Below are 60,948 nucleotides of genomic sequence, written 5' to 3'. Positions count from 1 at the left end.
ATGTCACTTGTCACCACCTATTGAGTATAGAGCAGTTGGACTTTACAGAAGCTTGGCAAAAAGTTCCAAGGCAAAGATGTGGAATGAAATACCAAAGGGTCGTCTTCTTCTTCTTCTTCTTCTTCTTCTTCTTCTTCTTCTTCTTCTTCCTCCTCCTCCTGCTGCTGCTGCTGCTGCTGCTGCTGTTTTGAATCTCCTTGGGCCAATCAGATTGTACCAGCTGCAGTTGAATAAAACCATTTTTTTAATTAATAAAATATATAGAACATGATATTATAATCAATTTAAATGAACAATTTAAAAAGGCAGTTCTAACTTCTGAACTTGCCCTAACTACCTGCATAAGTTACAGGTTACTGGAATTGTCCATCTCTCTTCCTACCCTCCTGGCAGGTGGACAGCAATGGAGCTTTATTAACAGGACTTTGCTAAGCATTTATAGTTCTTTGCCTGCTGGTCTTTCTTTTTGTGGTGGTTTTGTCTTCCCGACTGATTTGGGAGAGATTTTGTAAATGAGCTGTGCGTCATACTAAGTACTTATCTAAGAGATCACAATATACAGTGAGGGTGGGAAGCCTAAAGTCTGTGTGGACACCTGAGCCCACCTGTTCTCTGCAGGTGATCTAGCAAGGTGCAGCTGCACTCTCTGTGCAGCACCTCATGGTGGGGGGATAGTAATCCTTTGTTAATTGTGCAGCTTCCCAGACTGAGGATAAAGAGGTGCATATTTGAATGTTATAATGTCCAAAGAGATTAAAAACTAATACAGTGGTTCCTTGGGTTAAGAACTTAATTTGTTCTGGAGGTCCGTTCTTAACCTGAAACTGTTCTTAACCTGAGGTACCACTTTAGCTAATGGGTCCTCCCGCTGCCACCACGTCGCCGCCACGCAATTTCTGTTCTCATCCTGAAGCAAAGTTCTTAACCAGAGGTACTATTTCTGGGTTAGCAGAGTCTGTAACCTGAAGCGTCTGTAACCTGAAGCATCTGTAACCCGAGGTACCACTGTACTGGTTGGATTTCCAAAAGCAGGCAAATAGTTGTGGGTGGTGGGTTTTGCTTGTTGCTTTTAATATTGGGGAACATTATATTTTAAAAATATGTCCCCCAGCAGTGGACATTCCAGAGTGGACGATACAGTCCCCCCACCCAATCTGAATTGGCAGTGAACATCACTGCAGGGCACCTGTCTACAAAGTGCCTGGGGATCATCTGTCTGCTCCCGGTATTTATCAAAGATCCAGCATCAACTGACCCACTTTAATTCATCAGAGGTCAGCATCCTTACTTTAGTTAGAACTGCCAGGAACCTTGGCCCTTAGATCGCTCAGTTGGTAGAGCAAGAGCCTCTTAATCATGGGGCCGTGGGCCTCACGTTGGGCAAAAGATTCCTGCATCGCATGGTATTGAACTATAGAACCCTCAGGGTCCCCTGCAACTCTATGAAATCGCGCCCTCTGGCTTGGAAGCCTGATCTTAGTGACCAGGTCTGTAGGAGGCGACTGCGGTGACTCCACTTTGCACGCGCTCAAAAGAGCCCTTATCAGAACGTCCCTTCCTCTGGGGACGAGCCTTGGAGAGCAAACGAGAGCTGTATCTGAGTGAAGAAGAGTTGCTGCAGGGGCACTTGCTCATGGCTTAAAAGGGAAAGGGAAAGAGGTCGCGAATCTGACGTGGGGCAGAGTGCGTGACAATGGGTGGGCAGGGCTTTCCTTTCTCCCCGGCCTGGCGGTGCTGAAGGGGGAGAGCGGTTTGTTCTCGACGGCCCTCCTCCTCCTCCTCCTGTCCCCATAAAGGAGCTTGACTGGAGAGAGCCTTCACGTCTCATGCCCCTTCGGCTCCGCCTGTGCCAACCTGACCAGCACCTGCTCCGTTCCAGATCGTGCACCTGTCCTTCCCCACCTCTCCGCCTTGGGGCCGCAGTGGGGTTGGGTGGCCGCCTCCCCGCGTGCTCTCCAGCCCCTCTGCTCCCCCGACCATCCATGGACGGGGCGGGCGCCGCGCCCTGAGGATGGAGAAACTGGCGAAGTTCCCATCCCGGGGCGCCTTTGCGCCGGGCCAGTCGCAGCCTCCGCAGCAGACGGACGACGACGACGAAGAGGACGAAGAGGAGGACGAGGACTGCTACGCCGAGCTGCTGGCCCAAGGCTTGCTGGACGAGGCGCCCCAGGCCGGCTCGCTGCCCGGAGGACGGCGCCGTGGGGCCCCCGAGCCGGGGCTCCGCGCTGGGATCAAGGCAGGTGAGGGGGCAGCTGCACGCCGGCCAGCGGGAAGGGGCAGCCCAGAGGGGATCACAATCCCTCAGGGCCGGTGGGGGCAGCCTCGGATCGGGGAGCCCTTCCTCGTGTCTTCCTGCTGGGCTGGGACCAATGCCGTTGCGCACTCTGCACCAGCCCCGGGGATTTGTCACCACCCCCTGCTCCCGTTTGTGCTGCCTTTGGCACTGGGAGCAGAGACCAGGATGGAGGATGCTCGGGTTTAAACTCCTTGTCTTCCCCTCCCACCCACGGATGCGAAGGGAACGTCTTTCCAAATAATTGCAGTGGAAAGAGATGCCACGGAGCCAATGGCGAGTTTATCTTGTTTCCATTGCATTCCAAGTACGCAGTGAAAAGGACGCACAGGTCATCCCCCCCACCCCCACGTCACCCCCTCAGTTTGGTGAGAAAAGTACAAAGGCTTTCATTCCCACCGAATTCCCTCCCTTTCGCTGCCGTTCTCTCTCTGAAACCCAGATCCTAAACATATTTACAGAAAGCGAAAGGCTGCAAGAGGTCCCCTTGAACTCAGCGGGACTTCCTTCTAAATAAATACATAGGCTTGGAATGCGAGTCTCCCTGATTTTAGCTGGGCTTCTTAGAATTACAGTCACAGAGCTTGGCTTCAGATGTGCAAGATGGTGTCTTTTAGTGGTGTAGTGTTTGCTGGTGCTAAAGTCTGCAAGTCTGAGGTGGGCATTCCCTCAGCTGGGTATCTACAGATTCCAAATTGGCAAGGGAACATTTACTGGAGTAATTTCTATTGGTGCATGGGGTTTTGTTACCGAGGTACCCAAAATTCAACAGTCTGCATGTGAAATATGAATATAATAGCTAAAACAGCAGCATTGATTGGACCAAATATTCACCTCTTCCCGTATGCCTACCGAACATTCTTCTTTTCACACCTTTTCACACTTTGTATAGCTCTATGATAAGAAGACAAAACTAGAAGTCATCCGCTGCAGCCATGGGGGTGTTGCTCTTGTTGCATTGGGACTATGGGATGTGTTTGTGTGTATGCGCAATGTGGCTCTTTGCCTTTGCAACACACCTGATCTGGATTAGGCTTCTCCCCATGTGGCTCTGATCTGCATCAAGAGGGGAAAGCTCCCATCCAAGAAATCCAAGTTCAAAATTGTGTGGCGTTCGCAGGTACAGGCATAGCAAAATAAAATGAACCAACAGCCCACGGTTCATTTTGATTCATTGTGTTTTCTTCTTAAACTCCCTTGTGCTCAGAAATTCATTTTAACCGTGAACCCCTTTCCTTGGAAGAGGAAGATGGAAAGAGCCAGGAAAGTAAGATAAAATCTCTGAACAAACACTCGCCTCCAAAGAAAACGATCACTCAGATGATGAAGGATAAGAAGAAGCAGACGCAGCTCACCTTGCAATGGTAAGACCACTGGCCACTCCAGAGTGCTTGTTAACTCTGCACACTTACTGAGGAGTGAGTCCCATTAAACTCAATGACACTTGCTTTGGAGTAGACACGCAATGCCCCTTTCCTTCTACTCCAGGGGTATACAACATGGTGCCCTCCAGACATTATGGACTATAATTCCAAGAATATTTGCCCATCAGCCATGCTGGACGGGGGTTATGGGAGCTGCAGTCCAAGCACCTTGAGTGCTCCATGCTGTGTACACAGTGTTACTTTCCCCCATTTAATGTATTCATTTTTAATTGTTTTAGGCTAGCGTGATTTCCATGTCATTGTAAGCCTAAATATGGATTACCAGGATAATAATAATAATAATAATAATAATAATAATAATAATAATAATATTTGCACCCTGCCCATCTGGCTGGGTTGCCCCAGTCATTCTGGGTGGCTCTTTGGGTGGCTTTTAGTTAATTGTGACAGCTGATCCAAGCTTTGGCTTCACATGCCATTCACACGCAGGATTGTGGTTGAGGAAGAGTGATCTTAACCACGATCCTGCATGCAGGTGGCACACACTAAACCAAAGCTTGGGCAAACTGCTGTGCCCTGCTGAGCTAAAAGGCCAGCCAGGCAGTTGTTATATGCTCCCTGGAAGCCAATACACCTCTGCGTTCATGCTAGGCTATGGTTTGGCTTAGGGTTAGGTCAGAGGCAGGACTATTAACATTTAGGAAAAATGATTGGAAGAAAGTGGTGGAGGTATTCACACAGTACAAAAGGACCAGGACTTTTTTTTCCAATTTCTGGGCTGGTCAGTAATAATAATAAGAAAGGTAGATAAACTAGGATTAAGGATAGGACAGAGTATTTCATGTTATTGGCTTGTTTTCCACCTTTAGGTTGGAAGAGAATTATATTGTATGTGAAGGGGTTTGTTTGCCGAGGTGCATCCTCTATGCACATTACCTGGACTTCTGCAGGAAGGAGAAACTTGAACCTGCCTGTGCTGCCACATTTGGGAAGGTAAATAAGGCATTTGATTCACCTGTTTTCATTTCATTGCTTTTTTGAAATAAACAAAACCAGTTCCTTCATTTTCTTCAAGAGGCGTTTGATTTGAGCCTCTGATTTCTCCCATGATAACAGGACTGAGCAAAGCCCTCTGTGCTTTCAGTGAAATGTTATTTTAAATCTTACTCCTGGTAGGATATGCTCAATGTCCTTTTTTGTTTTGCAACATGGGACTGAGAAGGGGCAGTAGTAGAAGCCGGGGATTTGCAGGAGGATAGAATCAGTCCTTCACCTGAAGAGGTGCAGGGTAGAGGGAAAGGATTGCTGAAGTCGGCAAAGTTGAAAGGCATGTAACTTTTGTAATAATTACTGTGAGAACAGGGCACAGTTAATAAAAGAGATTGAAAAGGATAGGGTTGCAGGTGACAGATCTTTCCTCTTCCCTCCTACCCCCAATTGACAAAAATCCACCCACGCTTTAATGTTGAACTTATTTAATCAAAGTGAGAGGTGGGCTTTCCAAATTAAATCCAAACTACTAGGAACTAGTGAAACTAAACACCAAGAAAGCTCCAGAGTTCAAAAAACACCCATGATATCTCCCAATTGCTTTGTGGAGCTGAAACACATTAGTTTAATGAAATGGGGGAGGGGGTCCATGTCTTCCAATGATATTAAATGACTTCAGTACCAACAAGAGTGAATTAACCTTAATTCCTAGCCCCAACTGCATTACTTCCTTTTCCGAATTTTGGCAACAGTGGGATTATCTCTTTCTATTAGATGTGGGGCTTTCTGGCTCCAGGGTATTTGCTCTGTTGTTGGCTGCTGAGCTGTGGTGTCTGTGACTTTTGGCAGCTTGGCTCACCCTCAGTTGTGCCATTGCAGAAGTCAGTTCCAAGGAGAGCCTTTTCAAAACAAGATTAGCTATGCTGCTGAACTGAAAAACAACAACCCAGTATCGGCACATCTCAAGTTCAGAGTTCCTTATCTCAAACCACATTGAATAAATTGGTTCTCCAAGCTAAAAAAAACCCCTTGTTTTAAAACCCACCTGGCTTTTTGGTAACTGTCCAGCTACTCATATTGCCCAGTTGTCTTGTTGATGCTTCCAGGGCAATTCACATGGGATGCTAAAAGTGACACTGGGCTTTTCTTGTGCCACTTGTCCAAAATTGTTTGATTCTTGTTCTTGTGGCACAGAATGTGGAAGAACATCTGCCTTGTGTGCAGCGTGTCCCAGGTTCAATCCCCAGAAACTTCAGGTAGGGATGGGAGATTTATCTGCCTGGAACCCTGGAATCTCTTACCTGTTGTTATAGACACATCTGAGCAAAATGGACCATTGGCTTGACTTGGCATAAGGCAGCTTCCTGTGTTCCTAGATGTAAATCTTAAGCTATGGAGGTTTTACATTCAGGTTTCACAATGTGGGAAATGAGAGTGGCAGGGGAGATGAACACAATGCCACAGCCTTTGCCCTCCCGTTTTAGATATTTAATTCCTGATCTTTCACTCTAGACTATTCGTCAGAAATTTCCTCTTCTCACCACAAGGCGGCTGGGCACCAGAGGCCACTCAAAGTAAGAGATATTTCACCTCTAGCGCTTCGGAGCTGTGATTTCCCAATCTATAAATGTGTGTGTTAAGCCATAAAATCATTCATCAGACAACGGGAATTCTCATATGAGATGAATTAATAAATAGTCTCTAAAACAGGGTGCAGAATCTATTTCAGATATGGGGCCATGTATATGGGGCTGATCTTCCAGGGGCTGCATGGATGGGGCCAGATAAAAAGCAGGCAGGGGCAAAGGTCCTAGCCACACTCGCCAAAATAATCACAAACACACACACCCCTGCAGTCACACACAGCAGTTAGGTTTGAAAAAGGCCTCCTATTGGAGATGATAGGAGGCTTTTCTCCAAACCTAATTGTGGAACTGGGCATTATTAATGGGGAAGATTAATGATAGAATGATAGCTCTGGGTCCAACCCCCAAGAAGAAAGCTATTAATTAAAAGGCCCCTCAAAGCCTCAGTAGCACTTGACCTGGCCACACTTAGAGCAATGACTGCTCCCTGCTTAAAACGGGGGGCGCCCTTTGCGTGGACGCGTGCAGCCCCTAGATCTGGAGCGGCTCCAACAGCATAGGCTTGGCCTTGCCTTCCCTCAGGTGGGATACCTGGAGGTCTCCGCCTACCTCAGTCAGTTGTCCAATCCCACCTGGGGGAAGTGTTGCCAAGGAGACCAGGCCAGGTAGGGGAGGGATTACCTGCCCACACAATAGAGGGAGGATCTTACCTGGGAATCATGTTTTACAATTCTTAAAATATGCACAGATGAGATCTGAAGAAAACAAAAACCCCAACCAGGATATCAACATGGAAAATTCTGGGGTGCAACAGATTAGCAAATCAAAATGTCTTTAGGATGATTCACAAGCATATCATTGGCAGACCCTGTTCCACTAAAAAAGGCCACAAATACTTAAAAACCTTCAGATTAAATGACAAAAGTCTGGGTAAAATGGAAAGTTTTTGCTTAGTGCCTAAAACTTGACAAAAATGGTGTCAGATTATCTTCCCTGGGGAGAGCATTCCACAAATGGGGAGCCGCCACAGAAAAGACCCGTTCTCATATTGCCACTCTCTGGACCTCTCATGGAAGGGGCACCAGAATAAGGGCCTCCAATGATAATAGCAAGGTTTGGGTTGGTTCATATAGGGAGAATCAGTCCTTGAGGTATTGCAGTCCTGAGCCCACAGGCAGAGGAAGAGGGGGCAGGGAGAGCGCACCGCCCCCAGCAGCACCCCCCTGCGGTGGGCGCCACGCCCCCAGGACATGCACCACGCCCCTGCAGGTGGCGCACCACGCCCCGGGACACATGCCACGCCCCCGAGACACGTGCCAGCCACGTCCCCGCCTGTTCTCTGCCACTGTCTGAGCCATTTAAGGCTTTATAGCTCAAAACCATCAGTTTGAATTAGGCCCAGAAACTAATTGGCAGCCAGATCCATGTACTCTAGGTCTGATCTTTTATAAATACCCTTGTGTGAGCCCAGGTGAGATTCATTTCCTACTGATTTCCTACAACCAAGCCTTATTTACTTTGATGCTTGATGAAAAGGCTGAAAATTTTATTTTTTTATTTATCTCCCAACATTTATATGCCTCTTGACTGTAATAAAACCACAAAGTGGTTTACAAAAGGCAGAATGAATGGGCTGGGTGAACAAGAGGGGGAGGGAGTGAAAGATGGAAGAGGTTAGAGAAAGCGTAGTGAAATGGCAAAAGTGATGGAAAGCCCCAGAGGAAGAGACCCTTCCACACAACTGCTGTCCATGAAATCCCGCAGGCAGTTAACTTAGTAGGAACCATTAAACAAATGGCCCAGTGCAGAGAAAGCTGTTGGACATAAGCCCTATTGAAATCAACGTGACAGATAAATTAGCTGTGCTTAAATTAAGCCACACAAGTAACTTCCTCTGGACCAAGGCCAAGGTCTGTTGTGCAGCTGTGGTTCCTGTTGAGGGATGACCTGTGTAGGTGTCATGGAGGACAGATGCTGTGGGCTGTTTGAGCTCGAGTTACATTTTAATTTCTTTGTAGACTTTGATCAATGCTAAATCTTAGCTTCCCTGCGCCATTTCTGAAAGGCATTATCTTATTTATTAAAAGTGATTTAGTGGGTTAATAAAACTGATATGGCAGCTGGCCTTGCGATAATGAGTTATTGCAAGTGCCTGAGCAGCTTAATCCTATCATTGCCCTTATCAGCCATCATTTGTGTCAGCATATGCTCAGGCCAGGGCTACTTGCCGCACAGGAACATATGTCCATGCACATGAAAATGGGAGAGTGAAGAAATAGAGGGAGAGACGGAGAGAGATTGTTGTGCTTCTTACAGTAATTTTTGATGAAAAATACATATATGAAGATTGTCATCACAGCTTTTATTTATTTTCAGTACAATAAAAACAATTAGACACTAAATAAACCTATCCCATCTCTCTTATCGATCCTATACATCAGTTCCCCTCTTCTTGATCCTCCCTCTTCTATCATACTATATTTTATATAAAAATATTACTTTTTATGTTACAGATAGTAAACTATTCAATAGCTAAAGTTCACTATGGCGAGTGAGCTCGCTTCTGCACACCTCAGACTGCTGGAAATAAGCGGTTTCTAAAAATCCAAATAAGTTGGGTTCCTGGCTTAAATGTCAATACCTAATGACAAAATGGATGCCATCATATAAACTACTGTCTTGTTTTTCTCTTATTTGCTTATGAGTCTTAAGGAAAGGCATGCACCTGTTTTCAGGGACACTGGTGAAACTTCTTATTGTGATAACACTTTGGGGTCTTTCATCACCTTGACTAGTCATGCTCCTAAGTTCAAATCTTAGCTTTTAATAATGTCCTGTCTTGGGGGACAAGATTACTGAATGAAGGTTACCTAATGAACATAAAAAATAAAACTTGAAAGTCTGAGTTCTGCTTTGTCCTCAACTTTTTGTGCCCCTTTTAACAGCATATCTATCTATCATCTATCTATCTATCTATCTATATCTATCATCTATCATCTATCATCTATCTATCTATCTATCATCTATCTATGTATCTATCATCTATCATCTATCATCTATCTATCTATCTATCTATCTATCTATCTATCTATATCTATCTATCATCTATCTATCTATCTATCTATCTATCTATCTATCTATCTATCTATCTATATCTATCTATCATCTATCATCTATCATCTATCATCTATCATCTATCATCTATCTATCTATCATCTATCTATCTATCATCTATCTATCTATCATCTATCATCTATCTAATCTATCATCTATCATCTATCTATTTATCTCTATATCTGTTTGTTGGCTTCTTCCCTGCTACAGATATCACTATTATGGAATTGGCATTAAAGAAAGCAGTGCATACTATCACTCAGTGTATTCTGGAAAAGGTTTGACAAGGTATGGTAAAATAACATTTGAAGTATAACTGTTAATAGTGTTGAATGATGTTCAGAAATCACCTTGGACTAGTTCACACATGTACATTTTATTTTTACCACTTGATTATTATATTACATAATCAGGCGTTTGCTTTAACATTCAAATGCTCAAAGTGTGGACAGGGGAGTGGTGTGCATTCAGGCCCTATTTGTGTTATATGTTATAAGTAACATATAACTAATGACTATCCTCTCCTGCCACACTAGTGTGGCGTGTCACACCCTTTGAGAACAACTGATTTATGGGCTCATTGCCTTGTGGGCAGTCTGTGTGTGGGAGGAACATCCTGACAGTGGGTGGGGTTGAAGCCAACAGAGACAATTGCATAACTCTACAACACACCCCTTATTGGGGACACTTTGGGAAACATGCTCTTAAATGCCCCAGAAAGCAGAATTGTGTTGTCTAGCACCTAAATGAGAGAAATGAGGTCTCTAGTAGGTGCTCTTGGGGAGGGCATTCCAAAGGCAAGGAGCCACCACAGAAAAGGCACAGTCATCAAAAAAGTGGCAAACTTTTAGCTATTCTGGGACTGAGTTAGGCTGCTTGCAGACAGGGATTTATTGTGGAACCACTGCTACTCATGCACAGAAGCTTTTTGCAACATCCACATCAAAATGTCAGGCCATAATTTTTGTTGTATTTAATCCAAATTTCTTCTGACTGCAGAAAATCTTTTAAGGAAAAACAGACCTCTATATGTCTGCAGTCACCACTGGTATGAAAGGCAGCTAGTGCATTGGTTTGAGTGGACAATTTGTCATATAATGTTTCAGTCTCCATCACCACCGGAATTTCAGTATAGCTGAATATATATCTGCATTATTATTATTATTATTATCATCATCATCATCATCATCATTATCATTATCATTATCCATGTGAAAATAGATGTTGCTTCACTCTCCTCAAAAAAGCACCACCCTCCCTTTTGTGAAACATGATAACTAGTGAGTGGTAGTATTTTTCCTCAACATTTCCTAAATTTTACATCCTAATGCAAATGTGAAATATCTTGGTTTTCAAAGGTTTTCTGGAAGCAAGTTGAAGAATGAGGTGAGTAATATTTCATATGCTTTTGTAATGTGGTGGGAACATCAGATACACAGAGCCCTACTGATCCCATATTGGAAGTTCCACAGTCTTTTGATGTCTGCTTCAAAACCTAATGTAGTTGTGGCCTGTTGTTTATACTTGGTAAGAAGACTAGAAAATGCAGACTCTTGAACCAGAGGGGGAAGTGAACTCAAATTAGAGATTTAAGAACAGAACAGCTACAGGAAATTTTTGACTCCACTCAGATACAACCAAGTTTAAGGTGACCTAACAACTGGACTGTACAATAGCACAATCCATATATGTGGGGCATCAACGAAGCTCTTCCCAGTGTCAGCTTCCCCCAGTTTGGGGAGGACCAAAATTTTAGCTTGTTTAGCAACATGTCCCCCAGGTAACATAAGGTATGAATATTTTACAGAACTACAGTCAATAATGTTCATTAGATTATGCTAATTGATTATAGCCAGAACTTTCCCAAGCCTCCCACGTCTACAACCTTTTTTGCTTCACTGAGACACACAGATTTGCAAATGGTTGGCTCCCCCCACCCACTGTGAAGGCAGCAGTATCAGCAAACTCCTTTATCTAAAGCATTTATTGTGCCATTCAAGACTCTGTGATTAATTGAGCCACAAATAATTGCTGTCATGGACTCTCACGTTAAGCGGGCTTACCACGAGTTCCTTCGAAGGGAAAGACACCCATGGCAAATGTGCGGCTGAGACCCAAGTCTCCAGATTCATTATTGAATTCATCATGCCAATGTTTTCTCTGCATTTGACACAAACCCACACACCACACCTCCTCCCTCAGCTCCCCTTGCCCCTCATTTTTGAATGTTTGATGGGTACTTGCATCATGATGTTTCCCAAATTACTCTTGGTTTTTTTAAAAAAACACAAAAAACAGTCTCCAAATGCTGAGAGGTAATTGTTCAACTGCAGCCATGTTGACTCATGACAGTCTTTTAAACCACCTAATGTTTGTGTCAATACAGAATGTGAACACACATCACTTCTTTCATTTAGCTCTTTATCTGTGTTTGTGTAGCCTGATTCTTAGGTGAGGTGCAGCCTGACTATCTATATTTCTATCCTTGCTCACTTTATTTTACTTTAAATTGTTGAAAATCTAAAACAATGGTTCCCCAATCTTTACCTCTATGGACCACTTGAAAATTGCTGAGGGTCTTGGTAGAGAACTTCCTGATTTTTCCACCTCTCATAGAAATCGCAATGTGCCAGATTCTTTAATGGTATTTTAGAGCTATGTTTATTTCTTTTATATTGCATTTTATGGCATTACAATTTGAATTCCATGCAACACAATAAAACACAATATAAGAAGTAAATGAAGCAATAATAAACCATTAAAAATAAAATAAAAATATTTAATGTGATGGATGTGCCGTATCCTGTCTTAAACCACAAATCCACAGACAAGCCATGAACCACCTGAATGAATCTTGTGGACCACTGATGGTTCTCAGACTACAGTTTGGGAATTTCTGATTTAAAACATCCATTGAATATCATCCTTGAATCATGAGATTGGCCATGGACAGACTGCTTAGTTAGATGGCCTGATTTGTGTCACCCAGTATGCTAATTCTGAGAGTGCCAATATATAACAAATTCAAAAGCTGTGGTCACTGGAATAAATATAAAGGGATGCAATGTTCAAGCCAGACTAATGTTGCACTTCTTCAGTGTTTTGCCGTTATTCACATTCTGTGCACCTGGATCCATGTTGTAAACTGTAGGATCGAAGATATGGGATCCAAATAAATTTAGCTTTCAGTAGTTACCAACACAAGTAAAACGTCTGCAAAAGCTACAAAATGAATACCGTAATTTACACATAATATACAGATTGTGATCATTTATCCCGAGAATATGAGTTTCCTTGCTGTGGAAAGTACTTTTTTCAGTTTCAAAATCTTTTATTATTATTTTTTTTAAAAAAAAACACACACACAGAGAAAGTAAAACAAATTAAAATATAATACAAAAACTTTAAAGGGCAGGTATGAAAAAGAAGGCAACAAGGAGAAAACACAGTTTTTGGAATCATTTCAGGAAGAAGCATCCAGGTTTTTTTAGAAAATCTTTTCCCCTTTTCCCTCTCCTGTCCTTTAATGCTTAGGGTTAGTGTAGAAACATAGGCAGGTGGGGAACTTGGAGCTATCTGGTTGATCCAGAAAATGCCTGGGCAGATTTATTATTGTAAGTCAATTTCTCTCTCTCTCTCTCTCTCTCTCTCTCTCTCTCTCTCCCCCCTCTGTTGCTGTGTGCTAAAGCACCACCATATATATATTTCTGATTTAGTTTTCATATGCATAGATTTATTATTAATTTAATTGATTTATTCACAACTTAATTTAAGCAATCTTGAAGTGGCTTGCAAAGTAGAAACTTGAGGGGAAACCCAAATCTGAAGTACAAATAAATAAGAGAGAGAGAAACATACTTTAAATTTAAAAAAATGGAATCTAAATATAAAAACAAAATACTGGTCAAAACAAAAGCAAAAAGTTTCCTAATGCCAGCTTCATAATTCTGATCAGTAAATTTATGCCAATTAGTATGGCCAACTTTTATCCTGCTAAAATTGCGGCTGGTTGTTGGCGTGAAGATGTAATATTGTTTTCCATCTTATAGGGTGGATTCACTCGGAAATATTCACTGAGCTCCAAAACTGGGACTCTCCTTCCAGAATTCCCCAGCGCCCAACACCTTGTACTGGATGGGTGCATCTCCAAAGACAAGGTAAAAATGTAAAGTGATAATATATTGAACTAAATCAGCTCCTTTTTATTCTGTCTCTTCCCTTGAAGGCTTCACAGTAGTAGTGACATGAAACAAGTAGAAATATCTATAATCAAACAAACTTGACTGATTTATAGTGGGAGCAAACCTCTATTATCTCCTTTTAACTGGCTCTCCGGTGGAAAGTGGTTAAATTATTTACATATTAACTTGCCTAATATTTTACAAACAGGTGGTATTTGCCTTAAGAAGGGCAAAACAAAGAAATAGTTAGGAGTACTATCCATTCCAAATACCAATGGATTAATTTAGCACTGATAAGATAGGAGCAAACGATTGGGGCAAATTATTAAGTGGATTTTTCCTCCTGCCTAGTTTTATCAATGAACAGACGATAGCACACTTGTACTTACTGATTATTTTTAAATTATGTACATGTGGAGTTTACATGACAGAAAATAGCAGTGGGCATTTCAGCTAGCACATTGGGTTCATTTCTTTGTAGACCTTTGTGAATAATCACATAAAATGTAGACCTTTATGAACAATCTCACTGAAAATATTTCACAATTTTGGCTTATTGTCCATTTGATCATTGGGATCTCCCAGACTTTCCCAGTCTTCATTAAAAGCCTCAGATATGCTTTAGATCCCACAGGAGTCCATGAAAATGTAGACACTGGTTTCTATGGAGACACTTTAGCTTGGAAAGGTACTCTACCTGAAGCATACAACATGTCCTTGTTGTAGAAGATACAGTCTGCATATACCAGGCAAATTATCATTTAAAATAATTTTATAGTTTTGACAAGAATCTCCATTATTCTATTTGATTGGGTGGTCCAGATCAACCATTACAGCAAGATGATGTATAACATTCAATTACCAAAATGCTCATTTTGGAGATCAAAGTCAAAAATCAGCATTTGAATTTTAACAGAAGAACCCAACGTGGAATGTTCAGTTTCAAAGGCTAGTCACTTTCTGCTCCTTTGATTGGACAGTTTATCTTGGCATGTTAAACACTATTGCTGTATATTTTTAACTCTCTTCTGTGTTACATCAAGAAGCAGAAGGACAGAGCATGGAAAAGCTTTAGTTCCAGCCTGAGTGTTGCAGTGGAGAGTGCTGGATTGAAATCATGGCTTAGCCATGATAAATCACTCTTTGGCCTTCTTAAGTCATTTATCTCCATGAAAAGGATTTGTGTTTGAAGCCCTTGAGAGATGCTGGCACTCAATGCTAGCAATAGATGGACCAATGGTCTGATAAAGTAGAAGGCAATGTCCTATGTGCTTATGATAGTTGTATAGGTTTGCTGTGAGGGCAAATGAGGCTTCCAAGGCACTTTGAAAATCTTACATAAATGGTAAATTGCATAAACTAACAACTAAGTGATCAGCTCGCTTGAGTGCAATGCTCAATTCCATACATTAATATTTTGTATTAGATCAGCTTTCACAGTTAATGCAAAAATGCACTATGATACTTACTAAATTCCTGTAGAAGAGGTGAAAGTTTGTGTGAAGGGCCATAGCTCAGTGGTAGAAAACATGCTCTGCATGCAGAAGGTTCCAGGTTCAGTCCCTGGCATTTCCGGGGAAGAATGGGAAGCATTCCTGCCTGAAACCCAGGAGAATTTCTGGCACTCGGTGTCAACAATACTGAGACTGAAGGACCAATGGTCTGATAGTATAAGGTGGCTTCTTATGTCTCTGAATTTCATTTGATTTTAAATTTTAATTCCTGAAATAGGTAGATACCCTCATCATGATGTACAAAACCCATTGTCAGTGTGTCCTGGACAATGCCATTAATGGAAACTTTGAAGAGGTAAGGCTCACTTGAGTACGCACCTAGCACTTACCTGTACAAGGTCATGGCCATCATATCATTCATATCTGTGCTCTGCTTGCTCTTCCATAGATCCAACATTTTCTATTACATTTTTGGCAAGGAATGCCCGACCACCTCCTCCCCCTGCTTGAAAACCCTGTGATCATTGACATCTTCTGTGTTTGCGACTCAATACTATACAAGGTGTGTTCCATGTTAACTAAAATGGAGAATGGAAATCTTGTCCCAAGCTAAGTCCTCACTGAAGTGAGAAGCTTCAGTCTCCATACAGGGTTCATGTGACTGAATACTCCTCCATACAAAAATCATTAAAATCACTGCAGATAGAAAACAGGAGTGTCAGGGTTCCTTTCTAGTTTTTTATCAGGAGTACCACCTATAGTGGAATGGTTGATGGGGTGGGAAGTGAAGTGTTAAAGTTTCTACAAACTTTTGAGTGAAGTGTTAACATTTCTACAAATTCTTCAGTCTGTTAACTTTTAATGATTGTGAATGGTTGTTGAAATAATCTCTTATGTGAAGACAAAGCAATTTTAAGGAAGCTTTAGTAAGCACCTGTTTATTCCTCCTACATTGGAATGTGTTGGTGTTTGAAAACTTTTCATTTTCCTGCCACTTTATTCAAGGTCCTTACAGATGTACTCATCCCTGCAACTATGCAAGAAATGCCAGAAAGGTGAGCAATTACTTGCATAAGATGATGTTGATTGAATAATAAAGGTAAACATTCTGATAACTGATAAGGAAGGTGGGGGAGGAATTACCATTTTTAAAAAGCGTTGATCTTTTGACACCTAATGACATGAATTATTGTAGTTGAACAGGGAGCAGCTTGATGGACAGCAGTGTTTCACTTGCTAATTTCAGTTGCATTTATTTCTATTCATCCAGCAAGGGCAATCAAATTCTCTATGTATGAAAGGGCAGTATGTGAGTGGTTCCTTATGCTGAATCTCCTCCATCAGCAGACAGGGCTGTACACAAGTTCCCCCTTGCTAGTTTTGGACTGTACATATACCACAAAACAAAGAATTAGTTAGCACTTTCAGCTTTGCCAATGCTGATTGCTAGCTAAGGAAAAATTCATTCAGCCTTCCCTTCCTAGACAGCTGTCTCAGTGTTCATTAACTATACAGTGATATGCAGTATTAATATTTTTTTTTAATGGTGTCTGTTGGATATATTTGTTTAGGCTGAATTGTATTGTATTGTTTCATTCCCTGTTTAATGCAGTATCAAGTATGGTTGAAGGCTTAATATATTTTGATTGGATAGGATTGCAGTGGCAAATGTTGATTTAGCTAAAGCCAGAACCCACTGCACATTGCTTCTTTGCCATGTCAAGCAATAGCAGTTGGGCTGCTGGGACAGTAGATTTGGCCCATCTTGTTATGCTGGTGCAGAATAACACCATGTGACACTTGTCATTGCTTCCCAAGGTGTTGCTAGTCTTGTGCATTTATTTGCAAATGCAATGGGTCTTGAGTTTTGGCCACGTGGCTTTTGAGACTTCAAGGAACTAGTCTGGCTTGTGTTGGTTTATCAAGTACAGTATGCAGCTTAGATTGTCCAACATTTTTGTTCAGCTGTTCCTGATTATGACAAAAATCAATACAGAAGTTGATTCCAATCTACTATTTTCCTTTTCATTAGTTTGTTGGCTGATATAAGAAATTTTGCTAAAAACTGGGAACACTGGATTGTTTCATCACTAGAAAATCTACCAGAAGACCTTGCAACAAAGAAATTACCCATAGCACGAAGATTTGTATCTTCGCTGAAGCGTCAAACCTCCTTTCTGCACTTAGCTCAGGTAAATCTAGAATAAAGGTCATAGCACTGCACGCATGATGAAGAGAGTGACCTGAAAGTTTTGACAAGAGACATTGGTTTTTGCCACTGGTGCTCTAGTTGTCTCAGCAATTGCTTAATTGCCCTCAGCCCTGGGGAAAACCATGGGGCCACCTGGGCTCCATCTAGGCTCCATCTGAGAGGGAACCTTGGAGCCAGACAGTCAATGCCCCTGGTTAACTCCACATTCCAGTGGGCTACCAGGGAGTCAGCAGAGGCCATCCATGTGGGATAATATATCCCCTACCACTCTCTGCAAACCATTTGGATCCATTGAGTGGTGGTGATGGACCATTGCGAGAAGTGAAGTTACAGGGAACCAGGCAGAGGGCCTTCTCGGTAATCGTGCCCACCCTGTGAAACACCATCCCATCAGATGTCAAAAAGATAAATAATTATACGACCTTCCATAGAAATCTGAAAGCATCCCTGTATTCAGACGTTTTTTATGTGTAGTGTTCTGTTTAATGTGTGATGAGGCATGCAGGCATCAGAGGTTGGCCAACCTGCAACCCATTATATATTTGTGCTTGGATTCTATACAAAGCTTGAGGTGGCTATCTGTAGGTTAAGAGAGAACTGCTCCTCTCCATGCATTTGGTGAATGTGCAATAATGGCAACTGACCATTTTCACTAACACATTGTTATTTACCAACCCACCAACTCTCTCAGGGCTGTAGATTCACAAGCAAGAGCTGGTGAGAACAGTTGCTGCCACTGATCAAGTGCTTTCAGGCAGCCCAGACCTGCTCTGTGTTTTCTGATGGTGCAGCTTTACCCCCAGCTAATTTTGTTGCATCTGAAACTGAGCAGACACCAGTTATAAGAACTGTGCTTGCTATTTCAGTGTTCATTCCATTTTTTTTTCTATGTCAGAAAACATTAAGGGGGCCAAAAATAATAATACTGATTCTGTATGGTCTTCTGAACATAAACATAAAGAGAAACAGTAGTGCCATGTCCCCACCCATCTCCATTAGCATTTTCAGCATAGTTTTTTTCCCCTGTTGCCTATTCACAGATTGCTCGACCAGCTCTTTTTGATCAACATATAGTGAACGCCATGGTTGCTGATATTGAGAAAGTAGATCTGCACAGCATTGGATCTCAGGCATTGCTCACAGTCTCAGGAAGCATGGTTTCTGAGGGAGAGGGCTACGTTGAATGTAAGTTGCTGGTCAAGGGAGGAATCATTGCTGTTCCCCACTCCCAGGGAATTTCTTTTAAAATATGTTACATTAAAAATCACATTTTCTGTCCTGTAACAATCGTTTCACCACTTAAGAGATTTTTGAAATCTTAAGTGGTATAGAAATGTTTTAAAGAAAGAAAGAAATACTAATAATGATGTTAATAATGTCCAAGAGAAGTCAGAAGAAAAATCAAATGATTCCCAGGCAATATAGGTTTAATTTTGCTTTATCCAACAGCTTAAGTCTAAGGTGATTTGTGTCTCATGTGTGAAAATAGGCCTTAACCTGTAGGTGTTTACTACAGGTGCCTGAAGCTGCATGGAAGCAAGAGCTTCTCAGTTCACTTAAATGTTGGGAGAAGCTCTTTCTCATTCCATGCACATGGTGGCCACTGATATTGAAGAACCTGGTTTGAGAATGTGATAGAGGCAGCTGATTGTATACAACTGAAAATATTATTTGGAAAAAATCAGCTTCACTCTACTCCTGAACCATCACTTTTGATATTTCAGACTTTTGCTGAAATCGTTACAGGATCATTGGCATCCTGATTTTATCCCTGGTGATTGCTTGTTATGATGACCTGGCTAATTTTTCCTTTTGTCTGACTACACTCTGTGATCTTTGTGTGGTCGTTAAAAGTATTTCACTAAGGAATAATAAGTTTCAGAGTTAATTAACTGATTTTTGTTTCCTTTTTTAAAGTATAAGACACGTTTACATTTCAGTGCCATTTCTTTTCCTCTTCTTTTTTTACTCCATTCTTCTGTTCTGCTTGCATAGCTTTATCATTGCTGTGAGACAGGAAAAGACTGGTTAATCCACAGGAGAAAAATTCCGCAGGGTGCTCTAAATCAAGAGGAGTGGCCTAACCATTTTTGGCCTGAAGGTCACATTGACATGTTACAAACCCTCTGGAGACCACATGCCAAAGTGGCAAGGCATTAAAGGCTACTTAGTCAGGGTAGCTAGTACAGTGGTGCCTCGCAAGACGAAATTAATTAGTTCCACGAGTTTTGTCGTCTTGCGATTTTTTTCGTCTTGCGAAGCACGGTGTCGGAAAAGTTTTGGAAAAGCTTCAAAAATCACCAAAGTCTTCAAAAACCTCAAAAAAAGGCTACCGCGTGCTATGAGTTGCTCCTCGAAGTCAAGTCGCAACTGTATTAACGGTGTTAAGAAAAAGGAAACAAACTTGCAAGACGTTTGTCCATAGGGAAAATCGTCTTGCGAAGCAGCTCAAAAAACAAAAAACCCTTTCGTCTAGCGAGTTTTCCATCTTGCGAGGCATTCGTCTTGCGAGGTACCACTGTATAGGACTGGGTACAACTAAACCATCAAGAGTTTATGGTATTTTATTCCTGTGTTCCTCAAAATTGCTATAAGGGTGTATTCCAAGCAACAGCTAAAACTACTGGGTTGCATCCAGCTAAGACATACTCAAAATAGGCCCATTGAATTCAGTGGACTTTATTTTGATGAACTCAAGATGCTGTCTTCTCATTTCACCTCTGCAGCTCTAATTCTTCCTTTTCCTTTCCTTTACATGCTCCAAAACTATCAATGACTGGTGAGTGGCTTTCTCTCCTGTTCAGAGTAGAATGCAACTACATGTTTTCCTTTTTACATGGTAGATGACTCTATTACAGTGTTCCAAGAACTGAAGGACCTTTTAAAGAAGAATGCCACTGTGGAGTCTTTTATTGAATGGCTGGATACTGTGGTGGAGCAAAGGGTTATCAAGGTAAGCCCCAACTGAAATCAAATTGTTCCTGATAAAGTCTATTCCTCTTGTGAACAGCATTCTTCCCTCTCATGGTGCCCAACTGGCACCTTCCCTTCCTGGGGGTGGGGATACAATGGGAAACTGTGGTTTAACCAGTGCTTTTTTCTGGGGGGGATGCAGGGGTACATACCCCTAAACATTTTGTGTTGCCCTGACCAACCGACCAACTGACGGACCAACATGCCAGCTGTCTCCTCAGTAGCAGCGCAGACTGGAGCTCCGTCATCCTCCCCACCAGTGCCCAGGGAGGGGAGTCTGGGGCGGCTGCAATGGAGGCAATGGCGCTCCTCCTCCTCTTGCCGGGCTAGAGCCAGTCAGCGAGCACTTGCCCCTCCTCGCTCAAGCCGACCCTGCCGTTGCCGGGGGCCTTCCTGTCCTCTCAGCACTGCTGCTGCCACCTTGAGTCCCTCATCCGGGGGTTGGGGGGAGGAAGGGGAGAGGAGATGGGGAGCAGCCAAAATGAGAGTACCCCTAAACATTTTGGGGGGGGAGCCCTGGGTTTAACAAACCAGAAAGCAATGCATTAAGACACACTGGATGAGGGCGCACAAGGTAACAGTTTGTTGGACTGGGACTATTACATCTGAACTGAATCCAATGTATTGTTAGGCTTCAACTTGATAGAAATAAGTCAGGCATACGTCAGAGAGATTGCAGGTTTGGTTCCAGGCCGAATATTTCAATAAAGCAAGTCACCCAATTCTTTGTGTATGTCCCAGTACATATAAATTTTATGTTTGCACTATACTGTAGTCTATTAAGCCAGGCCTCCCTGCCTGCAGGGGCAGGAGGGGGAAAACCCAGCTTCAGCCCTAGCCACCTCAGGCCCTATGGTCAGAGGGGGGCAACAGCAGCAGGGGGGTGGGCTGACTGCAGTTGCACCAGCATCCTCATAAGAGTCAATGAGGTACGCCTGTACTTTGTGAGAAGACCTTAAGGTCTCAGATTCCATACACTATCACTATACGATTCAAATGATCATTAAGCCCTCTGATTCAAGAATGAATTGAAATATTGCAGAGTAGAATGGCATTCTCAGCTCTGTTTAGCTAATCTTTAGATAATCACTGTTAAACAGAGGAAGCAAGGGAGGGGTGGAATTGTCCACCATTCAGCATCTGTTGCAGAACATTGTTCTAGGGCAAACAGGTATAGTTTCCAGTGTTTTCCTCCCACGTCTGGAAAAAAATGCTGAACAATTTACTGTATGAATCAAGATTAGCTGAGTAAGAGGTAATGATTTACAGAACACGTAATCCTTCCATTGCCCTCTACCTTCTGTTCAGTTAAAAGTGCAGGGCCTCTCTCCGTCACACCAAATGGCTTCCTTTTGTTTGCTGATTGAAAAAGGGGCAGCTCGTCATGTTACCACAAGCTGCTGCTGGGTCCTGGCAAGGGAGGCAGTGTCAGAGCGTCTTTCAACGCCTGGACACAGAAAGGACTGACAGATTGATAGCACAATTTCTTGCGGGGATATTGTGGGGTGTTGCTGGGCAGGGGTTGTTGCTGTGAGTTTTTTGTATCTTTATTTTAGATTTTGTTGTGATTTATTTGGGTTGGTTTTGTATTTTTAAATGTTTTGTTTATTGTTTATGGCTGCTCTTGCTATGTTGTAGTTGCATATTTTTTTCATGTTGTAAGCCACCTTGAGCTTGGTTTGAACTGTGGAAAGGTAGCATACAAATAAAAGTATGTATGTATATATGCATGCATGCATGCATGACAAGAGACAGAAGCAGGCCCTGATATCCATTAAGTGTCTCTGCAGGCACATTGGTGATGCTGCAACCATTATTTAGAATGGAGTGTAAAACTGCTTAGGCTGTTGCAGCCTTAATAATGCAGTGGGGTTTACGCAGAAGCAAATCCCTCTGTGCTCAGGGGTGTAAGATCATAGCCTTGAAGGTCCTTAGTTTGGGGCCTGGATTGTGCTCTCCACTTCTTAGAAAACATTGTTTTCTCCCAACATCAAGTGAATACACTCTTGATTGATGTTCACCTTGCAGCAGTAGGTTACAAAATTATGGTCTATATGAGGCACAGCCACCATGGTACCCTCCAGATGTTTTGAATGATATCTCCCATAATCCTTGACCATAGGCTCCTTAATGGTTGGGACTGATGGGAGTTGGAGTCCAACAACATCCAGAGGGCAACCATGTTGTCACCCCCTGGTCTATACTAACGATAACTGGCTTTTGATAAAGCCAGTTGTCAACACACAGTCTTTAAGCATGTTCACTACAAGCAAGATGCATGGGCATTGGTCTCCAGAAATACTGTACTGCACAGCAGGATGGGTATGTTATAGTTTCTACTATATGTGGATTTGGTTTTCATTTCTTTTCTCTCCCCACCACCACCTCCCTGCCATTTTGTTTAGGCAAGTAAGCAGAATGGTCGATCCCTAAAGAAGAGGGCACAAGACTTTCTTCTCAAATGGAGCTTTTTTGGAGCTCGAGTAATGCACACTCTCACTTTGAACAACGCATCAAGTTTTGGTATTTGATTTTATTCAAATTCTTTGTTTTCCTATTTAAGTTATGGCAAGGTGTAACCAGGGGCCCCACCAAATTAAATGAGGTGGGACGTCCATTTAGGTGGTGTCAAAGTCACACAGATGAGCCTATTTTCCCAGAAGCTAAGCAGAAGTCCTCTCGAATCCAGACATATAGAGATTAGTTGTGATTACTCAGTGGTGAGAAGTATTTTCTACATATGGTCAGTGGTTCTTACATTACTTTTCTAGGACTGAGCCATGGCATTAAAAATAAATTGTAATGTTAGGCTCTGGTAGGCCCTGGCTCCAACCAAACTTTTGTCTTTATCTGTGTGGTTTATATAACTGGTTTTAGAGAAAAAAGTGATTTTGTTGTTGAGACGCTGAGTGATTTTCTTTTACCTCCATGTAACTAGAAGCAAGTTTTTCTTGATGTTTTTGTTGGTGTACTTATGTTATTGCTTTTTGGCAATGGGTTTGTATTTATACCATTAAAAGGCATAGATGCCACAATTCATGCCATGTTTAATTTCTACATGAAAGGTGATGGGACTAAGCTTTGTCTGGAACTTGTGCTCACAACCTCTCATAAGGAAGTCCCTCCCTATCTACATATGTGTACATAGGATTTGTCTTAGACCGAGTCAGGCTATTGGTTCATATAGCTGAGTATTGTCTACAATGACAGCCAGTGGCTTTCCAGGGGTTTAGGCAAGAGGATTTTCCAACCCTGCCTGGAGAAACCTGTCACCTTTTGTATGCAAACCATATACTGTGTTTTTAATATGTCCAGTCAATCAATCAATCATTTTATTTGTATTTTTTTTTTTTAATAATTTTTATTAGATTTTCACATTTTTTACCAACAAAAATCAAAAATCACATTTCTTTAACCTTGTTCCCTGGACTCCCCCCCACCCCCCTTCATACATCCCTACCTCAATGATTGGCTCAGCAAGTTCAAATTCCTCCTCCTTAAATTAACATATAAATTTTTTACTGTATCTCCTCCTAGTTTGTCCCATTTCTCTTAATCCCATTTCTTATAAACATATAGATTCTTTCCTAAGGTCGGCCCAATTTCCCCTCCACAGATTCCCCATTTTCATATTTAGTAAAGACCTCCTTAACCAACCCCAAGTTCATGAACCTTCCTACCATTCTGCTTCCCCCTCCCCCTGCCCCAGTTCTGGTCCCTTTCCAAATAAAAGTCATCATTAATATTTAGCCTGGGTTTCTGATGTCCGAGGCCTTTAAGTCCCTTTCCGTTCCTCTTCGTCGATTTTGTTGGAAATCTCTCTTCTTGTTCATCAGATCTCGAATCCATCCAGTCTCCATCACTCCAGTTTCTCTTCCCACCAGGATACTTGGTAACCACTGCTGCCACAAACCAACCAGTCTTTCATATTCAAAGGAGGTGCCCCAACCATATTTCTTGTTTCTTATTAGTTCCTGTACTCCAAGTGTTTCAGGGGCCCCCTCCTTCCTCTTTAACATCTTCTGCAGAATTGTAATCCATGTATCCCAGCAATCTTCTTCTTTGTGTTCCGGCATTGTAGACTTTTGCTTGATATTTCCCGTCTGTGATTTGTCCTCTATTTTCTCAATTTCCTCCAACTCTTGAAGTGTCCCTTCTGTTACAGCTGCAGATTCCTTTCCTGTTAGGTCATTCATGCATTCAGCAGAGTTGCTTATTCCGGAAGTCAAGGTCATAAGTTGTTTGCTCATATTCGAACTCTGCTTCTGCAATATTCCCACGAGAAAAGACATCCTCTCTATCTCTGCCAGCAATTTTCCCTCTGCAGCCATTGTAATTACTCAAGAATCCCCCTAGAGGGCTTCTGGTTACTTTGTATACTTTTCCACCAGTCCAAATCTTATTTTGTTTCTTTCTTTCGGATTTCCAATACTTTATTACAGTTTCTGATACTTTAATTTCAGAAAGATGTCATGCACTTTTACTTAGATCTGTCCTTTTGACAGCTCTTTTGACAGCTGTCAAACTCCTTTTTCTTCTCCAACAGGCTCAAATTCGGGACTCCCCCTGGCCAGGGGGGGGGGGGATTTCACGGAAAAATTCCCATCTTTCAAACTCCTCTCCAGCACAACACTTCTTTTAGTAAATCGCGGAAGTTTGATTCTTTTATAAAGATAAAAATACCTCTCCGCCTTAGTTCTCCCGTCCTTGCTTAAAATTTTCTGTAGTTAGAGGGGGTGCGGACTCCCTTTTAGCACACCCCCCGGTCGTCTCAAATTCAAGGAAATCTTTTCTTTAAACCGAATTCCCTTTTACTCACGGGTTCCTCTTTTTCAGTCCAAATTTCAGGGTAGAAAGTCAGCGCTCTCTGGTCATGGCTCGCGGCTTCGCTCCACCGAGGTGTCGATCGACTCTCAGCACCACGCCACCCTCCGTACCCTTTTTGGGGGTCGGGGGGAGGCGCTTAAGATGCCCACCGAGTCCTCCTGTCCGCAGGCTTCAGCGCCTGCGGTTTCTGAGGGTCCCCGCGTCGCCGGCGCGGCGAGACCCGTCCTCAGTGGAGCCGATTCCCCCCGGAGCTCGGAGGGAATCCGCCATTTCCAGATCGCACCAACCCGGAAGTCCCCAATCATTTTATTTGTATGCCACCTTTCCAAAGTTAAAACCATGCTCAAGGTGGCTTACAACATATCCAAAAAATAACTACATAGCAAAAGTAGTCATAAATAATAAACAAAACATTAAATGTTACACAACCCAATTGAATAATTTCCACATAAATAATTTGATACAAAATAAAGATACAAAGAATTATTAACAGCAACAAGCCCCTGTGAAGCAACACCCTGCAGCCTCAGCTTTTGTAGCTGGAGTCAGTCAGAGCCCCACCCTCCCAGTCCAGGTGGGGAAAGGCCTGCAAGGCAGGGAGCAGGTCTTCCAGGACTCACAACCAAGATGCGCCTCAGTCATTCCCTATATACCTAAGTGTATAGAGAAGAGGTGATTTCACCTCAGAGAGCATTTTATTCTCTACATGTTCACAGGCACTTTTTCCTTTATAATTCTTATACAAACCCTGGAGTTAGGGATGGAGAAACTCGATTCATTTACCCTTCAAAATTCAAACTTACCTGAATGTTGTGATGCAGTTCTGCAACAAACCAGCGTTTGCAAAAAAAAAAAAATGCATATATTTGGGTGCATAAATGCATGTAATGTATGCACAAAAAGGAATATATTAGTGAAAAGAATACAAAAAATACAAAAATAAATCATGTTAGGGAAAATTGCTTGTATGTTAGTAAAAACTGTGACTAAACGTGTTTATAAGAAGAAATTGCTGATGAATTTTTCATACTTTTAAACTGAAAAATGCTCCAAAATTGGAGAACTGAATTTAAGATTGGAGAAATGAGAAACGGAGAGAACCAATCTTGATAGATCCTTCAATCCCTACCAGGAATAAATGATTGTTTTTGTTTTTTTTAATGACAGCTCTATCATCTCAAAGAGCCCCTAGCCACTGCTGGGAATTTTCTTTAAAGTGTTGTTAAGTCAAGATTTCATGACAATGTGCTCATTTTCTTACTCTTATTCTACAGAGGTCTGCTAGCAAGACTCTGTCAACTACTTTCTTGTTGTTTAGTATAAGGGAAACTGAAATATAGCAAACCCGGACTCTTGTCTACAGAGTTCAGCTTTATCTTACTCTAATGTATGCCCTCTTCAAATATAAAGCATATCTCACTTTCATCAGTGTTGTACTTTGATGTCATTAGTGGCCAAATAACCTACAGGACAGTCAACATATTGAGCTTGGGGGGCCAGTGCAGAGCAAGATTAGAGTGAGAAGTTAAGCACTGCTTCTTGTTGGTCTTAGCAGGTCATTGAAAGTCCAACAATTATTTGTTTGTTTCATTTGCTTCTTGTAGAGTGTTGAGAGATGGTCACCAAGATAACTTTATGACATACACTCTCTCTCTCTCTCCTCTTTTCTCCCCCTGCAAAGGTTCATTTCATTTGGTCCGCATGCTTTTAGACGAATACATCTTGCTTGCCATGGAGACCCAGTTTAACAACGACAAAGAACAAGAACTCCAGAATCTGTTGGACAAGTATATGAAGAATCTGGGTAACTAGGATTGGTCGTTTATAACCCTGAGAGTTCTGAAGCTTTGATGATGTTCACACTTGTTTGTGGTTAGGCAATGGTAGCCAAGCTGATTGGTTGTTTTGACATATTTAAACAATTATTCTTCCATACCTAATATTGGCAGGGTGATTTGTTTATTTAAGTTTCTCTTGGGATGGATGATAGATTAAGGCTGCAGTCTTAAACACACTTATTGGGGCATAAGTCTCACTGAACTCAGTGTCCACACACGTTTCTGAGCAGGCATGCATAGGACTGTGCTGTTATAAAACTAAACTAAAATTAAAACAGATTGCTCCCCGCTTGTTCCTATTAATTCACCTTCAGTCACAAAATGCCAGCCCTAAAAAGGTCTTACAAAATGTCATGTTGGTGCTTGAGCTAAGGCTTTGGGAGGAATTCCAAGTTGCAGAGGCTGATTCTGAAAACAACGTTTGGAAATGGCAGAGGGATGATGAATCAAGAAAGGTAACCTTCAAGAAAATCCTAGCTGGTCATAGAGAAGAAGGCTATCTCTTGGATATATTGAGCCTTTAAATAATACCCTGAGGAGAATAGGTACCCATTGTAAACCCTGAAAAAGTACTATATGATATGTAAAAGAGTACTTAAAAAAATATTCAGGTACCAAGCAATATGGTTCTTTTTAAACATACCTAACCAGTTTATATTGTCCAACAACTCTGTTCCTATTACGTTTGATTACTGTGCACAATCCTCTCTGGTTCACCGCTAGCTGTATAGCTCAGTCGGTAGAGCATGTGACTCATCATCTCAGGGTTGTGGGTTCAAGTCCCACACTGGGCAAAATATTCCTGCATTGCAGGGGGTTGGACTAGATGATCCTAGTGGTCCCTTCCAGCTCTACAATTCTATGATTCTCTGGTGATATGCCTGAGTCCCAAAGACACAGGGTTGCTCATGCGTCTCCTCCTCAAGGGAAAACCTCGCTTAACACTGCCCACCGTACACTTCAAGTGTGTGGTCTTTCACAGCAGATATTTAAGAAGTGTTCCTGAATGATCGACCCATTCTTACATTTTCATAATTCATCTAAATATATAGCAGTATACACACACAGCAGTGCATACTCTTACTTCACACTTTATGAATCCCGTCTTATTTTTCCAGATGCCAGTAAAGCTGCTTTTACTGCATCCCCAAGCTCTTGCTTCCTAGCGAACCGCAGCAAGGCTGGTACACTTTCCAGTGATGCTTCAGTGAAAAATGAATGCCTAGTGGAGCAAGCCTATTTTCCTCTGCCAACCAATCAGCACAACAGCATGTCCTCTGGTCTGAATCCTTTCTCCATGGGGAACCCTGAAAATATGCAGCTAACAGGTAGGAAACAAATCCCCACCACCCACCCTTTATCCTTTCCTCATATTTTCCCTGTGTAGTAGTGGGCAGTGCTATGGAAAGGAGCTGTATACCATGCAAACCATTCCTCTACTCTACTGTTTGTTTTTCCAGGTCAAACAGAGCTCTCTCAAAGCACAGGTCATCTCATGACTCCGCCCATATCTCCAGCCATGGTTGGCCGAGGAAGTGTCATCAACCAGGGACCGATGGCAGGCAGGCCTCCTAGTGTAGGTCCACCGCTGTCATCTCACTCCCACTGTGCATCTTATCCGGAGCCGCTGTACCAGACTGTGCCACAAACCAACCAAAACTTTTATGGAGTCAGTGCTGGTTACCCAGTCATGTTCAGGACCCAGACTCACCCATCTTCTGCACCCTATCAGCACAGGGCAGAGGCCAGCCATTTTGCAGCCAGCAATGAGCAGCAGCGCTTCTCCAGAGACTACTTCAGCAGCAGCTGCGCTGTATCTCCATACAGCACGAGGTCACCCCCTAACTATGGGTCCTCTTCGACAGTACAGGAGGCACACAGCATGCAATTTCTGAACAGCGGGAGCTACAACTTCATGAACAGTCCAGCAGCTAGCTCTGGTCAAGGATCGTCATATTCCTCAAATGCTTCCAATGGTACTAAAATGTTCAGATTTTTAAAATTATTGATTTCCATTGATCTGTACTTCTTCCCTAGTGCTCCAAAATTTATGTATATTCTCTCTAATACAACTTCTGGAAGCTATAGGCATTTGGGGACACATTCTTAACCTGACCTCCCTGCTGGTGGGTCTTAGTGGAGTGGTGGGGCCACCATGGCATCTGCAACCCTGCTGCTTATGGAAGCAAGACGATTGGACCTAACACAGTTGTGCATCAGCAGTGAGCTCAGGGTGCAGTGGATCCTGGGCCAGCTGAGCACCATCTTTTCTCTGCCCCTGGGACCCATTTTTGGGTTGTCCTCTGGGTCCTGGTGGCAATGAGTCTTCCAGTAGACCTTCCACTTGCCCATTTGCTGGGTGGAAGAGGGAGAGCAGTGCTGACAAGAGGCCATCTTAGCCCACAGAGCTCAGTGGAGGGACACTTCTGCTCAGTCCAAGCCAGCCTGGCATAAAGGGTGGTTTGGATTGCTTTGTTAGTCTCTGGCAGCATAAACAGCAGTGAGTCTTGTGGCATCTTCCAGGCTTGTATTGTAAAGTATGTTTTTGAGGACAAGAATTCTCTTTCATGGTTCTCTGCTCAAAACAAAACAGAAATGAATAAAAGGTCCCTGATTTCTATTTAGCAGGAGCTCATAGGATAGGTTTCTAGATAATACCACTGTCTGCTGCTGAGTAAGAATTTAAGAAGAGCCCAACTGGATCAGGGCAAAAGTCCATATATAGTTGAACATCCTGTTTCTCAAAGCCAACCAAAAGCCTCCTCCAGGAAGCCAACATGCAGGACATAAAATCAATCACCTTCTTCCATTGTTGTTCCCAAGCAGTTGGGACTGTGAGGCATGCTGCCTCTGCCTTTGAGCCCCCAGCATGGTGTAGGGGGACCAGGTGGTAATACTGGACAGCATCGTGAGATGATGGAGAAAGCAAACATTCAGCTGCTTGGAGGCTAGCATAACTGAGTACAGCTCTCTGATCTTATGCCCATTTGTCATCTTATGGTAGCTTCTCAACAGCCACACACCTTCAAGATGTCAATTTGAAATAATTAACTATGCCCAATTTTTTTGACCAAACTGTGGGAGGACAGAAGTGCCTGGCGTGCTCTGGTCCTTGGGGTCACGAAGAGTCGGACACGACTAAACAACTAAACAACAACAAAATGCCCAATTTATTCTCTGCCACCATTGGTCACCCTCTGGTAAGGGTAACAGGTCTCCCACCCACCCCACTCCCATTCAGACGCTGGTATCCTCCAGCAAATCATCTCACTAGCCATTGCTGCTCCAGTATTTAGAAGTTACTGGCACACAGGTTTCCCTGTTTAAAACTGCTGCAAATCACAGAGATGCTACTTCACACAAGCAGCTACCAGATGGAGGGGTGATGATGTTTAGTTTCTGCAGCTTGTCCATCTTTTTGTCTTTCTTGTATCCATAACTATATCTCCATATTCATATCTGTGCACATTCACTGTAGACATGGAACTTTAATTTTATTTGGGTGCTATAAGGCAGAATTCTAGATGATCTAATGCTCATATAACAGTTGTCTATTAAACCTAATGTACACTTATTGTCTGTCAACAGGGTTCTATGGGAATAATATAAATTACCCGGAATCCCATCGGCTCGGGTCAATGGTGGATCAGCATGTTTCAGTCATCAGCAGCATCAGCAGCATTCGACCATTGCCTCCATACAGTGACATTCACGATCCACTTAGCATCTTAGAGGATGCTGGAAGGAAACAGGGAGCATCATATTTTGCAGATGCCTCGATAGCCTGTCAGAACCCGCTAAGTAAGTAGGTCTGATGGCAGAACAAGAACTCTAAATCTTCTCATGTTTTGGACTGGGCCAACAACTGGATGGGAAGAAGAATAGTGCTGACTGGCCATGCACATTAACCAAAAGTGAGAACAGGTTCTGTGCATGCACAGCTGTATGCGCATAGGACTTGTAGTACTTGGAATGGTGGAGCCCACTTGCACTGGCAAAGCCTGCGCACATACAACAGTATATGAGTTGGGTCTGTTCTCACTTTTGGCCAAATGCCAAAGTTGAGGTGTAATGCCAGCAGACAAGTAGAGGTCAAGAATGGAGTCAGTCAGCACAAACTTACTTTGTCTCCATGCATTTGCTTCATGCATGGGCTTGTATCCAGTGCAACTCTAAGTAAGCATATCATCAGTGCAAGAGTTCTCACTTGGGCAATGGGACTTCCCATCTCCCCCACATACACTTCCTACTCCCTCCCCAAATCTGCACCTAAATGTCGGGAAAACTCCAAAACTCTAGAAGCGATTGGGGAGAGTCCCATTGTAGAAGAACCTTCGCACTGACTGGATGCCTTCTTAGTGCTGCACTGGATACAAGCCTTAGATCCAAGCATGAAAAATGGGTTTACGTTTTAACTTACATGGGAATCTCAGCTGCAAAACCTGCAGCCAGTGCCAGACCCCAGCTTTAGAATGGAGGCATTGTACATTTCCTCCACCACCTCCATGTATCTCAGACATAAGACTTTCAGCTCAGTGGGTGTAATGTCTAGGAAGGCTGAATTGCTGTCATTCATCTCTTTAGAAATTAATCACAACTAAGGGACGCGGGTGGCGCTGTGGGTAAAACCTCAGCGCCTAGGACTTGCTGATCGTCAGGTCGGCGGTTCGAATCCCCGTGGCGGGGTGCGCTCCCGCTGCTCGGTCCCAGCACCTGCTAACCTAGCAATTCGAAAGCACCCCGGGTGCAAGTAGATAAATAGGGACCGCTTACTAGCGGGAAGGTAAACGGCGTTCCGTGTGCTGCGCTGGCTCGCCAGATGCAGCTTGTCACGCTGACCACGTGACCCAGAAGTGTCTGCGGACAGCACTGGCTCCCGGCCTATAGCGTGAGATGAGCGCACAACCCTAGAGTCTGTCAAGACTGGCCCGTACGGGCAGGGGTACCTTTACCTAATGAATGATTGATTCCCCCTTCTCCCAAGCTCTAAGTATGGCCCATTACATATGTGATTTGGAAAGCTATGGTAGGAGGGTGGTTCCTCTGCATCACACCCACTCCCACTTTTCTGTTCAAAGATGTCCTCTGGGGCTCCCCTTTGGAAATGCTGGACATTTTCTCACGAACATTCTTCAGAAATGTTGTTATGGTTGGAAATGTCTTTTTAATAAAAGCTGGGGTTCAGAGGAACCCAACAGGGCCTCATGACCATCACACACACCCAAGAGTGTTAACTCCCTGTTCCTTACTTAATCTATGTTTGCAGGCAGGAAGAATGAAGAAGGCTTAATTTATGCCATAACTGTTCATAGTGCCAGGGCTGCACCTTGAAAGTAAAAGATGAAAGTGCTCCCGAACTTACGCACATTGTATTTCTTGCTCTACTAAGTAGAGCAAGTCCTCCTATAGCAGGGTGGAACTTGCAGATCAGAGGGTGCTATTTACAAGCAAACTAAAGCCATGGCCTATGTCTCCTTTCCCCCCCTAGAAATTAAGCACTGGAAGTAGTAACTGTTGCCATTTTCTTTGTAGCTTCAGATCTGCAGCCTGCTATATCTGCATCCTCCTCCCAATGTATGTATGGACATTCTAGACAATGCCCTTCGCAGGAAGCAATGGATTCTTCTGGGCAAGGTAATAGTGAGATGGTCTCCACCTTGCCACCAATCAATACTGTTTTCATGGGAACTGCTGCTGGAGGCACCTGACTTCCAGAAGTGGCTGCACCCAGTCTTCAGTCCCAGGACTTGATGGCGAATAGGAATGAAAAAGTATTACACATAATGTTTTAAGACTACCAAGAAGATTTTACAATGCACTGAAAAAGCAGCTACAGCTGGTTGCAGAGTCCACCCTGTCTCAAGTGTCTCTGGTCTTAAACACAGGAAAAGAGATTGTCCATTGCATTTCCTCTCCTTGTCACAATTATAACCAATATTCTTGCTTTTTTCCGTGTAATCAGGATGCTGTTCTTTCTTGGTGATCACTTTGCTGCCCCTTGATGCATGGTGTACCATATGCACCACCTCGTGGTTACAACAGTGTGCAGGTTCACACCTGACAATGGGTTGGCTAGTCTGGATTTAACAGCTTTGCTGCACCATTATCATGTTCTAGATCATCTAACAGCAACACCCCTAAATCACAGAGTTCTGGTGTTGCTCTGAGGCAGCAGTTGCTGCTCTCCAACCTATAAAGAAGGCATAATCAGAGTGAACTCTCTTGTTCAACTTAAATGTCCTAGTTACCATCCTTTCTCTAATTAATTTTGTACAGGCACTGGATATGTGCCAATATGCACTTGGTTCACTACTGTATTACACCAAGTGCTTTGTACTCCATATTTGCTGCATGCATAGTGAAGTGTAGCTTTATTTTACACCTGCTAGCTTTTGTGCACCGGCCCTAGATATCTTTAGTATGTACATACTGCTCACAGTTGGCATCCAGCAACTGAACTGGAAAGAGGTCAGGTGAGCAGCACAACCCCACCACTCTGCTCGCTACTGGCTCCAGGTAGGCCTGGATACAACTCCTGCCTTGAAGAACAATTGCCAGTCAGCACAGAGTAGAAGATTCTGAGCTAGACGGATCAATGGTCTGATGCAGCAGAAGGCAGCTTCCTATGTTCCCACACCACAAAGTCCATGAAGCAGTGTGACTGTGACAGTGGTGCACTTACGTGAAACATCTGGTGCCTGAGTAATGTGACAGCAGCCATGAACTATAGTGCTTGCCTATGTAACATCCCATGTGTACATGAACACACCTACCATATGAGTAAGCCTTTCAATATATAAAATCAGAATGCCAGTCCATGATCCATGTGAGCTGATGAAATTTTCACAGTATTTCTCCACAAAGCACTGAAATATTTGCTTGTTTTTTGTTGCTAAAGTCCCAGAATGTTTGTCTTTCTGCTCTGCTTTGTTGTGCCATGTCTTCAAAGCAAGAAAAACCAGCGATAATTTCCAATGAATTGTGGGGGGAAACAATCCTCTGCCTCATTATTCCTCTAATTTATATTTAAAAAGCAGTTGTCCTGTATCTTCATACATACATTTTGTTTATTTTGTAAAAGCAAAGAAACATTATTTAACACATGTTATTTACCTTTATTTATTGGAGTTGCAGAGTTCTTTGCAAGTTGCAATTCTGTTTGGCAGATTGTCAAATGTATGTGTTCTACCTCCTATGGAAATGTTTACAGGGTCATTTTTTATGATGGGGTGGAGAACCTGTAGTCATCCAGATGTTGTGGGACTCCACTTCCCATCAGCCACAGACAACACAGAGCAGTGGCTGGGGATTATGGGAGTTGTAGTCCAATAACATCTGCAGAGCCACAAGTTCATCATTTCATTTTATTGCTTCAAACCTATCTGGACCAAAATTGCGTTTTTCTAATCTTGTGGATTAAAGGGTTTATTTCAAATGCTATCAAGTGGCAGCCTCATTTGTTATTTTGTTGTTCTCTGATTGGTTCAGACCTAACTCTTTTCCAACGTGATACCCACTAGGTGTTTTGGATCATAAGTTGTACTTCAGAACTTGTGGAGGGCACCAGAACAGGGCAGGCTGTTTAAGCATATATTTCACATGGAAAAATTATCTTTAGCCATCATTTTTCATGCTCAGCATTTCTTCTGAATCCCTCATGATACAACTGGATCCACCATGTGTTAAATTGTCTCTCAGTTCCAGTGACTGATAAATCTCAGAGCTCCTTCATAACTGAAAACATTCCTCACTTCTGAATCTTTCAGCCGCACTACCACATTCAGCATGAAAGGAAGGGTATCTAGGGTTTGTCCAAACCAAGCATTCTACATGTGTTCCTTTGGGCCCCTTTGACCTTAGTCACCTTAGACACCCTATCATTGTGGGAGTCCAGCAACAGCTGGGGACCCAAGTTTGAGAAACACTGTTAGAGTCTAAAATCCTGACTGCGTTTTTTGGAACACATTGAACCATGCCTAAGTCACCTTGCCAATATTTTTGTAGCCTTACATAGTATCACCATAGTTTATGGTTGTGATGTGTATATACCTCTCTACTGAGTACATTTCTGAGCACAATTCAAAGTGTTGGTGCTGACCTTTAAAGCCCTAAATGGCCTCGGCCCTGTATACCTGAAGAAGTGTCTCCGCCCGCATCATTCAGCCTGGACACTGATGTCCAGCTCTGAGGGCCTTCTGGTGGTTCCCTCACTGCAAGAATTGAGGTTACAGGGAACCAGGCAGAGAGCCTTCTCAGTAGTGGCACTCACCCTGTGGAATGCCCTCCCATCAGATGTCAAGGAAATAAACAACTATCTGACTTTTAGAAGACATCTGAAGGCAGCCCTGTTTAGGGAAGTTTTTAATGTTTGATGTTTTAATGTATTTTTAATCTTTTTTTTTGGAAGCCACCCAGAGTGGCTGGGGAAACCCAGCCAGATGGGCGGGGTACAAATAATAAATATTATTATTATTATTATTATTATTATTATTATTATTATTACCCTGAAAAGAAACAGCAGCATCCTGCTGGCATCTGCCTATCTCTGGTATTAGAATAGAAAGGCAAGCTCCTTACCTGCTTGATGGCCTGCAGTGCATGTGATCAGAGGATGAATTGTTGACTTCCACATCCTCAGATGTTCTGACACACAGCATCACATCTGTTTTATCCATAGTGTAAGGCTGCAAAGATAGATCACCCTAGCTCCGCAAACATTAAATTTAGAATCCCCTTTAAAAGGCTTTAAATTAAGTCCTGCATCTAGTACATATTGAACACCATGCTCTGTTCTGTTCTTAACCCATCAGTGTCAACAGAATCTTCTGAGGTTTGATGTACAAGCTAGTGGAGTGTCATCATCATGATAAGGGTGTGTGTGTGTTTCTGTGTGTGTGTGTGTGTGTGTGTGTGTGTGTTGGAGAGATCTAAGGAGAGAGGGCCTGGAAACACCTGTGTATGTGTGTGTATTTATGTAAGGAATGACTGTGTTGTTCAGATTAATGGGAGGTGAACCATGGGATGGATCTCTGCAGATAAGAGACTGAGTTTGCCAGTGTCACACAAGTCCTATGATGGCCACAAGCTGCCCCAGCTATCATCTCACCATGCCTCTCCAACCTCCAGTCTGAGGCAGATGGCTTATTCTTCCTTTTCTGGCCTCTATAATCCTACCCCATCCCAGTAGGCTTGTTCCAATAATAACAATCTTCCAACAGTATTAAATATTTCTCACACCAGTGGAATAAGTTTGCTAGGATGCGAGGAAGTATTGCAGAGGCCAGAAGATTAAAGCGTTAGCACCTCCATTCATTAGATACTGGGGGAGAATGGTGAGATCAGGACAGGTCACACTTTCCCAGTACAAAACAAGGAAGCTAGGGAACTGCTTAGGAGAACATGAGATTTTTACAAGCTGCTGGGTACCTTACTTCTAGAATTCAAGTTATTTAGCATCCAAATGCTTTTTAGAATGGTCTTGAGACAGGCACCTGGAAATAGCAGAAAGATCCTAGTAAGCAGTTGAAATAGGAAAATCTACTTCCCTTCCTCTTGGCTTAGTTGATTATTATCCCTGATCAAATAAAAGGCCACATGTTCGGGTTGCCCCGTGCCCTGGTTGCTATAGTAAAGGTAGATACACAGTTAAATTCTGCATTTAAAAAGAGATTGATATTGAGAGTCTTTTTGTCTCCTTCATGCGCTGTGGTGGCAAGTTAATAGGAGTATTTCTCCCATTGTATGAGAAGCTTTACTCAGGAGATTTGCTCTACAAAAGGCTCACATCTTTGTCAGCTCATAAGGCAAAGGAGAAAAAAAACCCTGTCAAATACACATACAAATATACTTACATGCCGAGCGTCAAACAAACATCAGGCTCTGACAGGAAACTAATATGGAGTCAATTTTCACGCTTGAAACTAAAATGAATAATGTACATTTGCCATTGTACTCCATGTAATTTTATTGAATTTTTATTATTGCAAGCCATCTTTGGGAATGATGATGATGTTTATAATAAAATGCCATAGAACCATTCCTACCTGATGCTAATAGGTTTCTGCTTATCTTTCATCGTAAGAAAATCTCAGTGATGTTGTAGTAGTGCAAAGAGTGTTGAGTCTAGGATTCACATCTCCACTCAGCCCTGAAGCTCACAAGGTGACCTTGGGCCAGTCACTGTCTGTTAGCCTAACCTACCTCACAGGGTTATTACAAGGATACAGTGGTGCCCCGCAAGACAAATGCCTCGCAAGACGAAAAACTCGCTAGACGAAAGGGTTTTACGTTTTTTGAGCTGCTTCGCAAGACGAATTTCCCTATGGGCTTGCTTCGCAAGACGAAAAAAATTCTGGGTTTGAATTTCTGTGTGGTGGGTGGCTGGGGGAACAGTTGGGGAGGGGTTTGCAAGAATCTGGAAGCTTGTGTGGTTTTGTTCTGCATTTTTATGATTTTCTGTGACCATTGGGCCACTCTGCTGTTTTTTAAAAAAAAATTCTGGGTTTGAATTTTGAAATGCTCTTTACAGTATGTGTGACTTTAAAGAGCACTTAATAAACTCTTGTTGTACCAAATTTGGCTTTGTTTGGACTTTTTTTGACCATAGGAACGCATTAATTGATTTTCAATGCATTCCTATGGGAAACCGTGCTTCGCAAGACGAAAAATTCGCTAGACGAAAAAACTTGCGGAACGAATTAATTTCGTCTTGTGAGGCACCACTGTAAATTGAGGAGGGGGAGAATCGTGGACTCCTTCTTGAGCTCCATGAAAGAAAGAGAGAATATAAATGTAACAATAAATTAATTCATTAAATAAATTACTGCTACCCACCACCACCATTTAATGGATTACTAGTCTGCCTTTTAGAGTGCGTGCCCTCCCAATGTGGGTTACAACAAATTCAGTTAAAATCCCAAGAGTCAAATCTTGCAATATGCAATAAAATCAATTTAAAAAATTTAAAATCCTTAATTCTTAAATATAATAGCTACAGATTTACCTAAATGCAGACTGGAATTTTAGGGTTTTCCAAATGACAACAGAGGCAGGGAGTTTACAAATTCCCCTTGGGGAGGACAGGCCAGATAGATGGGGCCACCACAAACTAGGTGCTGTCCCTGGTACTTAGCAAGCCTGGCCCAGAACATTGATGGCATTCTTAAAGACAAGGAAGGTACATATGAGTGTAGGTGATCATTCAGATAGCCTCATCTCAAACTGCTTAGGGCTTTAAAGGCCAAAACTAGCACCTTGAATTGGGCTCAGTGGCCAAGAGTCGGCCAGAGTGACTGGCGGAGAATAGGTGTGCTAATAAGTCCTACAAGTGTTCTTGATGCCGCACTCTACTCCTGTTGAAGCTTCTGGGCCATTTTTAAGGACAGTCACATGTACAGAACATTGTCACATGTAGAGAACATTGCAGTGATCCAGGCTGGATATCTCCAAGGCATGTGTCTCTGACACAATGGTCATTTTGTTGAAGTAACTAAATGATGGACATTGATATGGCACATTTCGAGTGTTCAAAGCACTTCTTGTATACAAACTTAGCCACTCTTACAATAGTCCTGTAAAGCCAGCAAGTGTTATTAACTGGCATTACATCTGCGATGGCAGGAGAGGAACACCACTTGCATTCATCTCTGGTAAGAATCAGTACAAAAATGTAGGCACAAAAATCTCCACACATGCTGCTTTTTGCTTCTGTTTTTGGAAATTTAACTCAGAACAGCTATTTGAATCTTGCTGTTAATCTTCCTCCGCCCGTCAAGGAACCCAGAGTGGCACCTCCGTGGTTTATGAGGGATTGAACTTTGCCATTCATCTGGGCAGGATTTTAAAGACGGCGTTCTTGGGTTACACTGCTCACCTTTTCCTCAGGTCCCAAAAAACTTTGTTTTCGTCTTTGTCGGCATTCTGCAAAGTGGATCTGAACATGAAGCAGTCTGGGTAAGATCTAACAGTGATGTGTGTGTGTCTCCCTCCGTGGGCAATCATGAATGTCTAGGATTTCTACTTTAACACCTGCATTGTCTGCCCACAAAAAGCCTGTCTCCCTTAAGCACCACTTTATCTGCTCTTCTCAAGAAGAGCTCCTGAGACTCAAAAGCCAAACAAGCAGTGGAGGGAGAGATCAAAGCAGAGTTCTCTCTGTGTTACATGTGGCTATGACATCTGTGGGGAGAACAATTGGATACCTGATACCCATGGGCACGCACCACTAGCCAAATCTGATTTTCCCCAATTTTATCTGCCCTGATAGGAACGGCTTCAGTGCCAGACAATGCAAAATGATAAAACACAGGAGAGGCAATCTGTTAAAGTGCAACCACAAAGAACGCTTGACTTATCCACCCCTCAGCATATTTCAGAACCTTTTTCAAAATGCACATCTTTTCTTAGGGCCAAATGTTGCAGCTGCTTGCAGCCTTTCTCTGCCCTTGCCTGTTCTAAAACAGGGGGCAGCCTCTGAAGCTGCCAGCTGCAGCCTAGGAATCGTAGGTGTCTGGCTGGCTGCTGTGGGCCCTTATTTTTCCTCCCTGCAAAAACAAAACAAAAAAGCAGTCATGGGAAAGGAAAACTTTGAGCAAAAAAAAAAAAAAAAAGACAAAAAGGAAAGGTTTACCATAAACCAGGGTTGAGGAACTGGATCCAGCCAGGGAGTCATTCTGACAAGTGGCTGGGGCCATTAAATAGTCCTCTTTCCCCATCCATATCCTTCACCACCAATTCCTTCATGGAACCATGAACCAGCAGAGGTGCTCTCAGTGAGCAAATGACTAGGAGAGCAGTAGGAGTGAATCTTTTATACCAGTGCAAAGGTGGCTGTGCTTTTTCAACTAATAAGAAAATCATACGTCCAACTAAGATCTACTCAAAGCAAATTCATTGAAATTAATGGATCTATCTTAGCCACATCCGTTAATTTCAGTGGGTCTATTCTGGGCAGAACATAGCTGGCTTTAACCTGTAATTTCCCTATTGGCAGATGCAGCACAGCCACCTTTCCACTGCTAGAGAAGATAGAACATAACATTGTACTTGCAGGAGACTGTTCTCATGAGATGCACTTCATTCATGCTGTCCATGACGACTTGGGACCACAACAGGGATGATTAACAAACATAAACTGGGAAATGAGTTGATCTTCAGGAAAAGGCAACTGCAGTAGCTAATGCAAAGTTCTGGTTAAACATTGCCTTACCGTTTGCTCTAGGCCGTCTGTTGTTTTTATGTTAAAGGCTTAGTTGAGGTTGGCCGCAGTATTGACTTTGTAATTAAACTATTTTAACTTCAGGATTTGGTAATCACCATATTTAAACCATCTGGTCCATAGCTGGGGGTTGACTTTCTCCTTTCAAAGCCTAAAGAAACCCCCTGCGTTATGTTTTTTAGCCTGCAGCTCTGGGGACTTCACAATCCCTGTTCTTCGGCACGTAATCCTCGGCCAGTTGCAGGGGAAAGGAGAATGACTTCCTGTTTCTGTGACAAGGAAGGGTTTCTTCCATCCAAAAACACTGTGCATGGGGGCAGCATTTAACACCGTTGCACAATTGTATGAAGGTATCTGGGAAGTGGCCTCACCCAAAACACTGTCTCAGTACAGAGGAGGTGCTGTAACTGGAGCGGGAGAGCAAGTGGTTTCTATACGGATGTCTCCGGCCTCTTCAGTTAAATTTTAGAGCTGGGTGACACCTTTTCCTGAGACACTGGAGTGTTACTGCCAGACAACAGTGACAGGTTGGTAGTGGAGTCAAGTCATGTAGCTGCCCACTCAGTGCTGCCAGAACTGCTGCTTTCTTGGACAGGACTGGGGTGGGAGCAAGGTTAGGGCTGTCTAGGTGTGTCAAGGAGTTCCACTGCCAATCCAACACTCCTGCTGGTATACCCATATGGTAAGCAGCAGCAATGCTGGTCCCTCCATCTCGCCACTGCACCACTGCTGCTTCCAGATACCCAATTACATTTTGCAGCAGAAGCAGGAAACTGCTTTGGGGTAATTTCCCGATGGCTGCCTGGCAGTGGGTGGGGCTAGCGGTAGAAGCAGGCAAGGGCCAGAAACAAAAAAGTGGCCTGTGTATAAATGGGGCTCTTACATTTGTGCAGTAGTCTATGTGTCTTTGAAGTAATGTCAGAGATTTCTACACACACACACACACACACACACAACTCTACCCTCTAGGCAGGGAGGAAAGAGGGTTTGCCGCTGTTCAATGACACTTTGCAGCCAGGAAAAAGCACTCAAGGAAGGTGCAGATCAAGCTTAAATAGTTTCCTATTTCATTAATATGGCTGAGGGTTTTTTAAAAAGTATTTTTTTCCAGATAAAAAACACATAATAACAAATAAGATACATATAATAAACTTAACTATAAACTTAGTCTCACTGCTACTTGCAAGTGCAGTGAAAGAAGGAAAAACCAAATTATTTTTAAGGGGAATACTGGTTGACCATTTTTGGGTGTTATGTACTCAATTCTGAAACGCTCTCTGAAAATTCCAGCTACTGTTAATCACTTAGTATTCTTGCTGGACTTTATTATTTTTGCTCTTTATGAGGGGAAATAATCACATCATTCAACCACTTCATGCGGTCCTTTGTGATTGCCAGGCCAGTGTGGTGCCTAACCACAGTGCAATGGCAACATATGAATTAGCTTTCATACACCTTGAGTAAAAGAAGAGGACCAGGTTTTGTGGAGAACTGCTCTTAGTGGATCATTACTACTTTTCCGTTTATCCAACAAGCACTTACTCCAAAATGTGTCATGACCCACCGACTTGTTTAAACCATTAAAAAGTGCTTAATGTGGTGAGATATGGCTGTAGAGGGTCCATAATTCTGTTTTAAAAGCCTTTGGTTTGCAAAGCTTTCTGCTAATGTTGGCAACAAAACTATTGAAGCCTGCAATAAAGCATTCTCTGAACAAATGCATCTTCTCATGGCCAATATTAAAATTTATATCTGTTTTTAAATTAAACATGTTGGGTTATTTCGTGTTTCCTTTCCTCTCCAAATGTCTTGGTCGGGAAGAGGTGCTGGAGGAAATGGACTAGCAACAGGAGGATGCGAAGAAGACATTAAACAGATGTCAATTGGGCTGTTATCGCAGGGTTTTTAGTTATTGCCACCTGTCCTATGTCCCACCAACTATTACTTTAGCACTTCAAATCATCGTGTAGCAGAGGTATTAACATTTCTATTAAATCTTTACTACCACATTAGAGAGAAGCCAAAGTGCATGCCTCCGTATTGCGTCTGTCGCTGTGAAAATACAGATCAGAACATGGAAGTGGCTGATACTGCAGCTACTAACTAGCTCCCCACACAGATTCACTGGCACTCAGTGCTGTTTTTCTAGAAAGAGAGGTGCCAGAACTCACCATTAACACCTCCCTTGTTCTCTTTGATTGGAAATGGTGCCCACCAGAGAGGTGCTGGAACTCAGTTCTGCCGAGTTCTGGCTGGGGGGAAAAGCCCTGAATATTGGCTGCTCAGTCCATATACCCAAGAGAAAAAGCACTTGGTGGTCCCTTGTGCATCTTGATAGCCATGCATTTTCCTAACTGGAAGCCTATGATGCTGACCACCATCTGTGTATATCTGTGAAAATATAAGCATTTGTTAAGAGAAATCCCTCTGATTTTGTCCTAAAACCGTATCATTTTCTATTCAAGGCCTTAGAGCACATACCAATGGATTTTGGTCAAGCGTCTGATATCAAGGGGGGGGGGGCGTCTTTAAAATATGAAATTTGCTTTTATTAATAGCTGAGGAGATTTCAGACCATTTTAGCAATTTTACAGATTGCTTCAAATATTATTTCCTTCAATGGAAGTAAGCAAGTGACAAACTGACAAAATATGGCAGAGTATTCAGTAGTGTGTGCCTACATACATGAATGGAGGGGCTGTATTTGTTCCATTGTCCTAAGAAGAGGGCAAAGCAATACTTGGGCTCCCTCTACTGGTTTGGAGCCCAACCCACAATCTAGTTGTCATGAATTATCACTAGCAATGGAAATGGTCACCCCGGTGAACTAATATACAGCAGTATTTATTTATACATTTCCAGCATTTATAAATTTAGAAATACATCTCATGACGATTTTATGTTTTCAGCCTATGCGAAAAATGTTTTTGTTCACCCAAGCATTGTCAAGAGTAGCAATGTTGGTCACATATATTACTGGTCACTGTGTGACTGTGAGATGGTATTTCATCCTGTTTTTATATCATGGTATAATGTATTGCATACTTTTTCTCTTGTATATCACATGGGTGTTTCTTTTTTTTAAAAAAACACTATTAAAACAGTTTACAAATATTTAACATAAATAAGTAAATAATGCCAGCTGCATTGGAGAAACATCTGCTGGGAAGGTAGGGTGGTGGGCACATATGTAAAATAAAATGAATACAGTGGTACCTCGGGTTACATATGCTTCAGGTTACATACGCTTCAGGTTACAGACTCCGCTAACCCAGAAATATTACCTCGGGTTAAGAACTTTGCTTCAGGATGAGAAAGCGTGTTCTAATGAAGGAGAGCACGTGTTGCGGCTGGGGCCAGGCAAAGCACCCTGTAGTTGCCAGGGAAATTTGAGAAGGGGTCTGGCAAGGATTGGTGCTGGTGTTGCTGGGGCAAATTGTATGTTGCCATTTTGGGGGTGGAGATCAGAGTTTATTTAAGCAGAGCCCACAGAGAGTTGCTTTCTCTTTCGCTGTGGGCATCGGATCGAACACAGCTAAGACCGGTTGTATAATTCCTATCTTCTCCTATTTTAATTTTAATTAATTCTTTGATCTTGGTCTTTTGTTTTATCTCCCCAAACCCTACCCCCCCTCCTTTATTTTATTTATTCACTTCTCTTTCTGTTAGTTTTCAATTAATTGTTTATCTGTCTTTGTCTTCCCTGGTATTAGCCTTCCCTCCCGTCCTTCCTTGTGGACTTCGGGTCCCGTGGGGCTGCTGGGGGGTGGCTGGGAGGGGGGGGCAGATCCTAGGCCTTTCGGCCTGGTCCTCAGTTCGGGCGCCGGGCAGGAGGTGACTTGGCCGTTGGGGCTCCGGAGCTTTAACCCCCCCCCACTCAGTTCTAAAACGATCGTTACCTTCCTTCCCCTGATCGATCCCGGCGGCGGCTCCATTTCGCGGGCTTCGGTGCGCTCTTAACAGGGCGGGCCGGCTGGCGCGGAGGCTCCGCGCAGGCGCCGTTGAAGCCGCCGATCCGCGTGCGCCGCTTGGCGCTTGTTTTTCGGCCCGGGTCGGGCCGGGCCTGGTTGGGCCTAGGCCCGGGCTGCTTGCCGCGGGCCTCCGGGGCTTCGCCCCCCCCCCACTCCCTCACGTAGTGGCCTCTCCCGGCGGCGGTTCCCTTTCGCGCGCTTCGGCGCGCTCTTGGTAGCCGGGGGAGGGGGGGCCGGCTGGCCGTAGGCTCCGCGCGGGCGTCGTGGGAGCCGCCCGACTCGCGGCGCTTGTTTTCGGCGCGGGCCGGGCAGGGTTGGGGGGGCCCGGTTGGGGTGCCCCCGACTCCGAGCTTTAGCGGTTTTAGCCGCGCTGCGGCGCCTGCGGCCTGCAGGGTTGGCCCTCTTTTGAACTTTGGGGGATTGGAGGCCTGCTTAGGCCTGCATTGGACCTGGTGGGAGGCCTTCTGCCGGGGGCAGTGGGGAGGCCTCCATTTTGGGGAATTTCGGCGGGAGCGCCATTTTCTATTGCCTCCTCACGGTGTACTGACATCTAGTGGCTGTTTGCTGTACTGCAGCCATACCATTGGCCTGACGTGATAGCTGCGCCACCTGCTGGTGGGCCATTTAGTTGTAGCTAATTGAATTGTTGTTTTGCCTGCTTGACTGTTCGGTTATAGCACAGAACACCGTTTGCCTTGCATTAATTTTGTTATTGTTTTACTAGTAGCAGGTATGGCTCCAAAGAAGAAGGTGTCTAGGAGGCCTGATCCGGCTTCGTCAGCAAAGCGGCCCATAAAAGGCCCGTCCCAAGCCTTGCGATCTCCAGTACCACAGCGATCTGTGAGACGCCTTCAATCCATGGTCACTGGCTTGGCCGATGACCCAGTGGCGTTAGCACGTGTTGAGGCTGAAATGGATGGTTTGATTCAACGCTGTTCAACTCCAACGACTTCTCCTGCTAGCCCAGCCCCGCCTGTTGACGCTCTCCCTTCGGTTTCATCTTCTGCAGAAGATGAGGGGGAGGATTTGTTAGCTGGGGGTCCTTCGCGTACTACGCAATTATCCCAATCGACGGTCTTACCTGTCACCCAAGCTGCAGCGCCAAGGGTACGGGGTGGCCCCAAGGGTCAGACTAGGCGAAGGACATCCACCCGGATTCGGGCGGCACGGGGTTCAGCTGGACAGGCCCCGTCAGTGGCGAGGTCTGTTCCTGGCCATTCACATTTAGTCTCTTCTCAGTTGCTTCCAGACGACGTACTGCAGGGTGGCGCATCTGAATCCTCAGTGGAGGACAGCCTTCCTCTCCCTCCAAGGTCGTCTTCAGGTGGGCTCCGTCGCCGGAAAAAGAGTTCTAAGAAGCGTGCTAAGAGGAGACGGCGAGACACCTCATCCTCCTCTGCAGGTACGTCGTCTCAAACCTCCAGTAGTGATGAGGAAACTTCACTCTCATTATACTGGGGCTTTGGCGAGACATCGGGGCTCCCAAAATGGGCTTGGGAGAGGAGGGCAAACTCTCATAGGGCAAAGTATGGGGCAGTGCTGGACTGTAAGGACGGGGTCCTCCTGCCTGATGTGAGAGTTTCCACCAATTCAGCCAGGGACATTATACCAGGTGCCCACTTAACTACGAAGCTGCGGTCCAGGATTCTGGATGGTCGTTACATTGACATATTTAGCTTGGCACCCCCTCAGGAGGGCCAGGATTCCCTGGATAAGGTGGCCACAAAAAAGAGGGCGGTGGTGCCAAAGGCGGAAAGGACTTTCGAGCGTTGGCTCGATAGTTTTCAGGTGTTTGCAGGAGTGGTGGCAGCGGCCTACCCACGGAGGTCGTTGCATCTATGGGTCTATTTATCCATAGTTCGCTCAGCATTTACGATGGCTGGAGCGTCCGCTGCAATTTCCTATGATGAGAATTTCAGACGCAGGGCTGCCAAGATCCCCAATGCCCGCTGGGACAGAAAAGATTTGGATGTTTGGACCACTTATGTGGCTCCACGTATTGACAATAAGCTCCCTGAACAGCAAAAAGCTAGGAATGTGCCAGCTAAGTCGGGTCGCAAGTTCTTTTGCTGGGATTTTAACAAAGGTACCTGTCAGCGCCAGTTCTGCAGGTATTCGCATAGTTGTGAGAAGTGCTCAGGGAACCATCCAGCATCTGCTTGTGCAGGTGTTAGACGGCCCTTTCGTAAGGGGGGGGCTCTCAGCAGCCCCCAAAAGTCGCCCCCCAGGCCGCAGCCGCCAGTGCGGGAAAGTGATGTGCTTTTTTCTTTAGCTTATACCCCAGTTAAGCTACAGCCGTTGTTGTCATTGTTACAGTTATACCCTCTGCAGGAGGCAGCATCATACTTGCGTGATGGTTTCTCCCTAGGTTTTCGAATTCCAGTGGCGGCAAATCCTGTAGCCAGAAACCCTTCAAACCAGAAGTCTGTGAGGGATATGCCAGAGGTGGCGCGTAAGAAAATTGGGAAGGAACTGGCTTTACGCCGTATGGCCGGCCCCTTTGCGGTTCCCCCCTTTCCTAATTTCCATATTTCACCATTGGGTATAGTGCCCAAGAAAACTCCGGGGGAATTTCGCCTGATACACAACCTTTCACACCCTAGGGGCACATCAGTAAATGATGTTATTCCCCCGGAGCTTTGTTCGGTGAAGTATGCATCACTTGATCAAGCGATCAAGATGATAAGAAAATTTGGAAAGGGTGCTTTGCTAGCCAAATGTGACATCGAGTCTGCGTTTCGGCTGCTTCCGATTCATCCTGATGACTTCTGGTTGCTGGGATTTCAGTTTGATGGGGAATTTTACTTTGATAAGGCCATGCCCATGGGCTGCTCTGTAGCCTGTGCGGCCTTTGAATGTTTTAGTTCATTTTTGGACTGGGCTCTGCGCAAAAGGACTGGTTTGGGCGGAGTCACTCATTACTTGGATGATTACTTAGTGGCCTCAGCTAGTGATACGGGGAACTGCGTGGTGTTGCTGCAGGCTTTTGCGGCTTTGACCGAGGAACTGGGCGTGCCGTTGGCTGCGGAGAAGACCGAGGGTCCTTCTACGCAGCTGACTTACCTGGGGATTTTGCTGGACACGGTGGCTCAAACTTCCAGTTTGCCGGCGGATAAGATACTCACGCTGAAGGCTATCATTGCTGAACTCATCCCCTTGAAAAAGGTTACACTGCGGCAACTCCAGTCTCTGTTGGGCCACCTAAACTTTGCTTGCAGGGTGGTTGCCCCAGGGCGACCTTTTTGTTCCCGATTGGCCAGACTTACGTCAGGTTTGAAATCACCAAGACACAGGGTGCGCCTGTCAGCTCAAGTGCGTGCTGACCTTCGTATATGGTTGGAATTCCTGGAGGAATTCAATGGGGTGTCTCTCTGGCAGGACACTTTGAACCTTTATACTGATTTTCAGGTGCACTCTGATGCTGCAGGGTCGTTGGGATTTGGTTTATATTGGGATGGCAGGTGGTGTGCCGAGCGTTGGCCTTTAGCCTGGCGTGGGGAAGCCATAACTCGGGATTTAACCTTTCTTGAGTTTTTTCCCATTGTAGTGGCTGTTCATTTGTGGGTTGAGCAATTCAGGGACCGTCGAGTGTGTTTCTGGACAGACAACCTGGCGGTGGTGAACGTGTTAGCTAAGCAGTCCTCACGTTCACCTAGAGTATCGGCCCTGTTGAGGGGTTTTGTTTTGCATTGTTTGCGTTTTAATATTGTGTTTTCTGCTCGTTTTGTGCCTGGCGTGTCTAACGAGATTGCCGATGCTCTGTCCCGTTTTCAGATGCAGCGGTTCAGGTCCCTGGCGCCAGTGGCTCGAGACCGTCCGGAATTTTTCCCGGATCATCTCTGGAACCTTGGCAGCACTTAGTTTTACAGGGAGTAGCTGCATCTGTTGCCCCCTCCACACTAAGGTCCTATAAGAAGGCTTGGACCGATTTTCTGCAGTTTACTGGGCAATCGGTGGTAGGGGGAACTGGCTCACCTCATTCTACGGCACAGGTGCTCCAATATTTGGGGCATCTATTTCAGATGCGAAGGGCAGCCAGAACGCTGAGGTTGCATGCGGCTGCCATTTCCTTCTTTAGCAAAGTTTATTTTAACAATGACCCATGTGGGAAGTTCGTGGTGCGCAAGGCATTGGAAGGGTGGGGCCGGTTGTGCCCCTCCAGACCAGCTACGAGGAGGCCTATAACGTTTGGTTTGTTGACCAAGATGCGAAGTAAACTAAGGGGCATCTGTTGGTCTAAGTTTGAGGCGCGGTTATTTTCCGCAGCCTATTCAATAGCTTTTTTCGGAGCCCTGAGGCTTGGGGAGGTGGTGTGTGAACCTAAGCAGGACGGGGGTTCGAGAGGTTTGTTGCTGCAGGACGTGAGCTTGTCTCAGTCCGAATTGCAGATCCTTGTCAGGAGTTCCAAAACTGATCAGCTGGGCAGAGGGGCAGTTATTCGGCTCCCAGCAACTGGGCGAGGGGGCCCTTGCCCAGTCAAGGATCTCCAGAAATATATGGCATTGCGGCCTAATGGGGAGGGGGCCCTGTTTATTCATGAAGACGGGCGTCCATTGGCACGTCGTCAATTCACTGGTGTTTTGCGCAAGGCCATTGCTGCTTGTGGCTATGCAGCCTCGGAGTTTGCTCCGCATTCCTTCAGGATTGGGGCTGCAACTACAGCCGCCCATTGGGGCTTGTCGGCTATGAGGATCAAAGACCTGGGTCGTTGGAAGTCGGACGCATACAGGGGTTATGTGTGGAAATGATGTTGATTTCATGTACTCACATCTTTTGTTTTACCCTAGGTCTACCCGCTGTCTGTGTTTGGATAGTGGGGCACAGTATTGTGCACTGGGCCGCTTGCAGAGCTCGGCAATCTGAATTGGGAATTGGCCTTGGCCTTCCGCAGCACGTACGAGTGTCCTGGATCTCCAGAAGGGGGATGCGGTGGAAGGAATTCTTACCGCTAATGCAGAGGCGTGTTCTTCTGGAGGGCCCCCCTACGGCGATTGTGGTGCAGCTCGGGGAAAATGATATGGTTTCTTTTTCCTGTTATGTTTTACGTGCTATTATTTTGCAGGATTTGAGGGACCTGGCGGCCTTGGTGCCCACTACTAAGTTAATTTGGTCACAGTTGCTCCAGCGTTGCGGCTGGAGGGGTAGTCCCTGCCCTGCGGCCACCGAAAGGGTGAGAAAGCGTATTAATTCAGCTGCAAGTAAGCTGGTGTCTGATCTGGGTGGGCTTGTGATTTCCCACCCAGAGATTAGGGCTAAAGCCACTGATTGCTACAGGTCTGATGGGGTTCATCTTACCTCTGTTGGGTGTGATTTATGGTTGAGGTCAGTGGTGGCTAAGTTGAGAGTATGTTTAGGTTTGTGAGTGGTTGGCGGTGAGCGTAAGGGCTCAGGTGGCGGTTAGGCATTGGTTTAAATTGGTTGGTGGAGGGGTATGGATTGGCTGTGCCTACCCCTCAGGTGAAGCTGCAACACGGGAATTCCGTTAAAGGAATTCAGGGGCTTACCATCCTTTCGTCCAAACCCCTGGAATCGGGTTTGGGCCGTGTAAGCCCCTAGGAGCATGCGGGGAGAAGCTGTGGGTCTGTGTCGCAGCTCCAGTTATCCCTGAACTTGTTCCTCCACACTGGCTTCCGCTGGAATCCGGAAGTCAGTGCTGTCCCCAAAGCGGGGGGGGGACAGATAGTCTTAACCAATGCCTAAGCAACCACTCACAATTTGTATGAAAATAAAGTTGTGGCCAAAATTATGCCAAAAACCTTAAACAAAAATTATGTGTGAAGTGTGAGTTATTTGGGATAAGGGTGTTTTGGGGGACCTCAGCACGCAAAGCGTGTTCTAATGAAGGAGAGCACGTGTTGCGGCTGGGGCCAGGCAAAGCACCCTGTAGTTGCCAGGGAAATTTGAGAAGGGGTCTGGCAAGGATTGGTGCTGGTGTTGCTGGGGCAAATTGTATGTTGCCATTTTGGGGGTGGAGATCAGAGTTTATTTAAGCAGAGCCCACAGAGAGTTGCTTTCTCTTTCGCTGTGGGCATCGGATCACCCGCCCGCCCTCCCTTGTTTGGGCTTCGCTTTGACCTTGCTATTGCCTGTCATGGGGTCGTTCGCATTGATGCGGGGGCCCGGTAGGAATTTTGCCATATGGCTGATTAGTGTGTGCCATTTGGTTTTTGCCTACCGCGTAGCAAATCGTCACAACTTGTAAGGTTGGCGGTTAGGCATTGGTTTAAATTGGTTGGTGGAGGGGTATGGATTGGCTGTGCCTACCCCTCAGGTGAAGCTGCAACACGGGAATTCCGTTAAAGGAATTCAGGGGCTTACCATCCTTTCGTCCAAACCCCTGGAATCGGGTTTGGGCCGTGTAAGCCCCTAGGAGCATGCGGGGAGAAGCTGTGGGTCTGTGTCGCAGCTCCAGTTATCCCTGAACTTGTTCCTCCACACTGGATTCCGCTGGAATCCGGAAGTCAGTGCTGTCCCCAAAGCGGGGGGGGACAGATAGTCTTAACCAATGCCTAAGCAACCACTCACAATTTGTATGAAAATAAAGTTGTGGCCAAAATTATGCCAAAAACCTTAAACAAAAATTATGTGTGAAGTGTGAGTTATTTGGGATAAGGGTGTTTTGGGGGACCTCAGCACGCAATAGAAATTGTGCTCCGGCGGCGCGGCGGCATCAGGAGGCCCCATTAGCTAAAGTGGTGCTACAGGTTAAGAACAGTTTCAGGTTAAGTACAGACCTCCGGAACAAATTAAGTACTTAACCCGAGGTACCACTGTAAATAATAAGCACAAGGCAATTGCCAGTTCTGATCTGAGGAAAGATCCTTTCTGCATCATCATCATTGTGGTGACTGGTGCAGAAATGTCTTCCTCAGCTCCTCATTCAGAAGTGTGTAATAATCAAATCTGTTTCCAAGAGTGACATGAAATTACTTCCATGTAAACGGCTCCAGACTCTCACGTAGGCCAGACAGGAAAGGAAGTTCAAACTATTTGGAGTGTGTCTAGCCGGCCGTTATTCTATCGCAGATGCTGCTGCTGTCAGCAACATATTCAATACCATCCATACTTGCAATGTGAGGTATGTCCTATTGCCTGTCACACTAGACATATCATGTGGTGTCTCTGATTTCTTTTACTAGGTTACAGCAGGATTGGACAATAGTGTCTTCGTGCAGGCCTTGCCACAGATCATTAATGATAGGGTGCTTTTATTTTTTTTAAAAAATGGAGGAAAGATTTTAGAAGGCAGCCACCATACCGCTAGATGGCAGTACTGCCTTGGCTGTATGGAAGCCCCTGCAGCAGAAGTCGCCATCAATCACTTACAGCCACAGGCACATATTTCTGCTTAATACAATGAAATAAGGTCTTGTAATTTGACAAGGACGGTGTGTGAAACATGTGCATTGTATTTTACTATATGCATCGGCTACATGTGTCTTAGGCACATCTAAATGTGTTTTCCATAATGCGTGCAGCTGTCCTTGGAAATGTTCAAAACTTTGAAAAATGTTCAAAGATGGTACAAAATGTTGCTCACTTTTTCTGACCATAGAGTCCTAGCCCAGAAAACCTAGAGGGACATTGGCCATAGGATGCTATGTGGTTCATGCAGATAGAAACTCTTCGCGAGGCAAAGGACCCTCTGAAGTTTTCACAGCAGGAGCTGAATCTGGCTGTTTTTGAATCTGGGGTCTCATACATTTTCTGCTGCTTTCTTTAAAATTGTTTTTGTCCTAGGCTATTGCTAAGGGGAAATAACAAGCCTGCACAGCAGTCTCCTGAACTCCTGCATCACAGCCCAAAACTAAACAGGTGACCCATTCCATCATAACATCTTATCTCTATACCAGGAAAGGCATCTCCGGTTGAATTTCTGCCTTGTAGTTGTTAGCCAACCATTTCTATCTCAATGAAGCCTACTTACACAGCACAGATAAGGAAGGCTTGCCATTAATTTTTACTGCTCATGGGTGGGGAAACCTTTCACTTCTCCTAACACCTACACACAGCCTGGGTTAGGTTAATCTGTGACTTCTTTCTTATTTTTCCAGTCTTAAACCAATTTGAGTATGAATTTCTTCTAATACACACATTTCTGTATGTAATTTTGCCTAATATACACATTTTACGCCTTTTCTCCTGATATTTACACACTTTACTCCAGTACATGCATTATTGCATACTTTACTTGGCTGAAGAATGGCACTGCAAAACTACTGTGAATTTCATGTATTGTTTTGGAAAGTCCTGATTTGGTAGGCTTACCTTTGCATTTACAACTAAAGAATAATAATAATAATAATAATAATAATAATAATAATAATAATAATAATAATACAACCTTAAATTAGAATTTTAAATTAAGGAAGACTGCACAATGAATATAATTAGCTGGATCTAAATCTTATTTCAGCAAAATTGCTTTGGAGAAGATAATAACTTAGGACCAACTTGATAGTGGGAGATTCTTTTGGGGAATAAACAGTTTAATATGTGAAATAGGAATTTGACCATCAGGATCTACTTCACCCTTATTTTGCCTTCTCCCAAGATTTCTCCCCAATACTGTCAGTGCCTGCTTGGCCAAGTTTAGCACCCCCTCCAGGGGTTTTCATTCAATGTGGCATTCCTTACTTCCTGGCCTGAATTGTTGTGCTATTCTGCTGCACATTGTTGAAGAGGTGCCACAACTCATGGTGAGGTGATTACACATTTCAGTGATGAGTTAAGCAATTCTTAGCATAGATGTACATTCCCCCCACTCCAGCACACATGATTTGCTAAACACTTGGTCAGAGAATGATCTGCAGGCATGCCTAAACAAATGGATGTGTGTTATTTTTCATGTGCATAAGTATGCAATTGATTCTCCAAACAGGAAATGGATCTTAAATTCTATCTTCCCTTTCTGATGTTGTCCTCAATCTCTACTGTGCCAGTTTTATTTTTTAATCGAAGCCCCTACGAATCAAAAAAAAAATAAGAAACAGCTGGAAAGATGAAGACAAAAACAGATTAAGAATAGCCAAAGACAAACCTTATGAGTGATAGAATAAGATCTAGAGCACATTCGGGCAGGATTTATTTTGAAAAGCAGTTGCAGTACTGTACTTTGAATAATCAACTTTCTAGAGTTTACAGCAGGGGTGGCTAACCTGTTGGTTTCCAGAAATTGCTGGACAAGCACTCTTGTCATTCCTGACCCCTGGCCATGCTAGGTGGAAATGATGGGAGTTGGAATCCAAAAAGATTTCGAGAGTCATAGGTTTATAGGTGTCATGAATGAGCCAGCTCCCATGGAAGGTTTGCAGCCAGCTCCCAGGGAAGGGTCACCTTGATTGATGATGGCGGAGGCTGTGTTAAAGCTGTCCAGAGCTATCTATTTGTTTGACAATAAAGCATCATTTTTAATTCACTGCGCTCACTGTGTTATCACGCCGGGGACTGGACTCCTCACAATAGGGCAGGTTTATCTGACTGTGTGTTGACACTCCAAATTGCTAGCATACAGGCTGCACTATGGACTTGTCCCTATATTCCAGAACGCCTAATGGTCATTACTGGCTCTCCCCACCCCCAATCCTTTATCTGGCCCTGGTAGTTAAAGCTGTGTAACAAGTTTAGACCATCCGGTTTGGCTACTTTAGAAGCCAATGCCATGAAGTCTTCCAAAGATCCCAAAAGGGAGTGGAACACTTGAAGCTGTTAATAGCTTTTATCTTCATCCTTTCCCAGGATGCTAATAATCACCTGCCACATCCTCTGATCATGGAACCAATTTTATCATTTCGACTGGTTGCCCGTCAGAGAGAGAGAGAGAGAGAGAGAGAGAGAGAGAGAGAGAGAGATGGCAGCGAATGTATGGCTCTTTTAGCCATAGGCATGTAAGCTTGGGATAGAAAACAATTTCAACATTCCCAGCCTGGAATCCTGCCCTTAGCAAACACGTCTGATGATCATACATGGTCTTTTGGCAGGCTCAGCTCATGGCCATCTGTTGAGGATGGCCTTGTGCCTGCTTAGATGAGGGCTTGCCAGATTCAATAGGACACAACAGCAGATGCCAAGCAAAACTTGCCTGCTTGTCCTCCTATTATTTTAATTTCAAATTACGCACTAATGTTGATCTGTATTGTAACATAGTTGCATTTTAAAGGAATTAACACTTGGTTTCAGCTAGATTATAACAGAAGCATTAAAAGAAGGCATCAGATGAGAGAACAACCTCCCCCTCCCCATTTCTAAAATGGCTGGCAAGAGTTGCTGTAGTAGTCCTGCCTCAAAAGAACTTCATGCTATGGACAGCAGCCTAGTCCTATAAATTAGCTTCTGCTGCCATGGTGCAAACATCTTTCTGAAGAGGGGCAGTAAGGATGTACAGTAAGCCCGCACCTTATGCTTATTTAATTTACACAATTGCAGCTTTGCATCAGTGGATGGGGGAAATAAATCCACTCTCTGTTTATTTACTTCCCACTACCCCCACCAATGCAAAACTGTGATCCAGGCTTACCCGGCTTTAAGAAGATGCCACAAGGCTCTGGCAGGATCCTAGAGCCTTCGCACCACCTTCCCAAAGGTAGGTAAGCAGCCCTCCACCTTGCAGGGATCCCAGTTCTGGGGGTTCCTGGTTTTATGCAGTTTTGCATTTACACGTGAACCCCTGGAGCCAAACCCTTGCATAAGATGTGAGCTTACTATGCTGCTTATTTTCAATCTGTCTTTAAACTCTGCTATTGCTAGGGAACAGCTAAGGATGGGAGGGGGAATTCAATGCAGTTCACATTAAAAGGTGAACCTACCTAATTCACACACTCCAGAATAACACACAAACCAAACACATCTTCTGAAAATCACACTTCTCTGAATTTTTCAGAGCAATTCTCCAGTCAAGTAATGTGTACAAAGATGCAGATATTAAAGTATGTTTAAAAATGCAAATATCAGTGAATATAACATACAAGCATGCCCTGTGGAACGCCCTCCCACCAGATGTCAAAGAGAAAAACAACTACCAGACTTTTAGAAGACATCTGAAGGCAGCCCTGTTTAAGGAAGCTTTTAATGTTTAATAGGTTATTGTATTTTGGTGTTCTGTTGGAAGCCGCCCATCTGGCTGGGGAAACCCAGCCAGATGGGCAGGGTATAAATAAATAAATTATTATTATTATAAATTCCTTCACACAATTATGTGAACCATTGCTGCCGGTCAGTTCTGAGCCATTGGTCTGACTCTGGACCATTGGTCTGACTCTATAACATACCTGCCTATGCTGATAGGTTCTTAGGTCTGAAAAGGGTTTTAAGTCTATGTGTGGGGTCCATGTTGCAAGATGTCAAGCTTATATTCAGCCTGATTTCAAGGCAGAATGATCACATAATAGTTTCATATGGCCACAAGCTTGCTTATTTTTCAGAATGGTTAAAAACTGTTACCAAACTCTGTGAAATTTCTCTGTGCCACCCCTCGAGATCAGTTGTGCATACATAAGGAGAAGAAATGTTGGTATGTTTGTTTTTTCTAAAATAATCAGTCGTCAACAATATAGCTTAGTATTTCAAGCAATAAACCTACTTTAATCACTGATAACAATCCTAAATCCCCATGAATGAGAAAGCAGGATCTTTTCTGGATTAGTAAACACAGTTAATATATGGCCTATCCTTTGGCATTAATGCTCGTGGCAAAGTTTGCTTAAAAAATATACAATGCAGACACATTGGACTGAATAGCAGTTGAATGTGCTGTAATTTATCTCTAAAACATAGCTGGCTGCAAGATTTACTGTGCCAAAAAATGTGGAGAGTGATTTCCCAGATATTTACCACTGATGAGAGAAATGCCGGCAATGTCTGCTGGGGAACTCTCCACACAGAATGAGTGACCTGCCACACATTTCAGGTTAAGAAGCACGCACTTGTGGAATTCTAGGCCTCTGCAATAGACGGAACCCATAAATTGATGAGCACAGCCCTCTTCCTACATTTGATAGGGAAGCTTATCTTGTGCATTTCCAAAATGGGCAAGATTTAGAGAGCGCAAATAATATAAGAGCCGGCAACATGGCGAACAGGGCAGAAAGCTGTATAAGCTCACTCAACATCTGGCAAATTGTTATTCAGGAGGAATGCCAAACTCCTCCAAGCTAATGGATTATTTCTAATCATTGGTGTAAGTCAGGGGTGAGGAACTTCCTTTTCGGCCAAGGGCTGCCTTCGCTTGTAGACAAGCTTCCGAGGATCTCATGCCAGGGGTGGGCAGGATCAGAAGCCAAAGGGGGAGAAGCAAAAGGCAGGATTTTTACATTGTCTAGTCAAGTCGGCACTGCTCTCCAACCATGCAAAAGACGCAAATGAGAAAAAAATATCATTGTGGTGTTGCTACGGGTTGCTGGCAATGATAGCAAAATAAGATGATAAAAAGGGTCTAGAAACCAAGTCGTATGAGGAACGGTTGAGCGAATTGGCTATGTTTAGCCTGGATAAGAGAAGACTGAGAGGAGATATGATAGCCATCTTCAAATATCTCAAGGGTTGTCAAATGGAGGATGAATCAAGCTTGCTTTCTCCTGCTCCAGAGGCTAGGACCCAAACCAATGGATTCAGGTTACAAGAAAGGAGATTCCAACTAAACACCAAGAAGAACTTTCTGGCAGTAAGAGCTGTTCGACAGTGGAACTGTCTCCCTCAGGAGGTTGTGGACTCTCCTTCCCTGGAGGTTTTCAAGCAGAGGTTGGGAGGCCATCTGTCATGGATGAATTAGTTGAGATTTCTGTGTTGCAGGGGGTTGATCCTCATGGTACCTTCCATCTCTACAATTATATGATTCCCTTGGTGGGGACCAACCTGGTTAACCCCTAGATAATCCTCTGGCTATATGTCATGTTTGATTTTCATGGTGTTAGTAACCATCTATGATAGACTTTCATCCTGCTGAGATTGACATGAAGGGCTTGCTTTGCCACATCCATATCCTAGTCTTTCTCTCCAAATTTCCAATTCAGATCATTCTCCCATGTCCCCCTCCAGATGTTATTGGACCACACCTCCCATCATCTCCAGCCAGCATGGCCAATGATAAAGGATGGTGGGATCTGGAGTCCAGCATCATCTGGAGGGCCACAGGTTGCCTACCCCTACTCTACAGTTTAAACCATGGCAAGGGAACTATGCCAGTCGTGTTTGCTACCCTCCCTGCCATATTGTGACATGGCAACACTAAGGGGATGGCAAGGACCAAAAGATGGTGTGGGAGCAGCATGGGTTGAATCAGTTTGAACTAACCAGTCAGTTATTTGGCTGCAGGCTTCCAGCAATGTTTCTCTTTTTATCTGACTTCGTTTGTGTGCACCTATGAGAGTGCATATTGGCAATTTCTCCCTCTCTGTGTTTTCATGTAACAAAGGCTGAACTGTAGCCTTCAACTAAGAGTTTCTTTCAATAGGGATCTGAAAACATAAACACATTCAGCCTGCTCTCCTTTGAAAATGTTGCATTGTTGTGAAAATTCTCTCTTCCCTTTGACAGTCATAAAAGAAAATTCACATACTTACATGGAAATGCAGAGAGATTCCCCCCACCCACCCACCTTGGGCACCGCACCCTGCCATCCTTGTTTTGATAGTGATAGTCAGGCATAACACAAATGCCTTTGTACAAATTCTCCCTCCTGCCACAATAACCCCAGTAATAAATTAACTGAAGAGGCTGTCAATTAAACACTGATACTAATCTAGGCATAAAAGCTCCCTTTCAAAAGGACTATTTTATAGCATATTTTATAGCATTATCAATGTTGGCTTCATCCCATCCAATCCCCAAACAATTGAGTGCTCCACATAGTAGAAGCCATCTAGGCAACACTTGTAAATGTGAATTACTCCTGCTATAGATACAGCCCTTGCAAAGAATGCTTGGAGATTAAAATGCCTATTGTGTGAGGAAGGCATAATGGATTTTAAAAAACTGGTAGTACATCAATAATTAATGTTGGTACCTATAATGAAAAGATTGCCAAGGACAATTAGGAAAATGATTTTAAGTGTCCTTGGAAACTAGAATGCTGTTCCAATTTTAGTCTTACCCTTATTAAGTGTGGCTTAAAGTTTGGCTTCTTTGAAGTGTGGAGATTTGAACATTATTGAAATAGATGTCTTTATATGCTGATCTTTAGGGAAGGAAGTGATATATCCATCTATTATCTATGCCTGAAGATGAAAATGCAACAATTTTATTCAAGAATTAAGGCAAAATATGTTGAATGACAGGGAGTTTTAACTGATGTAGTTTTGTATGATTTCCTTAGGGAGAGGTAGTTCAGTGGTACAGCGCATACTTTGATACCCTGGGCAGTAGCAGATGGTGTGTTGTGCTGGTGGGGCTCACTTGACCACCAGTCAATTGTATTACTGCTGCTTACCAGGGGGTAGAATGGGAGAGGCGAGGAGCACCAGTTTGGCTCAGCTGGTGTGTTTACACCATGCCAACCTTGCTACTGTTTGGCTTTGCCCTCATCTCCTGATGAGCACCAGCAACATTCCTGGGCAAAGATCAAGTGAGCACTGCTGCCTCACCACATCTCCTGGTCTCAGGTTCCATTCCTGACATCTCCAGGTAGGGGTGGGGGAAACCACTCTCTGAACACCAGTAGATCAGCGGAAGCTAAGTGTGTTGCTTTGGAGATGTTGCTGGGCTACAACTCCTATCATCCATGGCTGTTGGCTACACTGGCTGAGCTGATGGGAGCCCAAGAACACCAGGAGGGCTACAAATCCCCTCCCTTGACTTATATGTGTCTAGAGTGCTTAGCAGCCAAAGGAATGCACAAGGCAGATAGTTAACTCTTTATTGTCAAAGATGACACAGTTGCTTCGACAGCTCTGGATACCTACGCCCACCAGTCTAGGTTCTAGGCAGCCATTCCCAAGTCCATGCTCTATGGAGCAGTTGCAGAAACAGGGAACCCCTCCACCAGTTTGTGTACCTTCCCCCGACGAGTGCAGCTGGAGTCTAAGCCTGCATGGAAACTTCCTCTGCTCATCCCCTTTCAAACGCCTCCTGGTTCTGGGAGACAGTGGTGCAAGAGAGGGTGGGGGAGCACATGGCCCTTCTCGTGTCTGCCCTGCTCCTTCCTCTTCTTCCTCCCCCCCCCCCCCATCCTGCACTCCAGCCTCCAGCTCTGAAGCTTTCTCTGCCTCCGACTCTTGCCTTCTGGCCAGTACAGTTCCCCAGAAACCACTAACCCCCTCGCCTCAGCCAAACTCGAGCCACCCTTCCCCCAACGCACACTCATCAGCAGCCTGCCAGTCCCTGACATCGTGATTCCTGTCAAGATCTAAATCAGCATCAAATTAGTAAGAAACCATCCAAATTGCAGGGATTTGTCAAGAAAGAACTATGCTGGGACCTATTTTTTCTAGTTCAGCATTTCCACTTAGAACAAGACTTGCATAGAAGGAGCACATTGTCAGAGCATAAATTGTTTCTGAGACTCATGGGGCTCTTGTTTTGGCTTTGGACTAGCGAAATCCAGTCATGCATTCAAAAAGGCCCAGGAAGTGAGAGCTTATTCCCATTCTTTCCTTCTGTTTACCAAACATGCTGTTTTGTGTGATGCCACAGAGTAATGGCTCCGCTGTTCAGAAAACTGTCTACTTTACAAGAATTCAAAGAGCTATAAAAAGCTCTGGGATCCTCTCCGTTTAAATAAACAATCCTACCACACCTCATCTTTGAGATAATAGATTGTAATTTGGTGTGAAAACAGTCGTCTCTAAGGCAGCACTGGCCATGCTATTCAGAAAGGAGGTAGAGCAATATTATTCAGAGCAAAATAGTTAAACTGAGCATTCGTATCTATCATTTTTTCTTACAAGCTGTCCCTGCATACAGCAACAGCCTTAAATATTGCATCTGCTGTTGGATTGTCTTTTGGGTGGTCATGTGTTCAGAAAGGTCGTCCTCTGTTTGAAGGGCTGCCAGAGGACATTATTTATTTGAAGGAGTCCTCTCTCTGAAAAGCTATCAAGTCCAAGTCCAGATTGAAGATAAAGAACCATAAGGAAGGAGAGTTGAGGCCTTGAAGTTGTCCATTGCATGGGCAGCAGCCTCAGGAGAAACAGTCTTCACCACTAGGACAAGATGCATTGCATTTATATTGTAAATTATCATTATGGTAATTATTACTAAATCTGCAACTGTAAATATAGATCATAATATGCAAATTTTATGCAAATTGTTGTTCCTTTCAGTCCTCTTTTTAGCGGTGCATTTTTCATTTTTTAGTAATGTGTAGCCCTTATTTCTTAATGCACACCTTAATACATACCATATTTTTCGCTCTATAACACGCACCAGACCATAACACGTACATAGTTTTTAGAGGAGGAAAACAAGAAAAAAAATATTCTAAACGAAATAGTGGATATATGATTTTTGTGGTTCATGCTGTGCCCACAGACATGTGATCTGACAGTGAGTTTGGAGTAGCCCAATGCAAAAATCTTGAGGATCCATGTGGATCCATGCTTTGTAACCACGGAGGAGGGAAGGAAGGGGAACCATGGATCCTCCACTTACGACTGCAGCAGATCCCCCCCGCCACCCGCAGGCATTCGCTCCATAACACGCACAGACATTTCCCCTTACTTTCTAGGAGAGAAAAAGTGAGTGTTATGGTGCAAAAAATACGGCAAACCTTTCTTAATACATTAGCAAATGCCCATTTTATGAAAATATGTTTCCATTCCCTTGTGGAGGTAATGCATACCCTCCAACATTTCTCTGTTGAAAATAAGGATGTCCCATTCCATAATGATAATTTTACTATTTATAGCCCACACATCTTACTGGGTTGCCCCAGCCACTCTATCTATCTATCTATCTATCTATCTATCTATCTATCTA

General features: G+C 43.9%; 1 protein-coding gene across 2 annotated transcripts; it reads left to right on the top strand.

Annotated features, from left to right (window-relative positions):
- The first annotated feature begins 1,629 nt into the window (after positions 1–1,629).
- RFX6 (regulatory factor X6) lies at positions 1,630–34,293 on the top strand. 2 transcript variants are annotated; one of them, XM_028723255.2, is made up of 19 exons: positions 1,630–2,240; positions 3,501–3,657; positions 4,548–4,671; positions 6,181–6,242; positions 9,579–9,656; positions 10,727–10,754; positions 13,418–13,525; positions 15,281–15,358; positions 15,452–15,565; positions 16,009–16,058; positions 17,036–17,195; positions 18,256–18,400; positions 20,059–20,168; positions 22,594–22,711; positions 26,697–26,819; positions 27,972–28,181; positions 28,314–28,829; positions 30,442–30,654; positions 32,386–34,293. In XM_028723255.2, exons 1-19 carry the CDS (start codon positions 2,012–2,014, stop codon positions 32,559–32,561), a joined length of 2,799 nt encoding a protein of 932 aa, XP_028579088.2. In that variant the 5' UTR covers positions 1,630–2,011; the 3' UTR covers positions 32,562–34,293. The 2 variants fall into 2 exon arrangements, with proteins under 2 accessions (XP_028579088.2, XP_028579089.2); XM_028723256.2 differs by having other exon boundaries at positions 1,631–2,240; positions 20,074–20,168.
- The last annotated feature ends 26,655 nt before the right edge of the window (positions 34,294–60,948 follow it).

Source organism: Podarcis muralis, chromosome 3 (genome assembly GCF_964188315.1).
Source record: "Podarcis muralis chromosome 3, rPodMur119.hap1.1, whole genome shotgun sequence".
Classification (NCBI taxonomy): domain Eukaryota; kingdom Metazoa; phylum Chordata; class Lepidosauria; order Squamata; family Lacertidae; genus Podarcis; species Podarcis muralis.
This window is presented reverse-complemented; position numbering and strand designations above follow the sequence as displayed.

Excerpts from the sequence above, each read along its gene's own strand:
- RFX6 (XM_028723255.2), top strand. The coding sequence starts at position 2,012 with ATGGAGAAACTGGCGAAGTTCCCATCCCGGGGCGCCTTTGCGCCGGGC. Across the intron at positions 3,658-4,547 it reads ACGCAGCTCACCTTGCAATG|GTTGGAAGAGAATTATATTG; the intron begins GTAAGACCACTG and ends TTCCACCTTTAG. Across the intron at positions 18,401-20,058 it reads GGGAGAGGGCTACGTTGAAT|ATGACTCTATTACAGTGTTC; the intron begins GTAAGTTGCTGG and ends TTTACATGGTAG.